The 72,089-nt window shown below is 37.1% G+C and overlaps 6 protein-coding genes and 3 long non-coding RNA genes across 9 annotated transcripts; 5 read left to right on the forward strand and 4 right to left on the reverse strand.

Annotated features, from left to right (window-relative positions):
- The first annotated feature begins 53 nt into the window (after positions 1-53).
- LOC110924926 lies at positions 54-548 on the forward strand. Its single transcript, XR_004886677.1, has 3 exons — positions 54-135; positions 222-294; positions 387-548. It is a non-coding gene; the product is annotated as an uncharacterized LOC110924926 (long non-coding RNA).
- Positions 549-2,269: 1,721 nt separating this feature from the next.
- On the forward strand, positions 2,270-2,678 carry LOC118489194. The gene is made up of 3 exons (XR_004886678.1): positions 2,270-2,345; positions 2,422-2,479; positions 2,573-2,678. It is a non-coding gene; the product is annotated as an uncharacterized LOC118489194 (long non-coding RNA).
- A 7,990-nt stretch (positions 2,679-10,668) lies between these two features.
- Positions 10,669-12,624, forward strand: LOC110923252 (branchpoint-bridging protein-like). The gene is made up of 2 exons (XM_035986873.1): positions 10,669-11,367; positions 12,380-12,624. The coding sequence occupies exon 1, from the start codon at positions 10,930-10,932 to the stop codon at positions 11,359-11,361; it is 432 nt and encodes a 143-aa protein (XP_035842766.1). The 5' UTR covers positions 10,669-10,929; the 3' UTR covers positions 11,362-11,367; positions 12,380-12,624.
- A 1,586-nt stretch (positions 12,625-14,210) lies between these two features.
- On the reverse strand, positions 14,211-14,648 carry LOC110925113. Its single transcript, XM_022169079.1, has one exon. The coding sequence runs from the start codon at positions 14,646-14,648 to the stop codon at positions 14,211-14,213; it is 438 nt and encodes a 145-aa protein (XP_022024771.1).
- A 3,216-nt stretch (positions 14,649-17,864) lies between these two features.
- On the reverse strand, positions 17,865-26,617 carry LOC110925112 (PTI1-like tyrosine-protein kinase 2). Its single transcript, XM_022169078.1, has 4 exons — positions 26,345-26,617; positions 20,738-21,643; positions 19,008-19,030; positions 17,865-18,270 (listed from the first exon to the last, which is right to left on the reverse strand). Exons 1-4 carry the CDS (start codon positions 26,615-26,617, stop codon positions 17,865-17,867), a joined length of 1,608 nt encoding a protein of 535 aa, XP_022024770.1.
- Positions 26,618-27,460: 843 nt separating this feature from the next.
- Positions 27,461-28,444, forward strand: LOC110925110. Its single transcript, XM_022169077.1, has one exon. The coding sequence runs from the start codon at positions 27,461-27,463 to the stop codon at positions 28,442-28,444; it is 984 nt and encodes a 327-aa protein (XP_022024769.1).
- Positions 28,445-30,010: 1,566 nt separating this feature from the next.
- On the forward strand, positions 30,011-33,691 carry LOC110925506. The gene is made up of 5 exons (XR_002584514.2): positions 30,011-30,194; positions 30,290-30,421; positions 30,508-30,611; positions 30,691-30,861; positions 32,458-33,691. It is a non-coding gene; the product is annotated as an uncharacterized LOC110925506 (long non-coding RNA).
- Positions 33,692-34,322: 631 nt separating this feature from the next.
- On the reverse strand, positions 34,323-51,651 carry LOC110925109 (L-type lectin-domain containing receptor kinase IV.1). Its single transcript, XM_022169076.2, has 4 exons — positions 51,507-51,651; positions 50,251-51,350; positions 35,260-35,310; positions 34,323-34,844 (listed from the first exon to the last, which is right to left on the reverse strand). The coding sequence occupies exons 2-4, from the start codon at positions 50,446-50,448 to the stop codon at positions 34,323-34,325; spliced, it is 771 nt and encodes a 256-aa protein (XP_022024768.1). The 5' UTR covers positions 50,449-51,350; positions 51,507-51,651.
- LOC110925108 (G-type lectin S-receptor-like serine/threonine-protein kinase SRK) lies at positions 50,449-51,165 on the reverse strand. Its single transcript, XM_022169075.1, has one exon. The coding sequence runs from the start codon at positions 51,163-51,165 to the stop codon at positions 50,449-50,451; it is 717 nt and encodes a 238-aa protein (XP_022024767.1).
- Positions 51,652-72,089: the final 20,438 nt, after the last annotated feature.

Genomic DNA, 72,089 nt, shown 5'->3' on the forward strand with positions numbered 1-72,089 from the left:
ACCCAAGAAACGTTATACTTTCTGTATTCCTCTTCTCTTCTCACGTACGCTTCTTTAACTCCATTTGTTCATCCTTCTTCTCCTTCAAGCTCTGTAATCCATCAACCTCTGCAATCGAATCGATTCAACCATCAGGTACAACTTTATTATTGCTCATTTTTCACGATTTATAACCATACTCTTTCAAACCCTAATCTTCTATCGACGCCATTCTCTTCAAGGTGCGTTTTGGTTCCGATAATCGACACCGCCACATTAGATATTCTGCTTTTGTGCTCTACGACTATCTTCAAGGTATGTTTCTGGCTCCGTTAATCAGATTTCAACTAACGATTTAATTAAGGTATTCTTTGCTTTTGATTGTAAATCTGTTTGTATGCATATAGTTATCGAATTTGATGTTGTCTTGGGGCTGTTTTGTGTTGATTTGGTGCTTTTTGGGGCTGCAGTTGCACTTTAAATTGATAGGGTTCTGGTACTCGGAGGAACCAATTAATGGCAGCTCAATCCTCATTCAGCATTCAAAGGCTCATTTTATGGACCTATGGTATTTATTCTAACCCTAAATATGTTATTCTTTATTTACAGTCTATGTGCATGTTTCACTTTTTGATACGAAATAATAAGGGTGGTTATGATGGAATTGTGATTGGTTTTGGGATTTTTTGGTTCTATAAGAAAGATGATTATACTTTTAATGTTTGTTCATCAATGATGTTTAACTTTACAACAAGTATTAAACTAAAGAAGTTTTTGATGCTAAAAGATATAACAAAATCACTTTAAAGTTTAATCCTTTGGTGTAAACTAACCACAAGACATTTGAACTATAATAATAATTTTTTTTAATGATTTTAGATAGCTTATAGTTCAATAGAACAATGGAACTTTTCTTGTGGCTTTGTGCATTACATATAATAGGAACGCTAATTTAGGTATCACAGGCTCATAATTTTGACTTTTTGTGTTCAAGTCACTTATTTTTTTATCAAATATTTGTTTAGCTGATGTGTTTTTTTTTTGTGCAGCAATTTGGGCTGAACTTGGAGTCTGCATTGACTGAAAGCAGACTGAAGGTAAAAGTATTGTGTAAGTCTCTTGAATAACCTATGTTTTCTGGAATTTGCATGAGGATGTTAGAAACCAGGTTTATTATTTTTTTTAGTTTAATTTTCTGATTTTTAAGAATCTTAGAACATGAAGACTAATTGATAGATATGTTAGATGTTTGTTTGCATTATTTGATAGGATTGGTAAGTTTCTCGATGAGGTTATGAAGGATTTAGGTTTTATTGTAAAACCTAAATCAGATTAGAATCTTCAGTAATCTATATTATAGGAAATCACACAGTTACATCGTTTAGAAATTCTTTGTAGCTGCTGGTTTTTGTTTTCAGTTAAACGAGGTTGATTAGTACAGACAGTTTGAGAAGATACTATCTTGAGATGGATCTGGAAGGTTGCGGGATCAAGTGAAGGAAAACCTAAAGGGGTTTATTAGGGACTACACAGATGATACTCTTGTGGTATGTAAATACATTCATGAAGAAGATGTATGGTATTCATGTCATATTAAATTCGTCATAAATTTTTAAGTAGTCTCAATTTTTGTAAGTAGTTGAAAGCATATGTACAATAGCAGCTGAGAATGGGATTTTGTTGCTAAATAATTACAAGTGTTACTGGACAGTACGTTCTCTCACTGAAAAACGTCGATATGATTTGATTCTTGTAGTCGTAGGTTTATAATGTGAGGTTATCTCATCATGTTGAATTCTCATCTCAGGAGGAAGCCACACACATTTTGAAACAAAGCTTAGTTTTAGAGGTGCTAAGCTGGAATTTAAAAACCCAAGTAAGCAATTTTTTAGCAATTTTGAATTTAATTACACGATTGGGAACTTGGAATTTATTGGCAACATCGGCATGTTTTGATGGCCAGGTGGTATGCGAAAAAAGGTGGGATGTGGCGGTTGCAACGTAGCCTATTTAAATGCAGCATGGTATGGTATGCAAAAAACTTTCAAAAGTTTCAGACACTTAAATGCGTCAAGACACGGTTATTAAAACGGAGCAAATCATGTTTGTAGAAGCCAATTCTGAAGCACAAGTATGTATTTAACCCTATATATATATATATATCAATAATTATTAATTTGTCACAGTTATATCAACAACTATTAATTTGTTATCTTTAAATTAATTACTATGCTAATGAGGATGTTTAGTTTTCATTTTATGTTACCTTCTAATCTTCTAAAGGTGATTGATGTTGTTGGGCTCTGGGGATGGACCGCTGTTTCGCTTTCAGCTTCCTCACTATTGATGTTTATCCGCTGTAGCAGGTATGCTTTATTTCGACACAATGAGAAAAAGTCTATATTGGTTAATTATTTCGTCTGATGATTTATTTGGTTGCAGTAAAGAGCCCGGTTATGTGAAAGCATCTGAAGGGATTCGAAATAATGCTGATGCTGAGGTACATACATCTCCTTAATTAATTGATAAACAAGTCTTGCTCACAACAAAAATGCGTTCACGACGTGTGACCATACAAATAAATTCTATGCAGGGTCCTTTGGTGAAAATTGATCTGATCAACTCAGCTAATTGGACTGGAAATTGGTCTCAGCTCTGTCCTACTTGTAAGGTTCTTTTAAAGTCATTTTTATACTTCATTTTAGATGAGTAGATTCACTAAACATTATATTAGGTGACGAATAGAAAGATGTTGGTGGTCGATTGATAACGGGTATCGTTAAGGTTGTTGATGTCTTATAAAATGACCCGTGGAATCTTTGATATGAGCTAATGAGTGTTCAATGCGTAATACTGGAATTCATATCTAATACCTACTTTCATGGATGCTGTAAAATTATGTTTGATCAGATTGGAGGATGCAGGCTATGCCATTGGAGTACAAGTTTTGGAACTGTTGTGCCACAGGGAAAAGGTAGTGTTTTGCAGTTGGTGTATAGTTGAATTTTGACATGACCTAATAGTCGAATGCTTGCTTTGTCGTTAAATAGCTGAAATAAATCAGACCTGATATTTCTATATGCATATTCATGCTTGCTGTCAGGTTTTGTTAAGAAATGAATGTTTTTGTTTTGCATTTCTTGTGCCTTAATATGAACAAAAGGAGGTTATATTAGTTAAGAATCATCTAGATATTGAAGTAGAAAAAAAGTTGCTATTTCAAAAAACAATGTGTTTTAGTTGTTATTAGTTAGTCATGGTACTAAAAAGTTCAATTTTTCTGCTATATTTTTTTCTGTTGTATCCTTTTTTTCTATGGGTTCACAATATAAAATGAACCGTACTGCTTTGTTTTCCTGTATTAATGACCCTGGATGTTAACAATTACTGAACCAAGTAAATATTGTCTTAAATTGATTGTTTCCTGCTATAATTTACTGCATGTATGGTTAGTGATCCAAACATTTATATGTATATTCATGCTGTATTATGCATATATAATTCTATAGAGGTGGAAACAGACTTGTTGGTTTGTGTAATGGGTCAAAATGGGTATTATGGATTGAAACTATTCATGATGGGTTGGCCCGAAACACTTTTGTCCAACACAAATTATATATATATTTTTATGGAAAGTTAAATATGTCAAATTAGGTTATAAAGTTAGATTAATTGTAATACTAATCTGTTTTTTATTTTTATTTTCTTTTTGTAGAAAATGATGTAGGAGGTTTAATGCATTAAAAGAGTAAAATAACATTTCCGTCCCTAAGGTTTGGCACTTTTGCGACTTTTTCTTCAAAGGTTTGTTTTTTGCATCTAGGTCCTCGTGGTTTGAAAATCTTGCCATTTTCGTTCCTGAGGCTTGGCAATTTATTGCGATATTCATCCCTCGATGTTTGGCCCTCAGGGATGAAAATGACAAGATTTTGAAACCACGAGGACTCAGATACGGAAAAACAAACCTGTGAATGAAAGTCGCAAAAATAGCCAAACCGCTGGGATGAAAATGACAATTTACTCGCATTAAAATTACACTAGCCTGGACGACTTTCAACCTGTTTTCATCTAAGCTAACTTTTTAGACGTTACATGTTACCCTGTTAGAGATAAAACTTAACCAAACTGACCCATTTACAAGTTAATGGGTCGACATAGCCACCTCTACAATTCTCCATGATCAGTCATCAAACTACACTCAAGTGTTGTTTGTTTTTTTATTGTTACATGATACCAATATTTTTTTGTTAATTTGTTATGCTAGGGTAACAGAAGGGAGACACGTTTGTTGGGCATTTTGTCCTTCGTACATAGTACCGTATGGAAGGTGCTTTTTGGAAAGGTTTGTTACTATAGTAATCCTGAAGTTGGTATTTTAAATAGTTATAGACTTTGACTTTTATTTCTCTCCTTAAGTGATATAAAGATATTAGTGACATTTGACTTTCATTGGATTTGCTTTTCAAGTTTGACCATCTTACTACAATTTTCGAGATTCATCTTCATATGGTTATCAAAATTTATGATTTCAACAAACCCAACTCATCTTGAAACAAAAAACATCCTTGATTAGAATGAGGTGCTTGAAAATAAAGAATGCTTAATCTTATTAAGTAATAAGAATTTGAAATTATATGCTTTTTTAGTTTGGATTTGTTTTTTTTATTGGTTGAGGAAGCCAAAAAGGTTTCAGTGGCTTTTGTGGATTCAAACCGGTTATATAATTCAAGAATCACAATCACAAAAAAAGACAGTTACAATTAGAGATATACACATATTCAAACACCCCTTTTGTGTTAAGTGGCTATTTGAATGACACAACAACCTACAAAATCTATGAAGGGGATTTGTGAAATATACCATATGATAATTAATAACAATTATTTTAATTTTTAGAGGTTGCATGTGATGTTAAATATGATTTTCACTCAAATTTTGAACGTTGTTGGTTATCAGGTGTATCAAAATTTGATACATTCACATAAGGGATGAGCTTGGTACCAACCGTTACGGACCGGTATTTGAAGGTAAAAACCGGTACCGAAAACGTAAAATGTTGGTACCGAATCGGTACCAAAAATCGAGTCGGTTCGGAAATTCGATATCAGTTTCGAACCGGTACCCGATACCACTTTCTTATCCCTAATTCACAGTGAAAAGGCGTCTTCAGTTACTAGAGCTATAAGTTGAATGACATTATCTTTAAGTTATATATTCATGTATTTAGATTAAGTTATTGATATACTGACCTATTTTGATCTATTATACCTTATACCTGATGCTAATGTATGGTAGTATTTTATCATTCCATCTGGTGTTCCAGGAATGTCCAACTTGCTTCACACTTGCATGTGAAGCCTGCTTTGCATGCCAAGCCTGCTTACAATCCTTACACTGAACCAAGCATCCACATTTTTGGGTAGGTTTTTATTTTTGTGAGTTTTTAATTGTTTTGATCATGTGAGTTTAAGAAATGGCTTATTTGATGTGGCAGGCAGGTATCATCAAGGCCTTAAGAAATGGGTTTAAGTAGGAAATTTTGCAGTTGTTGAGAAGTGCTACAATCATGAAGCCAAAATTGATTGTTATTGGCACAATTGCTTATGCTTGATTATATGTCTATGCTCGAATTTTTCAACCATCTCTACAAACTTTTGCATACGGAAATGTAATGCTTGTAGCTGCTTGTGATCATGAGAAGGTATCTTTCAGTCCTGATCTTATTTGGTTAGGCTATGTAATGATTTTGTGATTTTGGTCTTAACTTTAAAATTAACTATAGTATCTAATAGAGATTTTGTAGCTTCCGCTGTGAAGAGAATATCTCCTCGTGGTAGCTTTATGGTTGTTTTCAAAATGAGTATAAATTCCAGCTTTTGGCTTATGAATTGTATGGTGCTTATATTGAGAATCAATTAAACATTTGATTTGGTCATTTGGTGTGTGCTGGTGAGTTGGGGTAAATTTGGGAGGAAGCAGGCTTATAGATTAATGTCATTTAGTACAATACCCAAATTTATAGATTAATGTCATTTAGTACAATACCCAAAACCCTTATGAAAAGTCAATGGTTGAAATAGATCCATGTTAATTATAACTATTTGAATCAGTCTATGTAAATTTATGTTTAGATCACTCGTAAGTTGGTACTAATGTTGATGTAGCAGGCGTATTTTATTTTCATAGAACTATTTAATGTAACAGATTAATTTTTTTTATGTTAATTCAATGCTCTAGCCCGTACACACATGTGGTACCTACATCTTTTGTCGTTAAACATTAAGCATCATGGAACTATTATTCCATCTACTCATATAGTTCTTTATTTATCGGATGGTTATAAATAGATGGTGAATAATAACCAGTCAATAGTTTACAAGTCTACCTGCAATTTGACAACCCGTGATTAAGTTTATGAAAAATTTATAACTCTTTCATAGTCAAGACATTTAATACGTAATACTTTTTGTATGATATTAATTATGTGTTAACCAAAAATAGTTTTTAATTAACGTAACTTTCTCGAGCCCTTATTTCGTTTAGATTTGTTCATGGTACATGTACTACAATTTCTCAAATATGTAAAAAGAGTATCTGTACTATTTTTATTTATATATTTGTTATTAAAATTATGACCCATGTTCTACGGTTAAAAATACTAGTTAATGTATAAATTTGCAGTCAGGTTACTTCTATTTTATATATGGCCGGTTTATTCTCATAGATGCTAGCTAAATAACAACCCTGGTCGACCATTGATAATTGTTGACCCAATACAAATCAAAATTGTGGGTACTAGGTTCAATGTGAGTCGAATTATGTTGCCATGCTTCATGATTGTTTAATTGGCCATGATGTAGGCTCCAGCTCCATGTGGTTATCTTCCAACCTTTTACGTCACAAACAAATATTTAATGTCGGTTATTAATGTGCATGACGTGTGGAGTTTGATCCTATATGTTGGCTTTTCCGCGTGTCATAATGTTTAAGGTATAGTACGTGTTAAGAGTGATAAGTCATTTTGACACCACACTTGTCAGGAGTTAGAGGCAATCTCATTCTGAATTTAAGGTGGGAGTTAAATTCATGAATCTCGATCATATGCGGGGCGATAGTTTGATTGTTGTAAAGACAAGTACGTCACACAACGCTACGAGTCTATTGAATTTAAATATTGTTTTAAGAAACGAGTAGGTCTGTCTAGCCCATTCCATGTAATGATATTTTATATCCTTCATATAGACCAAATCTAAGTTGTCATCGGGAAGAAATGAATCGGACTAGCCCATTCCATTTAATGAATTTTTATATGGAAAAATCTCCATTTTAGTCATTGATCAGTTAAAATATTCAAAGTAGTCGATTGTAGTGGCTCAACGAGCTTTTTCAATCCCGTGTAACGGCTTAAAAAATCATTTCAAGTCAACTAACCCATGATTGCCACGTATCCGACAGCCATCATTCGGTTGAAAGTTCTTAGCCGGTTGAAGGTTCTTAGCCGAGTACTTTCAACACGGCTCAAGCCTTTTCAGATTAGTTATTCTTTGATTTGGCTTAAGATCTTTTAGTGTAGCGGCTTAGCTTGGCTTGGCTTGGCTTGACATCTTTCCTAGGTTAAGTAGAATAATAATAATTTTCTTATAAATAGAAGGTACAATAACATTATTTATGTATAATATTAATATTTTATTTATGTTATAATAAGTATAATAATAATAATTCACTTATATTTTTCACCATTCTGAAAAAGGATTAACATTGTTGTTATATAAATTACTATGTTAGAACCTCATGTATTACACGAGTTAAATAAATGTAATTTTTATACTAAATAATACAAAATATAATTTTAAAAACCTCGTTTATTACACGAGTTGGATAAATGAAATTTTATATATTAAGTAATAAAAAGGTTATATATTTAAGAATTCCGTGTATTGTACAAGTTGAATAAATATAATTGTATATACCAAATAGTTAAAAAAGTTATATCTTTAAAAACTCTGTGTATTACACGGATTAAATAAATGTAATTTTTTATACTAAATAATAAAAAAGTAATATTTTTAAAAAACTCGTGTATTGTACGGGTTGAATAAATCTAATTTTATATACCAAATAATAAAAATAAATATATATCTTTAATAACCCAGTCTATTATACCGGTTGAATAAATATAATTTTGTATCGTAATAATAAAAAAAGTTATATCTTTAAAAACAATGTGTATTAAACGAGTTGAATAAATCTAATTTTATATATCAAATTATAAAAAAAGTTATATCTTAAATCTAAGATCCTTAAGCCAAGCCAAGAAAAGATCTTAAGCCAAGCCGCTACACTGAAAGATCTTAAGCCATAGAAAGTTCTCAAGCCAAGCCAAAGAAAGACTAATCTGAAAAGGCTTGAGCCGTGTTGAAAGTACTCGGCTAAGAACTTTCAACTGAATGACGGCTGTCGGACACGTGGCAATCATGGGTTGGTTGACTTGAAAGGATTTTTTTAAGCTGTTACGCGAAATTGAAAAGGCTCGTTGAGCCGCTACAATTGGCTATTTTGGATATTTTGACCGGTCAATGACTAAAATGGAGATTTTCCCTTTTTATATCCTTCCCATAGACCGAATTTAAGTTATCGTCGAAATATGCGACTCAGAGCTGTCTCTAAAAATGTTCGAAAATCTTTAGGCCTTGTGCGAACAGAAAATACGGGCCCAGTTAAATATAAATTTAAAAAAAAAACATATATATAAAAAATTTAAATATATGAAAATGAATTAATGTCATTTGAATCAACACCAATCATTTAATGCAACTTGACAAAATTAAGCAATTAATGTTATTTGCATTTAATAAATAGATAATAAACAAATAGAAAAACAAAACTGAAGACACCGAGATTAGAACATGTGTCTTCTTATTATTAAAGTGACTTTTAAATCACCAAACTAAATGCTTTAAGATGGTATTTTTCCGATTCCTTATGTATATATTCTAACTTTTCTATATAAAACTAATACAAAAACAAAAAAAAAATGAGCCACTGATGGGTTTGGGCCCTGAGTCATCGCCCATAATATCCTAACCCTATAAAGTAGATTATATTAGTGTGTAATTTCTTTTCCTAAAAAACTACAATACAACTTTTTTTTTAAATGATGAAATTCTATGATTGATAGAAAAGGGTCAACAATGACTATAAAACCCGACATAGTCATCATCATCATACTCAGTAAAGATCACAAATAACAAAGCTAAGATGGGGGCTGAGTAGGGTAAGATGTAGAAAGACTTACCTCTACTACGTAGGAATAAAGAGACTATGTAGGAATAAAGAGACTACTTCCAGTAAGACCCCGACTCGATAGTAGTTTTGCATCAAGCCTTGTACACAAGGCACATAACACTCAGTAATTCGACAAAAGCCGATTAATGCATGTACCCCTTGTCTTTCGTCTATCAATGCCATCACATGATACATTTGGGACAAAACCCGACAAAGTACAATACATAAAACAAAAGAAAGAGAACAAAACAAAACAAGTAATCAAGAAACTAGAGCTCTAATATTAAAACTCATGATCTCTCTCCTCTCTCTGTCGATGTTATGGAACTTAGATCTCGCTTTTATGCGTATGTACGTATTTGCTTTTATGTCTTCCACCATTCTTTCAATCGGAATGAAGTTGTCATTGAACTCCTTTTCGTTCCTCATGTTCCAAATTTGTTAGGGGGTAGGGGCGCTCCACTAGTGATGGAATTACATCACTCACAACATTCAATCAAGTTCCGCCACGTCATCGAGCTTTATTCCATCACTAGTAATGGATTTCACTAGGGGTGGCCATCACTAGTGATGGTTTTTTTAATTTTTAATTTTTAAAATATAAATTAACAATAAGATTATAAATTATAAATTTCATTTAAATAAAAAAAATATTTCTAGACATATTTTATCTTACAACTTAAAAATAAACATATAAACATTTAAATAAACATATTTTAGGTTCTTGAAACCATTCTTCACTTGCTTCGATGTATTTAACAATTTTTAAAAATAAATCTTTTGGTAAACAAAACTGATCTCTAAACGTTTCGACATTGTAGACCGGATTCTCCACAAAATAAACCTTCATTAACACTTCATTGGCATGTATACGATCACGATCCACCATTTTCTTCTTTGGGCGGCTCGAACCTTCAAGTTCGTTATACATCTTCTCGAAAAATTCAAGCGTGTCATTGTCGGAAGACGTATCGCTATCGGTATCTATTGGAAACGAATCCATTAAAAATTTTAAATTCCATTTTTAAAACTATGAATGTTGCTTCATCACGTAGTGTCACGGCGTAATTATCATTGCGTGTTAGTTCATATGGAAGGCTAGGAACGAAGCTGGTTTCAGAAATATAATATTTCGAATTGAGAAGGTGTTAAGCGAGGTGAAGTCTTACGAGTTTTTGTGGGCTAGGAATAGAACTAAGTTTAAAGATCTGTCGTGGGAAAAAAATGGTGTAAATTTGTAATTATGTAAGTTTCTGTTGTGGTGCCTTCCGGTTTTCGAGTTGATCGTTTTCTAATGAAGTTCACATTAAAAAAAAAAAAAAAAAAAAAAAAAAAAAAAAAAAAAACCGTAGTGTCCCGGGTGCTCTTACATTTTTGATAGACGTACCACATTACTAATTGACAATACAAGTCTCATGTTTCTGAAAAAGTCGATGTAACTGGAGTCGTATTATCATTGGTTCAAACCCAAGTCGTGTCGGCTAGACTCAACTTACCCTATGAACAACACAACCACATTCACCTCTTTCAATTTGGACTCAAGTACACTCTGCCAGTGCCACTGCACCACCACCACTTTACAAACACTGACCACCACCACCCCTCGATCTGCACAGAAAACCAACAAACAACACGACGAAATCCACCACTTCTTTCTGACACACAATGTGTTATGTAGGAAAAGCTACAAAGATCTTCATCTTTCTCATCACCGTTCTCCTTATTACTGGCCTCCTGTTAGGCTTCGGCGTCCTCCGCCATAAAATTCATCTTAATTCACATAACTGCTCCGGCAACTCATGCTCTCAATCGGATCTCTATCCTCCGCCGGTGGACTTTCCGATCACCTCCACTCCTGATTCAGGTGCATCCAATCCTTCCGATCTCTATCCTCCTCCGCCGCTGCCATCGTCTGGTTCAAGTTCGAATCTAGCTCCACCGCCTCCGGTTCCGTCACTAGCACCACCGCCGTCGGAATTGAGTAGTGGTAATCAACCTCCGCCTCCGCCGTCGCCGGTGTCTGTAGCTCCTCCGCCTCCGCCGGTGGTTGCTGTAGCTCCGCCTCCGGGATTTAATCCGGCGATCCGGTTCCGGTAACTTCAGGTACTTTAAAAATAATTTAACAATTGTTGTAAAGTAGTACGATTATATAATTGTTTTGTAAAGTAGTACGATTATATAATAGTTTTCAGGTTGATTTGGAGGTTTAATTTAGTGATTTTTTCTTTTAATTTAGTGATTAGTAACTTTATTTGGAGGTTTGATTATCAGTTAACTTTTTTTAATAAAATAATGTTTTCGTGATTCTGATAGTGGAATACTTTGTATTATTTAATGGATGAATTTGATCCTGAATTTCTGGTCAATGGAAAGCAATTTGGAGGATCTGATTGGTCAAAATCTTCATGAAGTTAGTAATATCCATTGATTACTTGTGATTAGATTTTTTTTAACTGCATGAAGTTAGTAATATCCATTGATTACTTGTGATTAGATTTTTTTTAACTGCAAAATTGGATCGCTAAAGCATTATCGTGTCACTAACGGAACCATCCGATCATAATTCATATCTATCTCCAATTAACGGAACAATCCGATCATAATTCATATCTATCTCCAATCGGCATAACGCATATACACATACACCAATTTAGGAGGAAACCTAATAAATATGGGAAAAACCCCCCTGTGGGAATCGAACTCAAGACCTATTGGTCCCAAAGCCTTATCCCACCTCCAAAATGCCACTAGACTATAAAGCAATATGAAGGATCTGATTGGTCAAAGTTATCAAAACAGAGTTTCACTATTGTTTCAACCTTCTTTCTTAACTAACTTTGTTAATTCTTTTTATCTATTTAGAGCTTTTAATATGAAATTACATTGAAATAGAAGGTAAATGGGCAACAAGCTGAAATCGGATCTCAAACGGATCTCAGATGACTATTTTTTATCAAGCAGATTCAATTTTGACATTTTAAAAATATTCATCAAACTAAATTCGATATACAAACTCAAATTGAGAGTGATACATGCGATTTTCATGATTTTGTGTTGGTTTATGATTCGTTTAACAATTGGTTATTAAATGGATTTTGATTGTTTGCGATCGCAGGTACATTTTGAGTGACACTTTTGGGGAGATGAATCACTCATCAAAACCTCCGACTCCATTTGTTTGGAAAGATTAATCATCCAATATACAAGAATGTTGCTAGATTTGCAGGAGTCTTTGATGAAAGTGGCGATACCGTTATAGTAATACGAAGGTGAAAATGGTGATTGGGTGTAAATGTAATATTTGAGTGACCGATTCATTCATATTATTTATGGACAACTTTATTTAATTTTTGTTTGAAATTAGTTTCAAAATTCGACCCATTAAGTTACATAAACAAGTCAATGGATTACGTTATGTAAACGAGTAAGTCAGTTTCTGATCTCTAAGTCCTCGCTTGTTGCTGACCAGCGCGTCTTTCCACGGACGAGATGGCTTCCTCTTATGGTTAACATCTTTGGGTGGAGGGCGTTGCAGAATCGGTTACCCACGAAGGAGGCTCTTTGTCATCGGAATATCAGGCCGGATCTCTTTTTTGTCGCCTTTGCGATGAAGATCTGGAAATGGAGGATCACATATTCACTGCTTGCAGTTTTACCTTAGAAGTTTGCGTGGCGATTGCATCATGGTGTAACCTATCTCCCATATTTGCCTTTTCTTTCCGGGATATCCTCGACTTGCATAGTTAACTATGTCAAGTCGCTTGGGTCTCTTTGGATCAAGTATCGTGCTAATTTGGTGGGGCTGGACGGGATTGGATGGGGTAGCCTAGGCAGTTAGTAATTAGTTTGTTGTATGTTGTTTTTTCAGTTTTGCCTTACTTTGCTATTCTTCTAAGGCTGAAGGGTATGGACCGCATGTTTGGGTCATGGATTATCACATATGAACATTAATTAATTGCTATACCACTCTCTCATTTTATCCATCATGGTTCGCATGGATTAAAGCACACTAACCATGGACCTCAATTTCCTTTTTCCAATATTTCCTTTAGACAAAAATAAATAAGTGGATAGTGGTTGGGTCTTAACCATACGCTTAGGGTAGTGGTTTTGTATGGTGGATTAGAGGTGGGTGAAATGACGTTGAGGTGGAGGGTCATGGTGGTAATGAGGGTCATGACCACACCATATAGCCTAAGCCACCTGCTAGTTGGTTCATTTTAGTGAAATGACACCTTTCAAAAAAAGTCAATGAATTATGTGATGGATCTACTTTTTAGCAAATGTAAGCTTTATATTAACAAACAAGAAGATAAATGTTCTCAGGTACACCAATTTGCAAACTTTGTAACAAACAAGAAGAAGATGCTGATCACCTTTTTACAAGGTGTTATATGGCTTCAGTAATGTGGCAAAAGATCAGTCTATGGTGTAGAATACATCAGATTCATGTGTTAAACACACGAAGGACCTGCTGAATTTCCATAAAATTGAGATGACCGATAAGCCGAAAAAAAGTTTATACAAACCGTTTTTTTGGCAACTTGTTGGGAGATATGGAAAGCACGAAATGAATGCATTTTCAGTAGGAAACGAGTGAACATAGACACAATCTTTGGGGACGTGCAAGCAGTCTCTTTCATGTGGATAAAGTATAGGGCGAAACGGACAAAGATGGATTGGAGAAAATGGGCGAGGTTCGAAATTGCAAGATAACCAACCATTGTATTGTTCGAAAGTGCACTCTCTTTCCTTTGTTGTAATCTTAGTTTTTTCTAGGCGATGATGGTTGGCTTAATAGCAACTAACCATTGTATTGTTAGAAAATTTGGTGATAAATAAAGTTTGTTGTTACCGTTAAAAAAAGCAAATATAAGCTTTTTTTTTTCAAGGTAAACTTCATTAAAAACACAAGCTACCTCAAACCGAGGCAACCGAAAGCAACATTACAAATTCACAAATTTACACCAATCTACCCAAGACGTAGAGACTCCTTTATTTCTAGTAGAATACCACAAAAAACCAATCTTCCTAACTTCACCAAAGATATAATTCAAGTTTACCTCTGAGTTTTTGAATCTTGACTCGTTTCTAGCTCTCCAAATCACCCAGCATCCAATTCTAATAATACCTTTAAGCGCTTCTTTCTTCTTCCCATCCAAACCGGTATGGTTATGGATCTCAATCAGGTCCCTAAAGGAGAAAATCACCATATTATGACACTTACACCAATTAATGATATACGTCCATAGCATAGACGCGACAGAACAGGACGTGAAAAGATGATCAACACTTTCCTCTCCATCTCCGCATAACCCACACAATGAGCTGCCAACATCAATGTTACGTCTACTAAGCGCATCGACCGTTGCAATCCTATCCATCTCCGCCCTCCAAATGAATATGTTACACTTCTTTGGAATCCATTTGCATCGCTACGGGACATACGTATCACCGCGAATTCTGCCGCTATCTAGAAGATTCCTAACCGAACTCATATTGAAATCCATTTCTTTCTCATGGACAGACCCGATCCACGTCCACTCATCTTTGTTAAGGTTTAAATTAAACTGATTCAGCAACGTACATAAGCCCACCATCTCGTTCACTTCCACGTCCGATGTAACAGGTCTCTTCCATCTCCAAGAGAAACGGGTTCCATTATTCATGTTTCCCACACAAGAACTCACTTTACAATCTTTAATTACCTCGATCTTAAAAAGATTCAGGAATGTCTCTTTGAGAGGTCTAGCTCCGATCCAGTGATCCAGCCAGAATTTTGTGTTGTCACCATTGCCGATCGCCACTTTGAAATAATTTTTTAGTTGGATACCATTGATAACCGTATTATTAAGAACCTTCGCAATACTAGACCACACCCCGCCGAAAGAATTCCTGACCCGAATGAAATCTCCACAGTTCCTGTTATTATGTATGGCCTCAATAACTCTACTCCACAGTTTCTTATTATTAGTCAAAAACCTCCGGCCCCATTTGGATAAAAGAGAAGTATTAACATTTTTCAAGTTACTCAGTCCAAGACCACCATTCTTCACAGGAAGTGTGACCCAATCCCAAGCAACCCAGTGAAGTTTCTTCAGCGAACCGTCTCCTCCCCAAAGAAAATTCCTCATCTTTGCTTCTAGATCTTTAATTACTTTAACCGGGGCTTTATAAAGGGAGAAATAGTAGTTAGGGAGGCTTTCCAACACAGCTTTAATAAGAGTAATTCTTCCAGCTATCGAGAGAAGATCCGCTTTCCATTTAGCTAGTCGCACATCGAACGTATCATACACCGGTTTCCAATTGATAATTCGGTTCATGTTGGCCCCCACCATAAGACTAAGATATTTGAAGGGAAAGGTCCCAGCTTGGCATCCCATAACCTCCGCCATAACAGATAATGTTGTCGGTTGGACTCCAATGGCATAAATATTAGATTTCTTAATATATTTATCTTAAGACCAGAACAAATATGGAAAACCCGAAGAATACGAACCACATTTTTAATATTCGCTATCGACCATTCCCCAAGAATTATAGCGTCATCCGCATAAAATAGATGAGGTACACAAGGACCAAAAGGGATTTGAAATCCACTAAAAAAATTTGAACTTTTGGCTTTCTCAATCATGCATGATAACATCCCCATAACCATAAGAAAAAGAAAGGGAGAAATAGGATCCCTTTGCCCCAAACCTTTTTGACATTGGAATTAAAATGTTGGGGATCCATTCACCAAAACCGATGATCTAGCTGACTCCAAAATACCTTTAATCCAAGAGCACTACCTGCTAGGGAATCCCATCTGACCCATAGTAGAAATAAGAACATCCCAATTGACATTATCATAGGCTTTCTCAAAATCAATTTTCAAAAAGAAAGCTTTCTTTTTATTCTTCTTTCCCCAATTTTTGATCTCGTTGATTAACAGAGGCCGTCAAGAATATAGTTACATTTTATGAATGCCGACTGTGATTCGGAGATGACAGATCCAATAACCGCTTTAAGCCTACTAGCTAGGACCTTAGAAACAACCTTGCTTATGATGCCGATAAGGTTGATTGGACGGTAAGAATTCAGCTCATAAGGATCCTTAATTTTTGGAATAAGAGTTATAAACGAGCTACCACATCCGATATTAATCTTCCCACAATCAAAAAATTCGTCCAAAATCTCTTTGAAATCCTTTTCGAATAAAACCCTGAAAAACTTAATGAACTTCATGTTAAGACCATCGGGATCGGGAGCTCTATCGTCTCCACAATTCCTTCTTAATATTATCACAATTCAATTCCGGTCTAAAACGGTATCCTTCTTTGAAACGCTCTCTAAAAAACCCATAACTTCACTTTTGATCTTCCTCGGGTTTGTGACCCAACTACCATTGATATTAAGACCCGGGATCTGGTTTGATGCCCGTCTAAAAATCGTATTACACGTATATCTATAACCTATGTTAATTATGAATTTAATTAGTTGTGATAACCATGACACACATTTCGATTTCTTTTTCATTTAAGAACTATTTTTTTGAAGAAGAATTAACCATATGTCGAGAACATGGGTAGCATGGTGTACAATATAATATTTTATAATTGATTATATGTATAAAAATTGATAAAAGTGTTTGATTTTTTAAATTACACATGGAAAAAATGCGGAATAATGTGTTTTAGAATTGTAATTTTCATCTATTTTTATAAAGGGTGTTGTTAAATGTACTCTCATTTTTCTTTAATTTTACTGGTTGCACTCCCCTCTAAAGTTGGTAAATAAATACAATCAACCCTTGTATTTTCTTTTTTTTTTTAGTTTGTATTAGGACCGACCAAGTTGAACGTTCTTGACACGCATTAAAATTATACCAATGTCATTGAATAAAGTATTTGTTACAAAAAGAAATTGAACGGTCACGGTGGTATAAAACGTAATGATTTAAGTTATGAAAATAATTTCAAAAGCATGTTCTAATAGGAAGCTAGAAAATATCAAAGCAAACAAAAGTATAGATTGTTCTCGCCAAACAAAATAACGCCAGCTATTCGAAAAACAAAAACCTATTTATTATTATTATTATTATTATTATTATTATTAAATAATTAAATGTCAAAACTAATTTATACATGTGCATTATGCATATTCCAAATCCAACAAACTCGGTCAAACTCAACGTCCATTTGCCCTTTCATAGGGAACTAACATGGATAACCCACTTTCTGCTATCCAAACCATGACTCTGTTGACTCGTACTCGTTACCCGTTAACCCGCATGAAACTTCATTCATACTTCTTGTCAATAGATTACAACTGTCCTGTTTATCATCAATGATTCAATCATACTTCTTGTCAAAGCACCTATTTTATCATTAACCTTGAACCAGCAATTTTTTACCCAAAAAATTTACTAAACCAACATTCAGGGTGTCTGGAGCCTGGACAATCCTTCAGCCATACCATTGTTGACGGGTCGTTTGCTCACGCTCACACTCGCACTGCCACATCAGCACCAAGCATATGATTATGTTCTTTAGACGGATCTGCCAACCGAGCTACTTCTGGCTTAGACTAAGATATGGCTGAAATTCTCAGGTACGAACTTAGATTGGACGAAACTTGATGCTACGTGCAATAAGGCCCGACATAGTCCGTTCATAAGTTATGAGTTTCAAATTAACAAAAAGATAATCATTTTTAAGCTCATAATTTGAGTTGAATTTCCACACAATAACCTCCATCCATCCATCTTTCCTTTGCCTTGGAACCCAGTCAGTATCGCGCATATTCCAGGGGTTTGGATATCTAAAATAAAGAATTCCCGTCTCTTTGTTTTTCCAATTGAATAAATCCCGTGCAATCACCGGACCATGCAACCCACAACACATCTCTGAAAGCTTGAACACAAGGTTGCACGCATATTGGGTGTTTGCTGACAACATTTGACTTGTAATCTTGCACTTGATGTGCAATATTTGTTGTCGTGAACACTCAACTGCGTCAGTAAATCTGCATGTATGACATATCGTATAATTATATACTATTTGAACATGCACTCAAACGTATAAAACTTTTCTAGTCCACCTACTAACTGACATGAACTTACAGCACAAGGAGGAGTGTTACATGGCCTCGTAGATTTGGTGGGTGTCATTGGCCAATTGGACATTTCATTGGACTATATATCTAATAGTGGGCCCAATCACAACTCACCGTGTGTGTGATGCTCATACATACCATTCCAAGAAGCTAGTGTTTGTGACCACCAATTGGTCAGATATTTGTCTCTATTCCTGAATCAAGGTACGTTCTTTTTGTGTTAGGGGTTGTTTGTTTAGCTCTTAATGAGACTCTTAATGGTTCAGACTTCTTACCGGTTCAGCACTTAATGGTTTATGCTGTTTGTTTTGAGAGCATATGTCTTAATGATTCAGACATTTGCCTCTAAATGGTTAAACATTATACAAGGCCATGTAAAAAAATTTACGAGGCCATGGTTTGGAACTTGCCTCTAAATGCTCTCGAATATGTCTTAATGATTCAGACATTTGCCTCTAAATGGTTTGACATAACGAGAACCAAATCGTGTGATCTTTCTTTTCCTTCATCGGATTTGGCAAGTTCCACAACTGTTTGATCAAAGATTAAGACTTTATAAAAGATAAATAAAAAAACACGAATAATGTTATTATCACACATTATCCGTCTTTGATTTTGATTTCAAGACTTGATAGACTTCCCTTAACCTTTCAATTTCTTTGTTTTTTACCTGCAAAAAAAATTTAAGACCATTTTGAAAACTTCGGATTGGGACATATGGAATGGGAGCCATTTTAAACTTCTAATTTCTTTGTGATTTTCGATTGCTTCGTGTCTCGCCTGCATAAAATTTTAAGGCCATTTTATAAACTTCAAAATAAATAGAACAATATAGAATGGGAGGCAAAGAGTATTTTCAAACTTGCATTGTTAATTGCTTGAAATTGAATGCCTTCAATGTAGATGGAATCACTTCCACAATAGCATCGTGAAAAGCTTTCTAGTAGAACCTCAAAATCAGTATCTTTCTTGTGATTCAAGAATTGAAATAATTCAATCATCATCCACCCATCTTCTCTCCATGTTATGTTACGAAATATGCATTCAAGCTTTGGTTCCCCATTTTTTACTTTAGGTTCACATACATCTGTTTAGTTTGAATTTTTCTTGGATCACGAAATCTAAAGATGAGATGAACTTTGTAATTCACACACGGAGATAAAAACCGAGTTCATATCTTGATTTGTATATTCAAATTCGAAATATTTAACATCTCGGCTACTTTGGGAAACCTGCTTCAAGCATTAAATGGATTAGGTGTATTAATCACATCTCTTAAATAAAAGAGTGGTTTCAACATTCTAGTCATTTATAAAATTAAAAAACAGGTTATCATACATATTTAGGGGCTGTTTGGCAACATCTGAATGGTTAAGTGCTGAACAAGTAAGAGGTCTGAACTATTAAGTGTTGAAATAGTAAGAGATCTGAACCATTAAGAGCCTGTATAATGTTTAACCGTTCAGAGGCAAATGTCTGACCAACTCAGATTAGAGGTCTTAACCATTCAGACTCTGTATAAATCTTAACCATTCAGAGGCAAATGTCTGAACCATTCAGACATCTGCTCGTGAAACAAACAGTCTGAACCATTAAGTACTGAACCAGTAAGAGGTCTGAACCATTAAGAGTCTTATTAAGAGGTAAACAAACAACCCCTAACACAAAAAGAACGTACCTTGATTCAGGAATAGATCGCCATTTACGTAACAAATGGTCTTTATATGAAAACCTTTTTGTTGCTATCATTTCATTTCTTTCTCCATTACTTCCAAGTGAAACCACTGATAGAAATAAAAACCAATTTCAGGTGTCCTTAAATTCTGGAGTTGATTGTTCATCAAAGAATTATTCACACAAATAATTTAAGTAAAATGGAAAAAAAAAAGTTACCACTTTGCCATCTTGAAGGAGGATTTCTTTGGTGAACATATCGTAGAGACCCTTTTTCGTTATTTACTTGTAGATTTGTGGATTTTTTGATACCTGGATTATTTCTTTGTAGTCTATAGGCAGTTTGGGCTCCCATATTTCATAATCCTCGTATACGTTAATTAACAATTAAAGAAAAATTATTTAGTATGTTATTGATTTTCATTTAGATACATTACACTTTTTTTACTTTGAAAAGAAAAATAAAATACACAACAAAAATCGATTTCAGGGACAAAATAGCACGTCACAACTAGAAATATAATTTCACAGCCATTACTTATATTAATATTTTTCCTAAGGTTCAACAATTAATATTTTTCGTTGTTTTTATTTCTTGATATATTTATACATTTCTTGAAAATATAATTTCGCAGCCGTTACTTGTATTAATATTTACTTGTTGAAGCAAGAATCCAACTCAAATAGATGTATGAAAACTTACTTGGAATTCCAATGCCTTTTTAAGCTGTATTATTAACTGGTCTATAGCTGGCCGCTCATCCTGGTCAATCTCTAAGCATTGAATGGCAACCGTTTGAAATATAGTCAATGATTGTGGTGTAATTTGTTCCTTTATACCCTCAAATATCATCTTGTCAAGGTTTCCTTCTTCATTGTAGTATCTTACAGCCATAGGTCCTAACGAATGAGAGTGATTCTCACATCCCTCTGCCCATGCCAATCTCCCGCACAACATCTCAAATAAAATCACACCAAACGAGTATATATCTGAGCGTTGCGTTAAGAAACCCTCAAATTCGTACTTTAGGTCCATGTATCCCAACGAGGTGCAAGCAATATCATCCACATGTTCAGCTCTGTCAACAACCAATACTTTGTTGGAGAACTCCAAATTAGAAATTTTAGCATTCCAATTACCATCAACTAGAATGCTACCACTTCTAATATCCCTATGCATTATCGAACCCTCTTGCTTTGCACCATCTTTATGAAGAATTTGCAATCCAGTTGCAACATCAATGCATATCTTGAGGCGTTTCATCCACGTAAGACTAGGATTATCCAAATGTTTATCGAGACTTCCATTACAGGCATGCTCGTAAACGATGATTTTTTCATTCATTTCATTACAGTAGCCTACAAGACCAATGATGTTCTCATGTTTATATTTGAGAAGAGTTTCAAACTCCATCAAAAACTGAATATGTCCTTGATGATACTTTTCATCCCAACGCTTTACTATAACACGGGTACATACGTAAGCATGCGCAACTTCTCCTTCATAAAGCTTCCAAAATCTTCCTTCTCCAATGCAATTGCCGCCACTGAAGTTTTGTGTGCCCAATTTTATTGCTTTAAGTAATATATGTAGGTTATCCTTGTTTTTCTGTGAATCATGGCATTTAAATAATCAACTTTGTAATTAAAAAAAATTATGTACAATTGCAATAGGCAACAACTGTATTTAAAAAATTACTTGTTGGTAATTAAAGCACTGATACTAAACTAAAAGAATTAAAAAAAAATATATGTACGTGTGTAAGGATATTGGATTTCAAATATAGTATGCAATTGCAATATGCAACAAGTGTATTCTATTCTAATATTTACATTGATCATCATATTTAATGCAAAAAGAACTGGTTGTTAATTAAATTATATACAAGTTTCAATTTTTGTCTTATGGACGTAAATAAAAATACATGTCACATAAAGTTTACAAGATTTGTATTATTTAATTAGAAGTCTGATTCACAATAATTAATAATTCAAAACTATTAATATTAATATTTATATATTCATAGAGAAGTTGTATTCTATGTTTAGAAAGGTTAAAAAAAATAATTGATGTTACATTTTTAACCTAAAACTACTTTAGTTTTTTACTTTTAACCCAAAAGGTTTTCATATTTGCCAATTTAACATCATAACATTTTTATTTTCAACTTTCCCACCAGATACTTTTCATATTTTACAAAATTTTCGTTTTACGTTTTGTTTTAAATTTTGCGAGTTAACACGGCGCAACGTTCGTGTGTGGTTCAACGATTTTACGTTTTGTTTTACGCTTCGTTCTTAATTTTACGAGTTAAAATGACGCAACGTGTGTGTGTGATTAAACATTTTTATGTCGTCATTTTTTCCCGTTTGATAGGTTCGTCGCCACGCGCGGGTTCTAAATTTACTTAGTTATTATTTTCTATGTTTTATATTCCGGTCTAATTTCTTTGCATTAACACGTCGCAACTTCAGTGTTGGTGGTCGTTGGCAGTGTTGTCGCATTTAATGCTATTTGTCATGATTTTACGCCCCCATTGCAATGCGCGCACGGGGGGAGGGGGGTAATACTAGTTATCTTGAACTTGCATTAACTTTCCAACAAAGTCTTACTACAGAGAGGTTATTATGAGAGAGTGTACTTCAAAACTATTAATATTTATATATTTTATTTATACTCAAACTGTACAAATATTGCTTTAACCTAGTGGGCCAAATTGTCATTCAAGTTGCCATGGCTCAAACTATCCACAAACCCTATCTGTCTATTTGCACATCTTCTACCTCGTATATGCCTCGTATAAGGCCTATATGGGGCGTATAGAGTTACATCAAACTCAGTGTCTGAATCATGTCAGTTTTGGTTTGGCTGCTTCTATACGCCGCGTACAGCCCTATACGTGGCGTATAGAACCCCTCGTATAGGTCTCGTATATGACTCATGCCCCATACATGCCACGTATAGGCCAATATGGGGCGTATATAAGGGTTTTTTTTTACAAATATTTTATACAATATTAATTGTTTTAGCAAACTTTTATAAAAAAATAAGTTTTCCATTTTAAATAAATAAAAAAAACAAGTATAGGATATGATACAACACTTGTATAGGCCTATACAAGACTTATATTATACACTATACGATACGATACAATACGATACTATAGGATAGAATACACACCCATATACACCTATATGTGTAGTATAGGTCTCGTATAGGACTATAGGTGTTATTTATGTCCCGTATACGCCGATAGGCCTATACAAGACCTATACGAGACTTATACTACAATATACAATATGACACAATACGATACGATACAACACCCATATAGGTCGGTGGGTGTAGTATAGGTCTCGAATAGGCCTATAGGCATATACAAGACCTATAGGGGACCTATACGAGACTTATACTATACATTATACGATAAGATACTATAAGATACGGTACAACACCCGTATAGCTCTATAGGTGTAGTTTAGGTCACGTATATGCCTATACTCCTATACAAGACCTATAGGGGACCTGCACGAGACCTATACTACATTATATGATACGATACTACATCCATAGGCCCATACAATGCTTATACGAAACCTACACGAGACTTATACTACACTATACTATACGATACGATACAATACAATACGATACGAGACTATATGATAAGATACAACACTCGTATAGGCCTGTAGGTGTAGTATAGGTCCCGTATAGGACAATAGATACGGTTTAAGTCCTGTATAGGCCTATAGGCAAATACAAGACCTATAAGGGACCTATACGAGACTTATACTATTGTATAGTATAAGTCTCCTATAGGTAATATAAGTCTCGTATAGGTCCCCTCTAGGTCTTGTATATGCCTATAGGCCTATACATGAACTAAACCACACCTATAGTCCTATATGAGACCTATACTACACCTACAGGCATATACGAGTGTTGTATCTTATCCTATAGTCTCGTATCGTACTGTATCGTATCATATCGTATAATGTAGTATAAGTCTCGTCTGGGCCAATGGATGTAGTATCATATCATATAGTGTAGTATAGGTCTCATATAGGTCCCCTATAGGTCTTGTATAGGCTTATATGCGTATACAGGTGTTGTCTCATATCATATAGTATTGTATCGTATTGTATGGTATGGTATTGTATAGTATTGTATCGTATCCTATCGTATACTGTATAATATAATTCTCGTATAGGTCCCCTATAGGTCTTCTATATGCCTATAGGCCTATACGAGACTTTAAACCACACATATAGTCCTATACGAGACCTATACTACACCTACAGGCCTAGACGAGGGTTGTATCTTATCATATAGTCTCGTATCGTATAGTGTAGTATAAGTCTCGTATAGGCATCGTATAATTAATATTAGTGTTATTGATATTAAAAAGAAAAAAAAACAAAAAAAAAATAAAAAATATACGCTGCAAACAGGGTTAGACTGAGTGTCTAGTGCGGTCCAAAAGACCATTATAGCCTTGTTTTGCCCCCAGTCTAGCCCTAACTCAGGGGTACAATAGTCTTTTAAACAACCCTAGACGCTCAGTCTAGCCCAGTATGCGGCATATATTTTTATATTTTTTTGTTTTCTCTTTTTTATATTAGTGTTATTGATATTAAAAAGGGAACAAATATATATATATATATGTGTGTGTGTGTGTGTGTGTGCCGCATAAAAGTTAGAATGGATGTCTAGTGTGGCCCAAAAGACAATTATAGCCCTGTTTTGCCCCTAGTCTAGCCCTAGCTCAGGGGTATAATAGTCTTTTAAACAACCCTAGACGCCCAGTCTAGCCCTGTATGCGGCGTATATTTTTATTTTTTTTGTTTTCTTTTTTTAATATTAGTGTTATTGATACTAAAAAGAGAAAAAAATATATGTCGCATACAGGGCTAGACTGGCGTCTAGTGTGATCCAAAAGACCATTATAGCCCTGTTTTCCCCCTAATTTAGCCCTAAGTCAGGGGTATAATAGTTTTTTAAACAACCCTAGATGCCCAATCTAGCCCTGTACGCGGCGTATAGTTTTATTTTGCAACCCCCCTTGAAGTTTAAAAGTTTTAAAAAATAAAATGGCAAATTACCATTTTAGCCCTGATACACCCCCAACCTAGGCCTGACTCAGGGCTAAAATGGTAATTTCCATTTATAAAAGTGTTTTTTTAAATCATTTATATACATACGCTTCATACAGGCCTATACTAGGCATATAAGAGAGGCAAAAAAGACCAATTTACCCATGCGTAAAGCCCCAACTCAGGGGTAAAATGGTCTTTTTCGTCTATATGTCCCGTATAGGCCTATACAAGGCATATACGGGGCATATAAGACAAAATATGACATAATCAGAGATTCTCTTGAAAATTGAAAAATGTTATACGCGATGTATAGACCTATACGAGGCGTATATGAGGGTGTGTGAATAGGCACTTGGGTGCGTGAATATGTAGACCCTTTTAGATGGGCCGTTACGCCATATGAAATAGAGAGACCTCAATTTTGGATATCATGGATTCATCTATAACGAACATATCCTCTTGTCGTTCAAGCATATTTTCTGATGTATTCTGAAACAAAACACGTGTTTTTGCGTTGTATACCATATTTGTTTTCCCCACATACTATGTTTACATGCCAATGTTAAGTTCTTGATAACAATATACCAATTGAAAATATACTTGGTGATTCAAGTAATAATTAATTTGTTTGAAACAGTAGTAAATAGATTCATAAGCTGAAGATGAGATTAACACTAAAATTTAACTCTTAAAATCATAATAGAAAATAGACCTTAAATAGATCCATAAAGTAAGGGCTTGAGAAATATGACAAAACCTATCTAACGTGGTAGGTTTTAGAAAAGCCTTTATCACACATCTTACTCCCCTTTCTCCCTCATTTTTATTATTTTTTTTAAGTTATATTAAATTCCTCATTTTCTCTTCCTTCCTTATAATATTTATTCCATAATCTTTTAAGACTTTGAAAGCATGAAATAAAAATATTTGCTAAGATTTCAAACCATTTTCGGTATATGTATTCTTTTATGTATTTAGATTGAACTCATGTCATCAAGTATCTAGTTTTATGTTTAAAGTTCAGCAAATACACTAACTCACAACAAAATTAAGGTATGAGTTAAGAAATAACGGTGTATTATATTTTATATAACGTTTGTATCATAAAGTTTTTCGGTTTGAGCTTGAGCCTTAAAAACTAATGTGAACATAGATCACACTGTAACTAATTTACAAATAAGGAAGTTACATTTTGAAACAGGTTACTTACTTGAAAATTCAATGCTTCTTCAAGTTCTTTGATAATGACTTCCATAGTTGGACGCCCGGTTTGAGTTTCTGCCAAACATTGATATGCAATTTTTAAGAACGTTTCTAGAGAATCCTGATTGACACCCCCTTTTAGCATAGAAATGATTTCATCGGCTTCCATTAATTTTGGATCTACCATTCCCTTTAGTGTTCCTTCATTGTAGCGTTGTCGAGCTACTGATGGAAGCCCTTTCTCACCATAGATTTTATCATATGCCAACCTCCCACACATTAATTCAAACAGAACTACTCCAAAAGAGTAAATATCTAGCTTCCCAGTGTTTGAAAGTTATAATCTCTACACATCCTTGAAGTACAAGGGTTTATTAGTAATTAGTGTAAAGTATGGCGGTTACAAAGTTCGGGGGGCAGTTATGACAAACCAGAAATTAATAACCACCACCCCAAGGGTTGCGAAACCCCTTGGGAGGCACCCTTTTGATCTCGGCCACAAGGAGAAGAAGGAAGGGACGCAACCATTCGATTTAGAGACGCACCAGTTCAAGTTTGTGGCTACAAATCAACGCACCCCTTCACGATCAATCTCATCCACATATTCAAGGGACACTTCTATTCATGAAGGGACACGTCTATTAGTCGCACCCGTTGGAAAACTATAAATAGGGATAATTTGATTTCATTTGAAATACACACTCTCATTCGAAATCAGTTGTACATATACACACATTCAGATTGTATTTTGATTATTATTCAAGTTATACAAGTTTGTTATCACGTTCTAGAGATCAAGATCCATATTGGGGCCAACAATTGGTATCAGAGCATCAGGCTCTAGGCGTGGAAATCGCAAGGCATCGCAGGGAATTCGCGATCAGGTTTCAATTTCGCTTTTCAATTCGCAAGTTCAATTCAGAATTTTGATTTCGGTTCTAGGGTAATCGGTTGAACCGAAGGGTTGGTTAGGAATCTAGGGTTTGTTTGATTCCGGGGTTTAGTGCGAATTAGATTGTTGATTGTTTGATTGCTACACGATTCGGGTAATCGTGGGTTTGAGATTTATTGAAACCAAGAAATTAAAAGTTTAGTAAAGGTGAAGATTGTTTGGCAAGAAGTCATGTCAGGAACATCCGGACAAAATCCGATAATAATACAGAAGGAAGGAAGTTCTCTTTCCCAGTTTCAGTGTCCGATTTTGAAACCAACAAACTATACGGTTTGGGCTATTCGTATCAAGACGATTCTTGAAGCAAATGGTTTATGGGAAACGATTGAACCAGCAGAAAATGCAACGGTAGACACTAAGAAGGATAAATCTGCAATTGCATACTTGTTTCAAGCAATACCAGAAGATGTTGTATTGCAAGTTGCAAGTTGTAAGACTGCAAAGGAAATTTGGGATAATCTAAAGGTAAGACACGTTGGTGTTGATCGGGTACAAAAGGCGCGTATACACACGCTATTATCAGAATTTGAATTGTTGCAAATGAAGGATGACGACACTATTGATTCATTTACCGCAAAGATTAATAGTATCGTTACCCGGGCAACTGAAGTAGGAACGACGTTGAGTCAACCGACTCTAGTACGCAAACTCCTAAATGGTGTACCGGATAAGTTTACTCAAATCGTTGCCTCCATGGAACAATACTCCGATCTAGAAACAATGACGCTAGATGAGGCTATTGGTAGATTAAAAGCGTATGAAGAAAGGTTAAAGTTGAAGAAAAAGGAAAGCCCCGTGAACAATCTAGAAGAACTCTTGTATGCGGGTCATGGACAACATGTTGGAAATCATGGACGAGGGAGATTCCGTCCCTCACGAGGCCGAGGGAGAGGAAATTATCAACATAGGGGTGAAGGGCACACCTCTTACGAGTCGGAAGGAACCGACAAACCACAAAGTGATGATAGCAAGCAAGAGACACCGATTATGAGAGGTAAGTCGAAAATCACTTGCTATAGATGTGAGAAACTTGGGCACTATGCCTATGAATGCCCAACCAAGAAAACCAAAGAAAGTGAGACACTATTGGTCGAAATAGAAGAAGATGATAATGAACCGACACTTCTGATGTGCCTAGACGCTGAAGAGAAATAGAAACGTGAAACTTGGTCGTGTGATACGATCAAGGGGAAGAACCGTGTGATGCGGAAATAACCTGTGAAAGGTATGATAAACAGTCCAGTGAATGGACCGGATCAAAGCGAAGAATCCGTGAGGGAAGCAATCAATAATGAAGAACTCGTTGTGAGAGACAACCGTGAAGAGGATAGTTAATCTGTGATAGATCAAGAAGAAGACACGTGGGTGAACGAAACAAGTAATCCTGTGACTGGGTCAGAAGAAGGAACTGTTGTGTGATATAACCGCAAAAGAAATCTAAGTGAATTAGATTATCCAAAATCTATGCGAGATGGATGCAAGTCATGTGATATGATAGTGGGCAAGTCAATCAAGACCGGGTGAAGTTCGTGTTGAGACAACTACACAAGAAAAGATTCGTGTGATACAAATCAAGTACGGTTAAGACAAGTGTGAAGCAAAATATTCGTGTGAAGCGAGTTCAAGTGAAACAAGGTTCGTGAGGAGCAACTTTGGTGAATAAGAAGATACATGTGAAGTGTTAGATACCGAGGAGACTCGAGATGATAAAGCTACTTGGAGTTCAAGATCTACAACTCAAGGATGTCCAAGATTAGGGGGGTGAATGAAAGTTATAATCTCTACACATCCTTGAAGTACAAGGGTTTATTAGTAATTAGTGTAAAGTATGGCGGTTACAAAGTTCGGGGGGCAGTTATGACAAACCAGAAATTAATAACCACCACCACAAGGGTTGTGAAACCCCTTGGGAGGCACCTTTTTGATCTCGGCCACAAGGAGAAGAAGGAAGGGACGCAACCATTCGATTTAGAGACGCACCGGTTCAAGTTTGTGGCTACAAATCAACGCACCCCTTCACGATCAATCTCATCCACATATTCAAGGGACACGTCTATTCATGAAGGGACACGTCTATTAGTCGCACCCGTTGGAAAACTATAAATAGGGATCATTTGATTTCATTTGAAATACACACTCTCATTCGAAATCAGTTGTACATATACACACATTCAGATTGTATTTCGATTATTATTCAAGTTATACAAGTTTGTTATCACGTTCTAGAGATCAAGATCCATATTGGGGCCAACAGTGTTCTCATATTCTGGATCTAAATACACTTTTGTACCGGCAACATTGTTGGTAATAAGGGTGGTACCTTGTTGATTTGTACACTGTAACTTCGAAAGACCAAAGTCGGCTATCTTTGCCACCCAAGTATTATCCAATAAGATGTTTGCACTTTTTATATCTCGATGTACTATCATTGCACTACTAGAAAATTGGGCAATTGTCACTAAAATTTGCTACCGAAAAAAAAATGGTAGCAAATTTAGCAACCCGCTTCCCCAAAATTGAAATTAAGCGTATTCTTTATGATATGGTGGCTAAATGGTTGGAAATTTTACCACCGTTTAATTTTGGTGATAAATCCGTAAGAAAAATACTACACAAAATTAAAAACATCGAAAATACATTAGAAATAAAAGTGCCCTTTTTAATTGCCACCGTGTTAGTGGTGGCAAGATGAAAAGTTAGATTAAGCGGGTTAATTTTTAGAGGCCCGCTCTTAATTTCACATCCCTCCAATTTATCCCTATCTTCATTTTCTATTTCCCCTATTATCATCCATTCATTCATTCATTGAAACACAAACCCTAATTTCTTTTTTCACCATACGCATCGTCGATCCAGCAGCAGTTCATACAACAATGCTTCACAAACGATTCAAGTCCACCAAATGGTATAAGTTCTGTATTTGAAAGATTTTGTTTTTTTAATTTTGACTATACACATCGTATTTATGCGATTGGTTTGTTGTTTGATTGATTGATTCAGTAAACGGCGTAGAAGTTAGCTACATCTCGGATTAAATTGATGAAAAATAAGAAAGGAGTACAGATTAATCAGATGAAGAGGGAGCTGGCTCAGTTGCTTGAGACTGGCCAGGAACGTACCGATCGAATTCGAGTATGTTGTTTGATTTTCTGAATATGATTATTGAGAATTACTGTATTTATAAATTGAATTTATCATCATGTTGATTATTTTATTAGGTTGAACATGTAATTAGGGAAGAGAAGATGGTGGCTACATATGATTTGATTGAGATATACTGTGAATTTATTGTAGGTAGATTGCCAATTATCGAATCCCAAAAGTAAGTTAATTAATTTGCTTAGAATAATATATACTGATTACTACTGAATGATATATGGTTGTAAATTGTAATATTGTAGAACTTGTCCCGTTGATCTGAAGGAGGCCGTCACAAGTGTGATATGTGCAGCTCCTAGATGTTCTGATATATCTGAATTTTATGATGTTCGAAAACAGTTTACTGCAAATATGGAAAAGATTTTGTTTCTGCAGCGATTGAGCTGCATCCTGATTGCGGTGTGAGTCGCATGGTAAGCTTTCTATGTTTCAGAAATATTGTTTTTACCGTGTTGCGTTATCATGTTTACAGTTGGTTTTATTTGTGGGTGGCTCTCATGAGGGCTTGGGTTGACGGGTTGGTATCACCTAGCCTAAACACTACTTGTTTAGTTCGTCGTGTAGAAATACCCAACTTTAATCCGGAAATACATAGACTATGGGGTATGGGGCGGGGGTTGGGGCGGGGGTTGGGTACAAACGTCCAAGTCACCACCCCGGGTGGGCTTGGGTTTCGGCGTGGCCCCTTGGGCGGGGGTTTCAGCCGGGGCGTTGGGCATGCCTAGCGGTCTTCCGTGGCAGGCTCTCATTGGCTGGGTTGGCTAGGATTTAAATTTAAATAATAACCGTTTGGCCAAGCCAAATCCATACCCCATCTACCTAACGCTTAATTAGGGGGTTTTTTATAGGTCTAATTATGTTTATTTTTTAGATTTTTAATCCTTTTTTTTGTAGGATTTTGTAATTTTTAGGAAATTTTAATAATAATTTTAGGTTTTTTTTAATTTTGTGTGTATTTTTATAATAATTGAAAACAAAATTATACACGTGGCCAACCCACGCGGGCTAGCCACGCCCCGCCATACCGACCCAACATGCAACTGACCAGCGGTGCCCCTTGAAGTCCACATGTCAACCCATGCCCCAAACCCCTGCCCCACCATACCCCACGGTCTTAGCTCATGTAACCTGGACACGACTTGTGTAACCCAATCATCTAGACAGATCAAACGGATTGGTCTGGTATACTGGCTGTAAATAGGTTGTAGATTGGTAAGAGTTTGTAATTTGCAATTTATAAATTTTTTATTCTAGTGTTGGACTGGCTAGTGGGTTGACCAGTTTATCAACAACCAAAGCCAAACATTAGCAAAGCATAATCTGATATTGGCTTTGTAGACAAGTCAAAGGGTGCAAATGTAAGATACATTGTAGGGTTGGTAGTTTCGATATGTTTACTTATGAATGGATCAATTCAGGTTATTTTTATCTCTAACGGGTAAAAGAAAGTCCAATAGAAAAAAAGGCAAGTGGGTGGAGCTGGTCAAACGGGTGGAAAGTCTCTAGAGCGTGTTTTTATCATTTAATATTTCCTAAATCAATTTTATTAAGAGAAAGATACACCTAAATGAAGGGTATAATTGGTCCCCATTTAAATTTTTATATTTGTACTACTATAATTTTATAAAATCAGGCATTTTTTGTCATTTCACAATTCATCGCATACACTTGTCGAAATAATGAAAGTATGAAACCAGATACGTACTTGGTGGTGTAAGTTAGTTTTAATATACGGGTGGACTTGATGAAAGAAGTTATATAGATGGGTGACCTCCAAACACATGATCTCATCATTTTAGTAAAATATATAGAATATTGTATAAAATAATTTGATTTTTGTAATCTTATTTCACAGCAGTAGTTGTTTTTTAATATTCTATTACAAGGGTGTTACCGGTCAGCCCAATCTGTACACTTATTTATCCTTTTGGTCTCTTATATTACCACTCCAACCTACCCATTTGGCCTGTACAAAATTTTTGTAACCCTCTTCCTTATTTGGTTTATAGTGAAAAGGTGAAAACCAGCAGCGTATACATTCGGGACTCCACAAATATATCGGATTACGCTTTGCTAATGTTTGGTGGTAATCTAATTCCAAGAAAGAATGGATATGGCATTAAGATGCTCGATGAGTATCTTCAGTTTTCTGCGTCCAAGAGTGTGTTGGGATTGATAAAGGTACGTTTTTGCCTTAGATGTAGCTATATGGGTGGGATGAGTAACGGGTAATAATTGTTTGGTTCAAAAATCAAAATGGGTGATTTTCCGTACGGGTATGGCTCGAGTGGGATTGGGTCAACCCACAAAACTTCGGGTTGTGTTCGGGTTCATATGTATGATATGATTTTCGGGTTCGGGTCGGGTTCGTGTTCGTGTAAAATATCGAGAACTTTTAATGGTGTGAGGTGGCAGTTTTGACCCGTTTCAATACAAAGGGGCCGGCTCAGAGTCGAGATCACTTTTTATTACTAATGGGTCTAACATATAAGAGTGGAGGCAGTTTCTATCATGAATATTCTTCTTTTGAGAACTGATGCTTATACGGAAAGGGAGAAGTAAGTGTTTTATTGTCTATTGCTGTTTGCCAACATCTGACATGTTATAACCTTTTTGAAGTTTGTTATGTGAATGTAGGTATGGAGAGGTGTCGGTCTTTGAAAGTATCCCTCAGCTATTAAGAAAAGAAGCTGGGCTTGGTGTGCAAAAGCAACTCGTGCATCTTCTCTACCTTCTCTTAAATTGTAACCTAATCTTTTCCCTCGTTGGGTGGTTGTGACTGACAATTGTTACTTGTGCAGATTAGTTATGATACAGGAAAATTGGGCGATTTGTTAGAAGCATTGGTTGATCTCTGTTGTCTTCAAAATGTGAGTTTGTAATTTTTTATGCACCCGGTGAAACAATTTTGGGCTTTATGTTTTGTAGATTGAAAAGTTGAATTTAGTTATCAAGTAGCTCGTTAAGGAAAAAGATGAAGAAAAAGAAAGGTTCAATGGAATTACTGCGGGATTGTTGGCTGAAAAAGAAAAAGATAAGGTGGATAAAGATGCTATGCTTGATAGGATGTCACAAATTGAAGCTATGTTAACACCTACAGTTCGAAGATAGGCCATAAACACTTGGTTTTGAATGTTTAGATGTTTATCTTATTAGGATAATTTTAGTTATTTTATGTTTTAGTTGGTATTTTTTATATACTTTTGAAAACGAGATGTTTTATGTAATTTTGGGATTTTATTAGCCTTTTTTTATATTATTTGTAGTTTTATTGATATGTAATTTTAATGAAAATAGCAGCAAGAAAAAAATCTGAATTAAAAACCAATATTCCAAACCAAACAAATATTCCAGTAATCAGTGTGTAAAAAATGGTGGCTAAATGGTGGCACAACTCAGTCGCAGATTGTGTAAAAATGGTGGCTATTGTGTAAAAAATGGTGGCAATTGTGTAAAAATGGTGGCTATTGTGTAAAAAATGGTGGCAATATCGGTGGCTAAATGGTATCAAAACTTGCAAATTGTGTAAAAAATGGTGGCTAAACGGTGGCAATATAGGGTATCAAAACTCGCAAATTATGTAAAAAATGGTGGCTAAATGGTGGCAATATAGGTGGCTAAATGGTGGCAATATCAGTGGCTAAATGGTATGAAACGCGTCACAACTCGGTAGCAAACAAGGTGGAGCGTAGCAAACATGAAGCGGTGACAAATAATTTTGACCAATTTTGTGGTGGTAAAAATATGGTAGCAAAATATAAAAATGGTGGCTATTTGGTGGCATTAGGGCAATTGACACGGGTGTTTTTGTCACCGTATTTTCGGTGGCAAACTGGTGACAAAAAGTAAATTGCTACCATTTTATAACCAAAAATTACATGACAAAAACCATGTTTTCTAGTAGTGTTGGTTTGCCATTTATATGGGTGTGAAGATAATTTAATCCATGCGCTATATCAAGGCATATTTGTAAACGTTGAGCCCAAACAAGATTAGTCACATTATCCATGTTACCCAAATAATTATCAAGACTTCCATTAGCAACATACTCGTAAACAAGAATCAACTCACGTCCTTCGTCACAAAATCCTAAAAGTGGGGCAATGTTCGGATGCTTACAATTACTAAGTGTTCCAATTTCTGCAACAAACCCTTGTTCTCCTTGTCTATCTAGTCTCCTATAGAGGCGCTTAATAGCCACCGAACTATATTTCTTACGCAATTCACCTTTACTCTTTCCTTCAATTTCCGAAACATTTATACCATCAAAATGGTCAAGTTCTACTTTGTACACCATACCATATCCACCTGACCCAATGCAGTAGGTTTCAGAAAAATTTCCAGTGGCAAATTCTATGTCATTCAATCGTAGTCTCAGGTGATCCAAGCTTTTCCCCTACAATATCATGTGTTAGAAAAAAGCAGGCAGATGCACTTCAATACTCATAAAAAGGGATGCCCAGAATTTAACATTACGGATTAGAAGACAAGTAGAGAAATGCATGATATATTTGCTAGTAAGGTGAGAATCCAACATTACCATGTTTTGTCACTTCGTTGATATGTTCCTTTCTAGAATCAGAAGTTTTTGAAGAATGCCCAAAATAACTTCTAAACTTTTTCAAGTTTTTTTTAGGTTTATGAAGTATATATGATGTTTATATTTGGAAATACAGATAAGATTTAAAAAATAATATTGTATACATAAAAGTAACTTCTATTAAATATTTTGTTTGTACTTTGTAGCAATGGTCTAAGGTAACTATTATTTTCTGCAATCACTTGAATCAAACTGAAAAAAGTTATCTTACCTTCAAATGGTTGGATGCTGTACCTTCAACGGCCACAAGTGTTGTTTGTTCCTTCATTTTGAATAATCATGATGTGTGTAAAATGCAACATATAAATCACATCAATTAAGGCATAAAATAACCCTTTTTAAGTACTAATGTTGTGTGTTTTTGTCTTCCTTTTGTATTTTCAGGATGAAATGAGCTCAAAATCACAAAAGAAGCAAAAAGACAACTAATTCTAGCATAAATACAAGAAAAGGAACAAAAGTAGACTGCCCGGACCCTCAACGGCACCTCCCAAGGCAAAGAAGAGAAAACAGAGACTGAACACGCCCCGTGTCCAGCGAACACGGGGGTGTGCCCAGGAAGCAGCAGAAAAGACAAACCAGTAGAAGCTTCCATTGCCCACCACGGGGCCGTGTCCAGCGGGCACGGGGGCGTGGTGAAAGTACAGCAGGCGCATTAATTGTAATTGCGAATTACAATTAATGAAGAGAGAGAATGTCAGACGAGCACGGGGGCGTGTCCAGCGGACACGGGGTCGTGCCCAGCCTTCTGTTCAGCCTATAAATAGGGGTGCTTGGCTTCATTCCATTTCATCCCTTGGGACACCACCTCTCTCACACTTCATCCACCACCCACCACCACCATAACACCATCATCCACCACCATCATCCATTGTCCATCATAGAGTGTGTGAGTCGTCTCGGGATCCAAGATTGATCGTAAGAGTTCTTGACAATCAAGGCCATGTTTGCCTAAGTCTCTTACATCACTTGGTGAAGACAAGTGTTTAGTATAATACTTTTTATTTTTAATCTTTTGCACTTTTTATTTGGTTTTGTATTAATGACTTTAATAACTAGTTACTTATGTTGAAGGTGATCTTTCCTTGTTTGTCCGTGGTGTCTTGGCGTTATTTTACTGTCTATATAAAATAAAAGATTTTCACCATTCATATCTCCACGGTCTATATGGAGGTATGTTGGCTACCTGGTCGGGGGTTAAGGGAACGGTTTGGTAAGGGTCTTGCCCTTGTTCAGCGTTTAGAGGTCCTGCTTGGGACCTGGGTCAAATTTAGTAGGATCTCCTTCAATACCCATAGGTATTGGATGGCGGGGATCCAAACTCTTTGACCCCCTCATAAGTTAACTACTATTAATACTATAACCCGGCTATTTAGGACTGTATCCCTGCTGACTCAGACTACTTAGCCGAGGGTAACGTCACCGCCGAAAGCGGGGCCTACCACAATTTGCATTAATAACTTAATTCATTATCTTCCAATAATCCGACCCTTTAGGATTGTATCCTTGCTGACTCAAACTACTGGGTTGAGGGTAACGTCGCCTTCAAAAGAGGGGCCTACTACAATAACTAAGATAATCTCTTAAACAAGTGCAAAAGTGCGAAAATAATCAAAGGTTATACTAATACACGTGTCGGATCCAAGTGATTCATCTTGTCTATCTGTTTTTATTTTATTTTATTTTTCAGCATTTAGTTAGTTTTTATTTTTCTTAGTTTAAAACATTTTTCTCACTTTTTGATTTGGTTAGACGTTGAGGATAAACCGGTATTAAAAGCTCTTGTGTCCTTGGACGACCTCGGTATCTTACCAACACTATACTACGTCCACGATGGGTGCACTTGCCCATATGTGTGTTTAGTGTTAGTAAATATCGTGTTTTATAAATTTAAAACTTGGTTAAAAGTGTAAAATGGGGCTTAAATATATATCTAAATTATATACACACCGACACACATCAAGTTTTTTTGGCGCCGTTGCCGGGGACACAAGGATTTTAAGAAAGTTAGGAATCAACGGCCTAATCATATTTTTATTTTTCTTTAATTTTTTAGGATTTTTTCTTAGATTTTCAGCTTCTGCAGAGCTCAACACGAGGCCGTGCCTGCTGAACACGCCCCGTGCTCAATCATTGGAACTGGCAATCCTGTTTTAAGTCAGACAGTAAGCTGAACACAGGGCCGTGTCCACTCAACACGCCCCCGTGCCCAAGATTCAGTTACTGAAAATAGAACCGTTAGATCCTGGCGGTTGGTAATTTCTGACACAAACATGAGTGATAGTAATTCTTTTTACTTTCGGCACTCTTATGGTTTGTGGTGTCGATTATGTGGAGGCGAACATGAGGAATTAAAATGTTATTTTCTCAATTATAGGCCCCACTATATAGACCCACCGATTCCTTGTAACCTTAAGAGGGGCGAAAGTAAAAATAAGCACTATCTCTCCCTTGAATGCGCCCAGCCAGATATTCTAGGAGAAATGCTCCTTGACGAGTTATTTCAACTAGAAGAACTAATTCTCAATTGGTCAAAAGAACTTAGGAAGGATTTTATAGATCCATCCCAAGATGATGACCATGAGGAAATGTTGGAACCGCATTCCGACAACCTCGTTGCTCCCGAAAATACCTTCATACCTAGAAAAGACGTGGACGATAGTCGTCCCTGTGTCGATTGTGCCGTGAAGGACTCCCCATCGACTTCGTTCGGTGCATACATAGACCTGAGCGATTCGGCATACACCTTCTTTAACGAGAGCCCGGAAAAGGGTTGGACTTGTCCACCTAGAATGAAAATAGGAATTACCCTCACCGATAACCTCTTGCGTTCTCACCTTAGTATAGGACAATTAAGGTATCTTAGGCACTTTGGGGTTGTTTCAACAAATCAAGAGCCACCCGATATAACTCCTTAGTAAGAGACAAAACTTCATAAAACAGCTTTCCGACACGGGGCCGTGCCCGGCCAACACGCCCCCGTGTCCACCAAAAGATTCCCTTCTGATCAGAACGTCAGAATACGGACAACTGTGTCAGAATTTCATCTGCACACGGGGCCGTGTCCAGCGGACACGGGGCCGTGTCCAGAAGGCTGTCGTTTTCTATAAATGCAGCCAAAAATCCTGCACATTTGGACCAACTTGGGACAGAGATTTGAAGGAATCTTCTCTCAAACAATCCTAGGTAAGTCTAAAAGAAGTTTCCAACAACCCATCTTGTCCTTTCCTCTTCTAGACATTTCCTTCTTTTTCATCTTTCTTCAAGAACTACCATGAAAAGTTTGAATTCTTCAGCCTTTGTGGTAGGAAACAATGAGTTTTGATCATGGAATCTTGGTAAAAACATGTTGTGTAACATTGTTTAAAGTTATTTATTGCCGAAAAGTCTACATAAATTCAGGAAATAACTTAAAAACCCAAGATTCCTTGCTCCAAAATTCTGCAGAAAGATGAACACGGGGCCGTGTCCAGAAACTGTTTCGTCATATAAACTGCTTTTGGTTTATTTTTCGTAGAATGGCGAGTGAGAACAGTGAAACATCATCCGTTCATTCCTCAAACAGCCGAAGGGGAAGAAGGCCCTCCGTTGAAGCTACACTTGTGCACTATGTGATAGCACTGAGGGAAGCTCTCGACGAAATGACGTCAGTAGAGGAGGTCCTCATTGACCGTATTAACGATCTTACGATGGGACTTGAAAGCAGCTTCCAAGAGATTAACCTTTTGCACCAAAGGTTAAACATTCTGGTAGCACCTCCTATGGAACCAGTCCTTCCACAACAAGACTGGAACTTGGCACTCGGGGTTAACAACCCTACCGGGTGGGAAGACTTTCCCGCAGAACCTCCCATGGAAAACCCACAAGAAATTCCAGCGGAAGTTGCAACTCCTCAAACCAATGCAAATGAGCCCTCTTTTCTCCTTCCAAGGGAGATAGAGGAGTGGCTCGCCGACATATGAGGAGAACCACACCCGGAAGAAGGAGTTCTAAAAAGCCTTATCTAACCAAGATTAGTAGTTTCTTGGAAATTTTGCTAAATTAAAATAAAACATAGGGCTAGAACTCCATAGTTTAATATTTATGTACTTTCATCTTTAACTTTATGTAATGTCTCTCTATGTTCGCAATGTTATGATGGTTTTTAAGATTGATGGTTGTTTTGCGAATAAAATACACTCATGGTGGTAATGGATGAAAAAGGGAACGAGAAAAATGGAACCATGCACAAAGAACAGAGCAACCCGACACAAATCTCCATCACAGAAGGCTCAACACGGGCCGTGCCCAACCAACACGCCCCCGTGCTGAGCCCCCTGCAGGAAAACACCCAGTTCAGGTAACTGGACACGGGTCGTGTTCAGCGGACACGCCCCCGTGTCCAGGCTTCTGTTTCAATTCTCTAATTTTTGTTACTGGCACTTGACCACGGGGCCGTGCCCGGTCACCACGAGGCCGTGTCCAGGATGCCAGTAACAAAAATCTTTGCTTTTTAAACCACTTTTACACATTCTAATCAACCAAAAACCTTATTTTTGGACACATTGAGGACAATGTGTAATTTAAGTGTGGGGGGTATGCTAAAACCTTGAATTTTGCAAATCCTAAACACAAGCCTTACACAAAACTCTATTGGAACCGCTAAACACCCCAAATTTTTTCAAAAACTTTTTCATTTTTTTATTTTTATTTACTTGTCTTAGTTTCAGTTGGGAATAACAAGTTCTAAAAAGGTTATATTTTTACAAGTTTACAACCGATAGCGTCCTGATAACAAAGAACCAACATAAGAAAATTATGAAACGGCATAACAAGTCTAGTTAAAAATTCGATTATATATATGTCACACCCCAACCGATGGCGGAAACATCGGGATGAGACGAACAAATTGCTCAAAACAACATAACACTAATTGTGACAATATAATTTAAATTCAATTTCATAAATTCTAAAATGTCATACATTGTTCAAATAAACAAACAGGATTCCAACATAGTTATTTCTAGGTGTGTTTCTAATCCAACCTAACTTGATTCTTGAATTTTCATCTATCAACCTGCAACATGTATTAAAGTAACATCAACAAAAGTTGGCGAGTATACAGGTTTGATACATAGCATAAAGTAGAGTAAAAAGTTTAAATACTCATATCCAACATGAACAACATAATACAAGTTACTAATATGCTGAAACAGTGTCACTATATGTCAAACCCAAGTTTCCAACGCACACGCCCCAAGACTCACTCAAGGGCGGCGCATACTCCTACATAATAGGAGATTTAATAAGTCTCTGAAGTTTAATAAGTCTCAGTAGTTTCAGAAGTTTCAACACACACGCCCCAAGACTCACTCAAGGGCGATGCGTACTCCTATAGAATAGGAGATTTAATAAGTCTCAGAAGTTTAATAAGTCTCAGTAGTCTTAGTAGTCTCAGAAGTTTCAACGCACACGCCCCAAGACTCACTCAAGGGCGGTGCGTACTCCTATAGAATAGGAGATTTAATAAGTCTCAGAAGTTTAATAAGTCTCAGAAGTTTAATAAGTCTCACAAGGTTAATGAGCATATAAACACGAAAAGTTTACATGGCATACGAGATTAACAAGCATCAAAATTGTTTCATGTTTAAAAACGGATAGAGTGTGCATATAACAAGTTTCAAGTGTTGCGTGTTTTGTATAGAATACATGTTGCACCCAAAAGTGATAAAATCAAAATGGGATCAAGTATACTCACCTTAGGTTGCGTTGCGTATTTCTTGGAATAAAATTAAGAATCAGGAATTTCCCAAGAAGATCGTGCACAAGAGAATTACCCTATTAAGTTTGAGGATTTGTCAATTATAGGGAATTTAGTGATTATTTAAATAATAAGGCAAAAATAATATTAAGATTTCTAAAATAATAATCTCATGCCCCATATTGTTATATTTAAAGAAATATATGACAAATAAATGAGTAAAATAAATATTGATTTTATATAGTATTAAAATAATATTACTAATTTTACCAAATTGTTATAAATATTTTTACTAAAATGGATTATATATAAATAATGATTTCTAACACATATATATAAATATTACAGATTAACAATCTAAATAATAATAAATCTGATAATATTTATAATCTAAATAAAATATATTAGTTACATAAAATTCTGAAAATATATAAAACAAAAATTCTGATTTTATATATATATATATATATATATATATATATATATATATATATATATATATATATATATTTAAAATGATAATTCTGAATATAAAATAATAATTCTGATTTTCGAAAATGAAAGAATAATTCTGAATAATTAAAGAATTATAATTCAGATTTAAATAATAAAAATAAAAATTCTGCTAATTAATAATTCTGATTTTTAATAATATTTCAGATTTAAAATATAGATAAATCTGTTTAATAAATCTGTTTTAATATTAATAATAATATTAGTAAATCTGATTTAATAAAGAATAATTCAGATTTTAAATAGTAATTTAAATAGAAATTCTGAAAATAAAAATCTGATTTAAAAATTCTGATTATATAAAAACAGAAATGATAATTCTATTTAATAATAGTAATAATTAATAAATCTGATTTAATAATAATAATAATAATATTAATAAATCAGTTAGAAATAATAATAATAACTATATAAATAATCTGTTTTAATAATAATAAATAACAAATATAATAAATAAATCTGTTTTATAATAAAATGATAATATTAATAAATATGTTTTAAATCTGATAATATTAATAATATCATTAATAATAATAATATTAATAATAATGATACTATTAAATGATAATAATAATAATAATAATAATAATAATAATAATAATAATATAACAAAACATGAACCGTTAGTTCAAACTGTATAAAAAAGAAAAAAACGAATTGCATATATGTATGTATAAGAAAGAAACGGGAAACGGAGAAACGGTTACCGGCACGGCGGTCACCGGCGAAGATGGAGGTGTGGTGGTTCGCGGCGGCAATGCAAGCTCTCCGGCGAAACGAAGATGGTTTCCGGCGGTTGAAGTGGGGATTGAATGGTGACTGTGAGAGTGGAGGTGTTTCGGTGGTGTGCGAGTTCGGAATGAGGGGTGGAGTCGGGTATATATAATCGAGCTTGGGGTCGGTAAATAAGGAAAGGAAGGGTGATGGCAATCAATCTTTGATTGATTGCCGGAATCTTGGTCGGAAAAAGAAGGAAAGGAGCTGATATGGTAAGTTGACCGAGGATGTTGCTGTCATGTTTGGCGGTATAAGTTTAAATCCGGTTCACACGAGTTAGCGTATAACATAAATTAAGAACCAAGTTTATCAGCTCCGGAAAGCAGGATAAACTGGTTAAGTTGTTGCTTGTGAAGGTTGAGGTCTCCGGTTCGATCCCTGGCACGCGCATAAAAACCCATTTTTTTTTAATAACAGTTTAGACTAACTGGGTTAGTCACTAACTGAGTTTTCTAACTCAGTTAGTGCTGCCCTTTGATAATATTAACCCAGTTAGCTGAAATAACTGGGTTTTCACTAACGGGGTTAGTTTAATTAACCAAAAATACTTAAAAATCCAAAAAATTCAGTTTTTAATATTTATTTATTTATTTAATTAATTTTAATTATTAAATTATTTATTTAAAATACTAATAAAATAGTATAAAAATCATTTTAACCCAAATTTTGATATTTTTACCGAATTAACGTACGACTTCCCAATTTTCGTACGGTTTAGGGTAATCTCTTGGCAACGATTAATTCAAGGGCTGAGATTTAGATGGGATTTCACTGTTTTTACGTGCTTAACATAGTTTCAACGTGTTTCAACGTGTAATAACATATAACATAGTATTTAAACAAGTATACGATCAAAATAATGCACTTTTTCATTACGATTCAAGTCTCGAAGTGAAATTGGGAATAAGCGAGAGTGCAATTGACTAAATTGGAAAGTACAAGTCATTAAGCTATAAATAGAAAGTTCCAAAAACGCGAGGCGTTACAGTCTCCCCTACTTTAGGAGATTTCGTCCACGAAATCAAGATGAAACTTTTGAAAAGATTATATCTAAAGGGTTCTAAAATGAGACTTTGATCATAAGGTTTTTTTTTTTTTTTATTTAGGAAAATTGGTTTCATGAATGCATCACATAGCACATTGTCTTTCACATTGTTGTTCACATAGAATAAAATGAATGAAATGTCATAGATTTTCACATAGTGCAATATGTATAATGAAAGCATAATAAATTTAATTTGTTCACGAGAGGGTATCATTATTTATTTTAGATCGCGACAATAGTGTAAATTGTGACTTCCTAGATAGAAATGAATGAAACGCTCAAACGTAGAACACATAATAATTGAGATAACATAAAAGAGATTTAACGTAAAATATGGATTGTCACGGAACGTAACGTATGACACTTCCAAAGTGAATCGAAGGCCTTCTCGAATTAAGGAAACGTGCTTTGGCCTAATAGGTATTAGTACTCTCATCGATGGTCCCCAGGTAGGCAACGGGTCCTTAATGGATTTATACGAATGCCAAACCTAGACAGGACGTCCTGACTACCGGTACCTAACCCTTCCAGTTACTACACGTTCTTAATCGATTGGGAAATCGAGACTTTGGCGAGAGTGAAAATCGAGGAGTGGGACTAGTTAACAAGATGCGAGTATCACCTCTAACTTGATAACATCGTACCCTAACGTGGTTGGTACTCATCATAAGATAAGGGTCCACTAGAATATGAAATGGAAAAAACTCCCATCAAGGTTTTGATATCACTCCTAACTTGAGGGTAGATTTCGTGCAAAATCAAAGTATAGCTGAGTGAAAATCTTCACCAAGTGTGGGAATCACCCCTATCTTGATGAACCATTTCGATTGTGTTGTAAGAGTGTCTTCAAAGCTTCCAAGTGTGTATTGTGTTAGCCTTAGGAAAGGCATGTATATTAAGAGTCCAAAAGAAAGTAGAGGGAAGCAAAGAAGATAGAAGGGAAGTTGTTTTAAGCAACACATAGTGAAAAAAAAAAAAAACTCCTAAACTATAGACTAGGCAAGGCATTCCTAATTCCCTATAGTTATGGCTCTGATACCAATCTGGTATCAGAGTACTCCTACTATAGACTAGGGACAAGTAAGGCAATCCTACCTAATTCCCTATAGCTATGGCTCTGATACCAATCTGTCACACCCCAACCGATGGCGGAAACATCGGGATGAGACGAACAAATTGCTCAAAACAACATAACACTAATTGTGACAATATAATTTAAATTCAATTTCATAAATTCTAAAATGTCATACATTGTTCAAATAAACAAACAGGATTCCAACATAGTTATTTCTAGGTGTGTTTCTAATCCAACCTAACTTGATTCTTGAATCTTCATCTATCAACCTGCAACATGTATTAAAGTAACATCAACAAAAGTTGGCGAGTATACAGGTTTGATACATAGCATAAAGTAGAGTAAAAAGTTTAAATACTCATATCCAACATGAACAACATAATACAAGTTACTAATATGCTGAAACAGTGTCACTATATGTCAAACCCAAGTTTCCAACGCACACGCCCCAAGACTCACTCAAGGGCGGTGCGTACTCCTACAAAATAGGAGATTTAATAAGTCTCTGAAGTTTAATAAGTCTCAGTAGTTTCAGAAGTTTCAACACACACGCCCCAAGACTCACTCAAGGGCGATGCGTACTCCTATAGAATAGGAGATTTAATAAGTCTCAGAAGTTTAATAAGTCTCAGTAGTCTCAGTAGTCTCAGAAGTTTCAACGCACACGCCCCAAGACTCACTCAAGGGTGGTGCGTACTCCTATAGAATAGGAGATTTAATAAGTCTCAGAAGTTTAATAAGTCTCAGAAGTTTAATAAGTCTCACAAGGTTAATGAGCATATAAACACGAAAAGTTTACATGGCATACGAGATTAACAAGCATCAAAATTGTTTCATGTTTAAAAACGGATAGAGTGTGCATATAACAAGTTTCAAGTGTTGCGTGTTTTGTATAGAATACATGTTGCACCCAAAAGTGATAAAATCAAAATGGGATCAAGTATACTCACCTTAGGTTGCGTTGCGTATTTCTTGGAATAAAATTAAGAATCAGGAATTTCCCAAGAAGATCGTGCACAAGAGAATTACCCTATTAAGTTTGAGGATTTGTCAATTATAGGGAATTTAGTGATTATTTAAATAATAAGGCAAAAATAATATTAAGATTTCTAAAATAATAATCTCATGCCCCATATTGTTATATTTAAAGAAATATATGACAAATAAATGAGTAAAATAAATATTGATTTTATATAGTATTAAAATAATATTACTAATTTTACCAAATTGTTATAAATATTTTTACTAAAATGGATTATATATAAATAATGATTTCTAACACATATATATAAATATTACAGATTAACAATCTAAATAATAATAAATCTGATAATATTTATAATCTAAATAAAATATATTAGTTACATAAAATTCTGAAAATATATAAAACAAAAATTCTGATTTTATATATATATATATATATATATATATATATATATATATATATATATATATATATATATATATATTTAAAATGATAATTCTGAATATAAAATAATAATTCTGATTTTCGAAAATGAAAGAATAATTCTGAATAATTAAAGAATTATAATTCAGATTTAAATAATAAAAATAAAAATTCTGCTAATTAATAATTCTGATTTTTAATAATATTTCAGATTTAAAATATAGATAAATCTGTTTAATAAATCTGTTTTAATATTAATAATAATATTAGTAAATCTGATTTAATAAAGAATAATTCAGATTTTAAATAGTAATTTAAATAGAAATTCTGAAAATAAAAATCTGATTTAAAAATTCTGATTATATAAAAACAGAAATGATAATTCTATTTAATAATAGTAATAATTAATAAATCTGATTTAATAATAATAATAATAATATTAATAAATCAGTTAGAAATAATAATAATAACTATATAAATAATCTGTTTTAATAATAATAAATAACAAATATAATAAATAAATCTGTTTTATAATAAAATGATAATATTAATAAATATGTTTTAAATCTGATAATATTAATAATATCATTAATAATAATAATATTAATAATAATGATACTATTAAATGATAATAATAATAATAATAATAATAATAATAATAATAATAATAATATAACAAAACATGAACCGTTAGTTCAAACTGTATAAAAAAGAAAAAAACGAATTGCATATATGTATGTATAAGAAAGAAACGGGAAACGGAGAAACGGTTACCGGCACGGCGGTCACCGGCGAAGATGGAGGTGTGGTGGTTCGCGGCGGCAATGCAAGCTCTCCGGCGAAACGAAGATGGTTTCCGGCGGTTGAAGTGGGGATTGAATGGTGACTGTGAGAGTGGAGGTGTTTCGGTGGTGTGCGAGTTCGGAATGAGGGGTGGAGTCGGGTATATATAATCGAGCTTGGGGTCGGTAAATAAGGAAAGGAAGGGTGATGGCAATCAATCTTTGATTGATTGCCGGAATCTTGGTCGGAAAAAGAAGGAAAGGAGCTGATATGGTAAGTTGACCGAGGATGTTGCTGTCATGTTTGGCGGTATAAGTTTAAATCCGGTTCACACGAGTTAGCGTATAACATAAATTAAGAACCAAGTTTATCAGCTCCGGAAAGGAGGATAAACTGGTTAAGTTGTTGCTTGTGAAGGTTGAGGTCTCCGGTTCGATCCCTGGCACGCGCATAAAAACCCATTTTTTTTTAATAACAGTTTAGACTAACTGGGTTAGTCACTAACTGAGTTTTCTAACTCAGTTAGTGCTGCCCTTTGATAATATTAACCCAGTTAGCTGAAATAACTGGGTTTTCACTAACGGGGTTAGTTTAATTAACCAAAAATACTTAAAAATCCAAAAAATTCAGTTTTTAATATTTATTTATTTATTTAATTAATTTTAATTATTAAATTATTTATTTAAAATACTAATAAAATAGTATAAAAATCATTTTAACCCAAATTTTGATATTTTTACCGAATTAACGTACGACTTCCCAATTTTCGTACGGTTTAGGGTAATCTCTTGGCAACGATTAATTCAAGGGCTGAGATTTAGATGGGATTTCACTGTTTTTACGTGCTTAACATAGTTTCAACGTGTTTCAACGTGTAATAACATATAACATAGTATTTAAACAAGTATACGATCAAAATAATGCACTTTTTCATTACGATTCAAGTCTCGAAGTGAAATTGGGAATAAGCGAGAGTGCAATTGACTAAATTGGAAAGTACAAGTCATTAAGCTATAAATAGAAAGTTCCAAAAACGCGAGGCGTTACAATATACTTGATCACATTAAAAACCCATTCCCACAAAAGTGAGTTTTGAGCCTTTGTTGAGTACAAAAATATACATATTTAGACTAAATGCTCATTTTTCGTTTCTTGTGTGAATAGCCGCTTGGTTCTTACAAATCTAGAACTTGCCACAACAATACATTCCCGGTCCTTACCAACTTAAACCCAAGTAAGTAAATGATGGAGGCATTAGGACTAACCATTTTTCTTTCTAAACCATTATTTTTCATTTTTTTTTACCACCTACCCAAAATCCCCCTAGATAGCCCCTTTGAGCCTAAACCTTTCATTTCATTACCCCAAAACCCTTTTTACCCACCAAAAACCCTTTTTATTTTTCACCCTTTATTTTAGTAACAAGCTCGGTTCTTCGTAAACTCGCCTTTTTATGTGAAAAAAAAAAACAACAATGATGAAGTCAAAAACAAACAAAAGCTATATAAAAGCTTGTTTGGAGAAATACTTCAAAATAAAAAGTCGCTAAAGACAACGTATTTTACGAAAACCGACGCTTTTTACGATTTTTCGCCCTTTTTACTAACCACTAACCCAACCACCCACCTTTAACGCAAGCCTAACCCTTCACCCAAAAGTCCTCTTGATATTTACAAAGGTAAAAAGTTAAAAAGGAGGAGGATTGATTGCTTGGCAAGCCTATGGAAGGCGTAAGTTCCATGCCGCTCTCGAGAGATTCACTAAAAATCTACACCTTCGGCCGAGTGTTGAGTGATCCCCCGTGAGGTATGTGAACTTGTATATAAATGGAATTTTAATAAGGCATGCTATGCCCAAATAAGTAATTTATCTTATGAAACGTTCAAAATAAATCATAACGAATAGGATTGTAAATAAATAAAAATAAAACTTACTAAGACCTTGGATTCCCGACACTCTAGGACAAGCTAAAAACTTTCTCTTCTACCTATTCCATTTGGGAGTGTAAGCCACATTTAAAGAGTTTTGCTTGAGGACAAGCAAAAGTTCAAGTGTGGGGGTATTTGATGTGTGTAAAATGCAACATATAAATCACATCAATTAAGGCATAAAACTAACCCTTTTTAGGTACTAATATTGGAAAAAGAGTGTTTTTGTCTTCCTTTTGTATTTTCAGGATGAAATGAGCTCAAAATCACAAAAGAAGCAAAAAGACAACTAATTCTAGCATAAATACAAGAAAAGGAACAAAAGTAGACTGCCCGGACCCTCAACGGCACCTCCCAAGGCAAAGAAGAGAAAACAGAGACTGAACACGCCCCGTGTCCAGCGAACACGGGGGCGTGCCCAGGAAGCAGCAGAAAAGACAAACCAGTAGAAGATTCCATTGCCCACCACGGGGCCGTGTCCAGCGGGCACGGGGGCGTGGTGAAAGTACAGCAGGCGCATTAATTGTAATTGCGAATTACAATTAATGAAGAGGGAGAATGTCAGACGGGCACGGGGGCGTGTCCAGCGGACACGGGGCCGTGCCCAGCCTTCTGTTCAGCCTATAAATAGGGGTGCTTGGCTTCATTCCATTTCATCCCTTGGCACACCACCTCTCTCACACTTCATCCACCACCCACCACCACTATAACACCATCATCCACCACCATCATCCATCATAAAGTGTGTGAGTCGTCTCGGGATCCAAGATTGATCGTAAGAGTTCTTGACAATCAAGGCCATGTTTGCCTAAGTCTCTTACATCACTTGGTGAAGACAAGTGTTTAGTATAATACTTTTTATTTTTAATCTTTTGCACTTTTTATTTGGTTTTGTATTAATGACTTTAATAACTAGTTACTTATGTTGAAGGTGATCTTTCCTTGTCGTTTGTCCGTGGTGTCTTGGCGTTATTTTACTGTCTATATAAAATAAAAGATTTTCACCATTCATATCTCCACGGTCTATATGGAGGTATGTTGGCTACCTGGTCGGGGGTTAAGGGAACAGTTTGGTAAGGGTCTTGCCCTTGTTCAGCGTTTAGAGGTCCTGCTTGGGACCTGGGTCAAATTTAGTAGGATCTCCTTCAATACCCATAGGTATTGGATGGCGGGGATCCAAACTCTTTGACCCCCTCATAAGTTAACTACTATTAATACTATAACCCGGCTATTTAGGACTGTATCCCTGCTGACTCAGACTACTTAGCCGAGGGTAACGTCACCGCCGAAAGCGGGGCCTACCACAATTTGCATTAATAACTTAATTCATTATCTTCCAATAATCCGACCCTTTAGGATTGTATCCTTGCTGACTCAAACTACTGGGTTGAGGGTAACGTCGCCTTCAAAAGAGGGGCCTACTACAATAACTAAGATAATCTCTTAAACAAGTGCAAAAGTGCGAAAATAATCAAAGGTTATACTAATACACGTGTCGGATCCAAGTGATTCATCTTGTCTATCTGTTTTTATTTTATTTTATTTTTCAGCATTTAGTTAGTTTTTATTTTTCTTAGTTTAAAACATTTTTCTCACTTTTTGATTTGGTTAGACGTTGAGGATAAACCGGTATTAAAAGCTCTTGTGTCATTGGACGACCTCGGTATCTTACCAACACTATACTACGTCCACGATGGGTGCACTTGCCCATATGTGTGTTTAGTGTTAGTAAATATCGTGTTTTATAAATTTAAAACTTTGTTAAAAGTGTAAAAAGGGGCTTAAATATATATCTAAATTATATACACACCGACACACATCAAATCACAACAATGAGAATTTAATTAAAAGAATTATACTGTTAGTTAATAGTTATTACAAAAAAAATGGTGAAAAGTTAAAAAAGAAGTCAAAATTAGATTGATGGTCTTACATGTTTGCGTTGAAGTTCCAATGCTCTCTCAAGTCCTGTGCGTATTGTATTCATGTCGGGACGCTGTGATTGCTTCTCCTTTATGCAACAATATGCTATTTCAGCGAAAAGGTCGAATGATTGCAGATTCATTTGTTTTTGAAGATCAGGATCTATCAAATTATCAAGTTTTCTCTCTTCATAATGTGCTCTAGCCATTCAAGCAAAATACCAATTATCATCGTTTGGAATAGATGCTTCTCTCCCAAACAAGACTTCAAACAACAAGACACCAAAGGAGAAAATGTCCGACTTATGATTAAAACCTCTTGCGTCTTCATATGCCGGGTCCATATAATGCAATGAGCCATTGTACTTATTGGTAAGGTGAAGATGATGCTTTATAGCTATAACAGCAAATTTGAAACCATGTAACTTGGGTTCCCAGTTGTGATCTAGTAATATTTTGGAGCTCCTGATGTTTCCATGTATGACATAATGATTTTCTTTAGCTTCATAATGAAGATAACTTAATGCATGCGCAACCCCAACACATATAAGCAATCTTCGCATCCAAGTGAGCGTTGGGCTACTAAGATGTTTGTCAAGACTTTCATTGGCCTCATACTTGTTTATGATGATTACCTCATCTTCCGTACCAGCCAACTTATATATAGAAACGATATTTTTGTGCTTAAGATCTTTAAGAAGTATTATCTCGTTGAGAATAATGCTGAATTCCCTACATTTCCGTGCAACAATCTTGATCAGGTCCTCAGATTGCAAGAGTTGTCCTTTGTAAACATCAAAAGATGTACCACGTGTGAGAAGATTTTCATCAGTGAGGTTGTTGGTGGCTAATTCTATCTCTTCTATTGGGATTAATAAGGAATCAATGTATTCATCAATGTCCATCTCATCGGTAGATGAAGACATGATGCTTGTGTTGACCAATGTAAACAAGCAGGTGAATTGAACTTAGAAGAGTAATGAAGAGGATTATGGCAGCTGGCGATTATCACAACCCGTCTTACTAGACATGGGTGTGTATGACAAATATTCGTTTGCTTTTTCGGATCATCTGGTTTGCCTCAATTACAAAGGGGTTGACATTAAATATTCTGCAAAGTGAAAACACATATGAATGCGTCAAAATAGGTGAAAGGGTCATAAAATATGCAATCAAGCACGTCGAATTAAAACCTGAACCCCCGATAATCTAAACAACAAAGATCGTGATTGCAAAACGGAAGAAACAGGAAATGAAAATGACGAACCTTCACTTTACAACTATAAAGATCGGATCATCTGTTTTGGTCATACTGTAACACTGTTTAATGTTTTTTCCAGTTTTCTTTGAGCTTCTTATCATAATGGTGTGGGTGGATAAGGTTGCTTCCATGCACCACCCCTCGTCTTATTGCTGTTCTAGTTTTCTTTCAGCTTCTTATCTTAATGGTGTGGGAGGTATTCACCAAAATTGTGTTGCTTCCATTCTTCCACCACTCCACGTCTTATTGATTAATTTCAATTCATTCATTCATTAATTATAGATTTAACTAAGTTATTCTTATGTACCTTATAACCAACTTACAATTTTATAAACATCTTATACTTTTGAAATCTCTCGTTCATTGTGTGATTTGTTTTTGAAATTTTTGATAACATGAGTTAATTTTTAGTTATTTTAGGATTAATCCTTACCATTAGGTCAAAGTTGGGATAATTAAAATCCAATTTTCTTTATATTTAGTTTTTTTTTTAAGTTTATTTTGTGGAGTGTGTTCATAAATTTACACTTTTAAATAAATACTTTTATGATTTATTTAACATGATCTAAACTTGGGGTTTGAACTTATGTGCGTATATGTTCGCCTAGTGTGGTCTTTGCACATGTTTGATATTTCTACATAATATTAGGGTCGGCTCAGGGGAAGTGAAATAAAGTAAGCGTATTGGGCCCTCCTTTCCTATGGCCTCAAAGTCTAAAAAAATAACATAACATATGTAGGTGATTTTGGCTTTAAGATTCTTGACATAGAAGTTTATGATATATAATTATGTATACTGAGAGATGTATATAAACCATATGATCTAAAGAATTTTTTATTTTTATTTTTTACAAGAATCGTCTCAATTTTTTTTATCTGCTATGTACCTACAATATTTTGAGCCAACTCTGCTTAATACAAATGCGGTTATTACACTAAAGATGGTGGGTAGAGTTCCATTTCTCGGATTTGTTATTTCAAAGCCACAAAAGCCATGAATATCATGGAATTAACTTTTATGTCTTTGGACAACTCTAAGTAGAATTGGGAACGTTACGAGCTGAGCCGAGCTAGACTCGCTTTCTAACCGAACTGAGTTGGCTCGACTCAGTTTTAAACTGAGCCATATCAAACGAGTTTTTTCTGAGCTAAATTCGAGAAGCTCCAAGCCACGAGCTTTTTGGACAACTTTTAAGTAGAATTGGAAACTTAATTATCTATATACTACACGTTTTGTCCTTTATCTATATACAATTTTTCAAGCGGTGTCATTTTCAACGAATTTTGACCTGTTTTGCCATTTATACAGAATTTTGTTACATGTTTTGTCCTTTAACCCTAACCCAATTAGATTTTTTTGTTAAATCTGGTTACCCAAGTGTATTTTAGTCTTTTTACCCCTTTATTTAATATTATTTAAAAAACAAAACAAAACAAAACAAAACATTTTTAAAATTATTATTACATATATATATATATATATAGGGCTTGGTTATATAAGAAACCCTATCTTTTTAAGAAAATTATGGAAACCCATTCTGAACCATTGATTAGATCACATCAAACTTGATCAAAGGCCATTATTATTTTGGTATGAATAAAAATAAAAAGAAATAAAAAGGACTGCAACTTTGTACCGTTCAAGGGCATTTTCGGAATTGAACAGACAAATTGGGAAGACAGAAACTACTGCCATGCAGTAGCCGTCTAATCAAAGAAAAGTAAACAAAATTCAAAAATTTATCTTCTTTCCCATTATACTCATTTTCTCCCCTCCTGTTCATGTTTCTCTCTCGTCCCAAACCCTAACACAATTCAAAAGTTTTCCTTCTTAACGATTCAAAAGAAACATTGAAAAGCTACTCCACAAACCCTAACACAGAAGCCGATAGTGTCGAGTTTGGAGAATGAGGAAGTCGTTCATAATCTTGTCGTCGTGGTTGAAGCTGAAACGATTAAGGAAGATTCAGACTTCAAGTAAAAGGTTAGTTTGTTGTTATCCGTCATGTAAAAGTTGGTTTTCTTCAACGGATTATTGGAAAATGGCACCTGAGTTAGTTTTCTTATATATATGTAGGACTTCGAAACACAAGTTAGGGCAAAAATGGTCTGATAGCCCTAGCGTTGTGATTTTATCCGGCGAACCTAAGCCCGGACCTTCCAAAGAACAATCTCACTTTGGTCCGACCCAACGGGAGTTAGGTTAGAATTTTTATGTTTCTGAACACTTAACATAGTTATAGGTGATCTGTATATTGATAGTGTGTTGGATAAGAAATTGGGCATAAGTGAATTTTGTTGGATGCCTTGCAGTTTATGATGATACCGATAGTGTGTCAGCAAGCCATGGGAAAAGACGGAAAAAAGGTAACGGTTAAGCAGTAATATTGTTTATAATTTGTATAAAGTATTGTTGGGCTAAACGTTTTCCTTACGAATGTATCGGTGCTAAATGAAGGTTGTGTGGAAAGCAAACGGGGACATAGCAAAAAGCACAGTGGTAAGTTCCTTTTCTTGCAATAGAGGCTAATTGCGTATCCAGATAAATCTGATTAACATGTTTGAAACTGTAGGGAAGAAAAGCATTGTCGGGGATATTTCCGGTTTTGGAAATAAAAGAAAACGCGGTTAGTTAAATACTGTTGGGTTTGTTTAACATGTGTTAATTGGGCATGATCTTGAAAATGCACTAACATGTGATAATTAGCAGGTGAAAGAAACATCGCCGATGCAAATTATGGCAATGTAATGCGGAAAAACCGTGGTTAGTTATTTTTTAAGCCCTTCAAAAAATTTGGATGTTACGAATGAAAATTTCTTACATGTTGTCACCGGTAGTTGTAAAGTAGACTAATTGTTTGGGATGTTGTTGTTTCGTATAAAATGTTATTTCAGTAAGTAGGGCAGAGGTGATGGCTACATCGAAGGGCGGGGCGTTAAGGACCGAAAAGACGAAGGGTTCGGATGACAATGGGAAAGGTAAAGCAGGGAAACCAAAGGTAGTTGGTAACAAACCGGAGAAGTCTCAGAAAGCCCGTAAGCGAGCAAAAAAGGATGAATTTCCCGGCATAAGGACAAGATCTGCACCGTTGCAGTTTTATAAGTGTGTACGGGCGTTGACAGAACAACAACGTGACGCAGTCAGGGAAATGGGCTTTGGACGTTTGCTAACTTTCAGCGTTGATGGTTTGCCGGCTAAGTTAGGTTATTTTGTTGTGGACAATTTTAATCCAGATAAGATGGTGATATGTACGCCTGCCGGTGATATCAAGGTGAACAGGAAAGTGATACATAAGTTATTAGGGATTCCGACTGGTGGACAAAAGTTTAGTTCGATTGGTAAGCTGCCGATGCTAACTGAAGCGATTGCCGATTCGAGGGCGAGATACCCGGGGGCAATGGTGCCTCCAACAAAGATGGTGAAAATGATTGATGAGTCCGATGGCGAAGACAGTTTTGATTTCAGGATGGATTTTGTAATGTGTTTTGTGGCAGTGCTGGTTGATTGTCATAAACAAAGTTGTTTACGGGAAGAAATCTTGGAGTATCTCGATGAAGAAATGGACTTTGCAACAATAGACTGGTGTGACCTTGTTGTAGAAAAGCTGAGAACTTGCAAGGATACATGGAATCGGCTTGACCCACAAAGTTTCTTCGTCGGTCCTCTAGCGATTCTAATGGTAAACAACTTTAATTATTTTAGATAATTAACATGTGTTAGAATAGTTGATTATTGCCGGCTGAACGGATTGTTGTTTTCTTGTAGTTGTTGTACGTTGATAGCATTGAGTGCACGGGGATGGAGGTAGACAGTGCGGTGTGTCCTTTAGCTTTTTGGAACTTGAAAAGATTGAGAGAGAGAGAAAGGCTTGAAATCCTTGCTGGTGGGTTTGGAACAGGACGGTTTAAAGGATTAACACGTCCCAGAAACTATAACGTGGAACAGTGGGCAACTAAAGAGGTAAAGTTAGATGCTCTAACATGTGTTTTTTGCAATTAGTATATGTTCATAGTATGAAAAATGTTGAAAAACTATTCTCAACAGGAGAGGTTGACGATAGTACGACAGTTAATAAACGTGACCAAGAAGAACAAAGTCAAAATTGAGGGTATGTTAGAATCGCTATTGGTGGAGAGCAATGAAGACGAAGAAGTACAAGAGTTGAAGGCAACGTTTGAAAGTATGTTTGAGAAGAAAGTTAGTGAAAGGGAGGATCACGATGACGCGGTAGATTTAGCGTCACACAAGATCAATTTGGTCTTGGGAGATTTGAGAAATGATGAAAGGTTGCACAGCAACGAAGGAGAGAACGCTGGTTAGCAACTGTTATTGTTTGTGCTATTTAGTTAAATTTTTTGTAATCCATTGATCGTTGTGCAAACGATTTCGTAGGGGATGGCATGGACGATGATTTTTCGGATGGGTCACCAATAGCGAGCTTGTACAGGAAGTCGCTTATCCGGCAAAACAAAAAAATCAGTAAAAGTAGGTTGAAAGCAGTAGGATCTTCAGCAATAGACTTTGATGTCCAAGAAGGTGCGCTGACGATGTTTCTGAAATGAACACGTGTTAAATGTTATACCTGTTGTGTTGGTTATCATTCTTAATTTGGTCACTGTAACACATTTTGACGGTGTGGCAACATGATTTGATTGACATTTTTTTTGGGTTTGCAGCTGATGTTGCGGGCCAATCATTCGTAGATGATGGTGGAGAAGACTACGCTGAAAAAGATGGAAGATGGTGGAAAGTCGGGTGAGGTGCGGAGATCTGCAAGACTTGAGAAGTTAAAGCATGGTAGTGAGACAGAAGAAGGGTTTGTGACCCCAAAAAGGAGAAAGACAACTATGAAGTTTGGTGGACAAGACACGGATGGTGGCAAAGGAAAAGGTAAATTGTTACATGTATTACCCATTTTAAGAGTACGTTTATAGCGCAAAAAGAGTTTACGTACCTTTACTATATGTTATGGAATGAAATGTTTATGTTAACACACGTTAAGGTGATAATTATCGTATAGTATAACCTTCCTTTGTTGTTGCAGCAGATGGTGCGGGGGAATCATGCGTATTTGCTGATGGAACTGAGTGTACCGGAGCGCTGGAAGAAGGGGGTATGTCGTCGCGGGTAAGGAGATCTCCCCGTCTGAATACGTTAAAGGATGCTCCCGAAACAAAAGCAAGCTTTGTGGCCCCGAATTGCCCGAAGACGAAAATAAAGATTAATCGGGGAAAAACGGATGATGGCAACGAATCAGGTAAACTGTAACATGTGTTACCAGTTTCAGCATACATTTAGATTTTGAATTTAACGCATAGTTTGTTGCTCGTTAAAATTAAGTACCCTCTAATATGCGTACGTGCCTGAAACCCATATAATATTCATATGATGTTATAGGGTTGAACAAGACTAAGAAGCAACTGGAAGAGAGAGAACTGGGGTTTAGTGAACTTGGGCAAAAAACAATTGAAGTCGTCGAAGGTGATAAGAGTGTTCATGATTCTGGTAATTCAAGTGGAGGCAGATGTAGTGTTGGTGGGGCCGAAGAAAATAAAGGAGCAGGAGGCGTGGATAAAAGTGATGCTGAAGAAGTGCATAAGCCGCTGGGTTTAATGCGTGCAATAATGCGTATTAAAGCAGCAGAAGTGCATGGTGCGCGTGGTAGTTCCCGTACCCCTTTAATAATGCCTAACTTTAAAAGTGTGCTTTGTTACTTTATTTGATTTAACATAGGGCATCTTGTTTGGACAGATTACCGTGGTTCGGACATGCAGTTTGTTAGTAAAGATGAACATAGAGTGGATACAGACAATAAAGTGGCTGCGAATGACAATGATGAACAGAACACCGATCTTGAAGCGAAGGACGCCAAAAAGGATGAGATTTACGAAGCAAGGTTTGTTTGTGATCAAGAGGTGGCCAAAATGGTCGAGATGGAGGTCAAGGATAGTAAACAGGATGAATGGAATGAGAAGGAAGGTAATCTTCGGAAACCGTTTTATTTGTTTAGCATTGCTTAGCCATGCCTTATTTATTCGAAAAATGTTTATGCAAGTACAGATCGTAAGATTGAGAATGAAGTTAGGGCTGCATCTGATGGAAGAAAAGAAGAGAGTGGTGGCGTCGTGTTTTCATCTGTGGAAGGTTCTGTTAATGATAAGGACGAACATGGGGTTCTGGATGGCGAAGGCAAGGGGGCTGTTGATGAATGTGACCGTGTTTTTAACGGTAATTATTTATGCAGCTTCTGGTGCTAAGTTGTGCATGAGATGTAACAGCATTGTTTTATGCAGCTGCAGAAGGTAAGATTGAACATGATGGGATGCATGCTAGTATTGTAAATATGCAAGGGTGCAGTAGCGCGGGGGTAGACTTAGTTTCGGGCGATGGTTTTGAGAAGGCCCAGGTTGTCGATGTCAAAGGGAAAGCGCCTGAAGAGGTCCCTCCTGCGGAGAAGAACGGTAAGGACTTTCATGCTCTAACATGTGTTAACTGTTTTCCTACATGTATCATTTAGTGAGTTAACACGTGTTAATCATACACACAGTGTGCCTTGGCGATACCGTTTTTGATGAACGGAATTTAGATGGCCCGAATTGGAGTCTTGGGATGACACAAATTGGGGCTCAGTTCGACGTGTCACAGGAAATTGGTACGATATAGCATTAAACACACTTACTATTGATGGGGTAGTTCGAGTCACATATAATATACTTATTTGCATTAAACGTGCAGGTTGCACAAGTGGGAAGATGGATGACATTCCTCGGACAGAAACCGAGCGTTCCGGTGAGCTGAGACACATTGATTTACCGCATCAAGTGTGTTGTAATTTGTAATGCTTTACGTGAGCTATTTATTTTATATGTGTTAGGCGATATGGAGGCTACCACAGACTTGAGTATGGTTCTAATGGTAGAGCCAGTTAGCTCCTATGACCCGGCCATTGCAATCCACAAAGGTCAAACTTGTCTGGAATCATGTGGGGGTGATATGTATGAGGTGGAGGACAATATTCCGCTTGCAAACCGTGTGCGTATGTTGGCTGAGTTGGGGGCACAAAAAAGGAAACTCCCTATCAGAGAGAAGGTGGCAGCGGAACCAAACAGATCACCTTACTATATAAGGACTGTTGACATGGGCCAGCCAATAACTAAGAAGGAGACAAATCTGTGGGGGTACATATTCGCTGATGAAAGCCCATTGCACCTTTTAAGTGGGTATTCTCGTAGGAAGCGGGCAATGGAGGCAAACGTGTAAGTAGAACTGCAACGTGGTTTATTGTTTTATAGTAATAGGGCAAACCATCAACCAAGTTCCACACTAGATAATTGGTTATTTTTTGTTTTTTCCGCAGGAGGGAACAGGGTTCGTCGTCGGTGGTTGATGTAGATAGTCCGATACACATGGCTGTGTAAGTAGGGGGGTCACCGTACAAAATTTTAGTAAAACAAAAAAATTACATATGTTAACGTATGGAATTTAATTTATAATTTGTACATCTGACACCAGGGAGTTGCTGTTTAGAAGCCCTAACCATGTACAACCGTCTCGGTCTATGTTCAAGAGTTTAAACGTTGGCAATGAGGTCTCAGATGGTATTATTGACTGTTGGGCGGAGGTGCTAAACTTCCAAGAGAAAAGAAAATCACGGGAGGCTTACAGTAGGCAATTCTTCGGTACTAAAGTTGTGGTGAGTGTAATGTATATATAGATTACAGTGTGGCGACTTTTTGACGTTATTAATTTCTCTGTTGTGCTTATAGTTTCCATGGATGCTCACATCTGAGGAAGGCGGGGTAGAGGCGCGGATGCACAAGTTTCGGCTTGGGGTAAAAGGTGCGGTTAACAACGGTGATTACGTTCCTGATTTTCGAAATCAAGACATTGTTTTCTTCCCTATATTGGAGCACAAACACTTTTACTTGCTAGTGTTTGAGTTACGCGACCCCGGGATTTATGTCGTTGATAATGACAAAGCCCGACAAGGTCAGTTGATAGAAGATAGTGTCTACTACCTACACAAGGACACAACGTATAAGATCGTAAGTTACTAAACTGACAATTGTTGAACAAATAAGTGTGATAATATTGAGGATCTGCCTGTTTTTTTTTTGACCATTGCTTGTGTATGCGTATGCAGAAAGATATGTTTGTGCAATATCTGCGGGAGGTTGGGAATCCACGAGCCGATGACATAGAGTACTGCAACATCCAGCGTATGCCGGTTCCTTGGGCGACCACCGCAAACACAACTGATTGTGGGGTCTTCTTGATGCGGCACATGGAGTGCTATATGGGGAAAAACAAAAGTTTTAACTGTGGGTTCAGCACGAGTGGGGCGAGGAAGATGGCGGAGGTGAGAAAGTTGAGAAAGAGGTATGCGGCGCACATATTAGGTTCGGAGGTGAATGTGCTGTTGCCCAAAATCAAGGAGGATTGCCGAATAGAGTAACACGTGTTAGGGTGGTTGACACATGTTACTGTAGACCCAGTGTGCATTAATTGCGCCAGCTATGTGTTTGGAAACATGTAATGTACTTTGATGGATTTGGGGATGTTGCTTTAAACTTATTGCGGGGTAGGTGTTTTGTTGGGTATGGCATCGTCACGATGTCTTTTTGGGGGATAGACTATCTATATTCAATCTGATGTTTAGTAACTTGGTAATTCTAAACTCTAAAGAATGTTGATGTGTTGTTAAATGTCGTAGAATATTATTAATCTAGTTTATTGACGTAGTTTATAATATTTTATTAGATATTGTTTTGTAACATTATAGAAAAAGAGAAAATGCTTCTTCCAAGGGGAACAGTCTTTCTAAAAAGGTAGTACGAATATTGGAAATTGGGGAAAGTTGTTGGCAGAATACTACAAGCATAGGGGTTGGTGTCTATAAAACAACTTTATTGGGAAAAGGAACAATTGCTTTTTATCACCTTTTGGTCACATCAAAGTCAAGTCACAAAGACCTATATTAAATATAGCCAGGGAACACCTCTATAAGTATTGTAGTGATGAACCAAATTCATATTCTGTAATACTTCACCACTTCAGTTAACCATAAACACCCTTGTCCCAAAGTCTTTTAATGTGATGGACCCGTGTGAAGGTAAGGTTACGGCTAGCCAACCAGGCATGGAGAACCGGCAGCACAAGGGAAAGGAAGCATGTGAGGGCCAGTACGGGGAGGTTAACGAAAAAAAAGGGTCTCACCAGAATGGAGAAGACGGGAAAACTGGAGTAGCTTCTGGTGAAGATGCTTCAGAAAGCGGAACAAAAATGTAACTGATGTAGCTGTTGTGTCGCAAGAACCGTCAGGCCGAAGGGAGCACGTTGTTCCAGAAGATGAAAAGTTGAAGGGGCTACCAGATGAGTTGGTTAGGTTGCTGACGGACCCAGACCATGAAATGTGTGGTTGCCCGTTGTGTCCATACTCACCCGAAACAATCCAGTCCTGGTGTTACCATGACCCATGGGAGAGTGAGCGCAGCCCCTCTCCTCTGTACTTTCATGATGAGGAATTTCCCACACCATGATGAAAAGCTTTCATGATGAGGATCACAATGGGTAGTTAGTATGTTGAAAATGGTTGAATATGTGTTAACCTGATGACCCTATGTTGTAACAAAACGACATACGAATGTCGTCTTGTTGGTATTTTATTATGTTTTTTTTTTCTTTATTTGTAACCTACTAGTAGAATGTTTGTTTAAGTTGCTTAAAGTCTACTTCTATAACCTGACGTGGTTTAATATATATGCTGTTTTTATGTGGTTAACACATATTGTTTTGAAACTTTCAAGTTTACTGAGCCAAGCATTATGGGGACTAACACGTGTTAACCAGCTATTTGTATGGCATTGTAAAGTTGTCTAGAGGTGAAGTCTACTTATATAACCTGACTTGGTTTAATATAGATGCTGTTTTGTGTGGTTAACACAGCTTGTTTTGATACTTTGCAAGTTAAAATGCCTAGCGTTATGGGGAGTAACACGTGTTAAGCAGCTGTTTTTATGCCAGTTTGTGTGGTTAACAAAGATTGTTTTGAACCTTTCAAGTTAAAAAGACCAAAGCATTATGGGGATTAACATGTGTTAAGCAGCTGTTTTTATGCCATCGTAAAAAAATAAAACAGAGAAAAGGAGATATCAAAATGCAGATAATATTAAGATAAACCCGTTAAGCAACCACAGCGGTCCCCGAAGATCTTCGGTCCTACAAACACAAAAGTGGCCAAGGCCATAGAGTTTCTTACAATCCTACTTATGGTTATTGGGATGAAAATAGTTCCACCTTCTTACACACGTAACAGAGAAGAGCAGGATGATGTCAAAAGACTGTTACATGTGTGTAAGAAGGCCAAAATGAAGAGAGTCTCCCATTACATAGTACTACATAAAGATGTTAATCAGAGGATCAGTCGCCAGTGGCGGTCTGCCTTTGTTGTTCAGCAGCTGCCTTTGCTGCTTTCATTGCAGCCACCTTAAGGCAGTTGCATGAGTCGTGGTCGTCGACATACAGACCACAACGCTTGCATAAACGAAGCTGCTTTGGACGTTTTGGTGGTTTTGCTTTGGCCTTCTCACCGGGCCAGAAATGCGAGTATGAGTACCACATCCTTTATTGCGTGCAACTTCTGGATTAGCAACTTCGACTGGAATGTTGATTGGCTGTCCAACTATTTCTTCCATTTGACACTCATTTGATTCATTTTCAGTTGTTGACAAAGGTTGCTTGGAAAGAACATTGATCTTGAAATCCCTGAGTTGGTCAACCAGTTTTGCCAACGCATCCTCATCGGTTCTAGCAACATCAACGCATTCAGTAACGAGGTCGAGGATTTCATTCCGCATAACGGACGGTGCATGTGGGTTGACTCCGTATCGACTGGAAATTGAAAAAAACATGTTTGGGGAGGGCATCTCGACGCCACCTATCGTTTATGTATTGTGGTGGAATCCTTTCAACATTTTTTAAGCGATAGACGCAAAAGACATGGCGACACAGATATCCGATACGTGTGAAATTCCTGCATGAGCAACTGGCCGATTGATCCACAGTCTTATACGTAACCTGTTTTGAACATAGACAACAAAAAAGAAAAGCCCTTTAGATGTAACATACGATAGAGGATGGGTAATAATGAAATTGCCTAACATGTGTTACCTGATAGACGTTTGTGATGTTGTTGCTTTTATCCAAATGAGTGACGTCTATCAGGAGACTGGAATCGCTGGTCTCGGTTTGGTTTGGTTTGTGATGTAGCATAAAAACTTCCCTTTAATTATCTCTTTTTGAACTTGCGCGAAAACAGCGTTTGTGTAAATGGCGAACGCGTGCTGTTCTATCGCTAAATCAGTATTGCCAGTGAACATTGTGGATGAGGTTTTGTACTCCGAAACACGTTGTCGATATCGTTGGCTGTCTACCCTATTTTCAAAGCACATCATAAATTGAACAAGGGTGTTTGCGCTTGTTGAGTTAACCTTGAAGGCAGCGTTAGAGCTTTCGCAGCGGGAGGTGGTCTTCATCAAGCAACACATGGGCAGTTCCCTGAAGTAGGCTGGTACCCAGAGATGTTTGATGTTGTACATGTCGTTCAACCAGCTGTGGTCTTGAAGCCCAAATGTTTGTAGGAGGTCATTCCAGCGGGACTCAAACGTTTCAGGTTTGATATAAACATTCCAAACCAACCGGTGAATGCAGGACCGAATGTGACAACTCGAAATTTAGAACCTTCCTTGTGCCTCGATGTAACATACTTGTACGTTATGGGATTAGTTAACTGATTAAACTTAATGATAAACGTGAACCTTTTATGTGATATGTGTCTTGTTTGTGTGCATATATATTTATACGTGTTATAAGTGAACCGAGAACCCAACCCGAGAACAAAGGACCCGACTCGAGACCATGAGGTCTCGAGTGTATAGTAACCGAATGGGCCTTGGGCCGAGAACCTAGTGACCGGTTTGGGCCTTTGGCCGGTTGGGCCATTTGGGCCGTAAACCCTCAACCGAAACCCACTAAGGGTGCACCACTTGGACTAGCACATATATATATATCACACCCTAGTTAACCTTGTCATTTTTGAACATCACACACACACTCTCCTACTTTCCCTTACAAACACACTCCTCATTCTCGGAATTGGACCTTGGATCGGCTCACACACACACACGGTTGGAAGCTTCACACACACCCTCGAAACCCATCAACCGGTTAGTGTTTCTTGATGTTTATTGTTGAATGCTTAGTGTTAATATGTTCATGTTATGTTTGTGCTTAAATTGATGTATGATGAGATTATGTGACAATATGTTGTTTGTGAGTTATGCATGATGAATTTAATGTTCAAGAAATCGGTTCATAAGTATCTCTCGTATGTGCTATAATCGGTTGATGATGATAATATGATAATGTACTCAAGATTTGTTATGAGAGTGTGCACATGCTTTAGAACCAATGAATGCATTCTAGTTGCTAGAAGATAATAAGGATTTTGATAAAACCGGTTTACATATGTGAGGATTGAAACCATTATATGAGTGTGTTTAAGTGTGTTGTATTGTTGTTCATAATTTGTTTGAAAAGGGTTATTTTTGTTATGAATGATTGAAGAACTTGATGAATATGAATATGTTTGAATGTTTGAAGAACATGAAGAACTACTTGAATATACTTTGAATGTGTTGAATATTTCAAATCTGCATTTGTTTGATCCATTTTGAGTAAATTTTAGACAATAAAACATGTTTAGTGGCTGGTACATATTTCTGCATGAATTCTATTGGATAGTACGATCTGCACAGAATCAGCAACTGTTGGGGAGTCGGAACCCCTGGTTGCGACTCGAAACCTCCACGATTGCGACACCGGTTGCGAGTCGAGAACACCTGGTTACGACTCGCAACCACAGCATGATGAACCGAGACCACAGGTTGCGACACAGGTTACGAGTCCTGTTGCGACTCGAGACCAAAACATGACAAGCCGAGACCACGGTTGCGACATAGGTTGCGACTCCCCACCACCCATGACCTACATAACAGCACAACTCGAAACCACGTTTGCGAGTCCGGTTGCGACTCGAGACCACACTTAGTGGGCTTGCTTAGTTACGGGCCTTAGTTAATGGGCCGGCTTTATGGACTTCTGTGCTACTGTTGATGTGCTGTTTGGGCCGGTTACTACGAGCCCAACTGTTCGGGCTTTATACTTAGACTTTGGGTTGTGTTTGAATGATAACTCTGAACTGTTACTGTTAAACGTGTTGCCATGACTATTACCGGTGAACAATACGTGTTGAACATTCGTGCACTGCTTGGCTTGAATCTGATACGAATAATATCTGTGATAGGACCTAATTGATTACCTGCAATTTGGTTAACTTTTCTGTGTTACTACCGAGCAAACCAAGGTGAGTTCACACCCTCCACAAAGCATGGGATTCCCTGGGTTGGGAACGGGGTTAAGGAACGTGGATTCCTCGTCCTCCTTGGGTAGGACGTCAGTGGTTCAGGAATGTGATTCCTCGTCCGGATGGACGGATAACTCGTACTAGACTAAAACTCTATCACGAAGTCCCTCCTTTATGTATCGACTAATCGCCGGGCCAATGGCGAGCGGGTCATTAGTTAGATAGCGCTATTTAGGTCTGACAAACCTCACACCGTGCCGCAGAGGACGGGCGTGAACTAATGGATCTGGGGCACGTCAATGATGATAGACATTGATGTATTCAGGGCACATAAACATGACTACAGTCAGCAGTCGATATGGTAACGAGTCTAGTGTACGCATGGGGTAGCCCCCACGGCCGAAATGCCTGATAACTATCATGGGGTAGCCCCCACGGCTGGAATGCCGGAGTAACTGGAAATGAACAAGTCACGTTTTTTTTAACTATGGGGTAACCCCCACGGCAGGATGCCAGTTAAAGGAAACTGTTTTTGAAACAACTAAAACGAACGCCCAACTGTGAACTCACTCAACTAGTTGTTGACTCGTTACTACATGCTTTGCAGGACCATAGGTACTCAGCTGGAGCTTGCATGGAGGAGAGTCGTTGTGGGACACGGATTGCTGCGTGTCATGTTTTATTTGAAAACATTGAACTTATGTTATAACTTTAAACTTATGCTTCCGCTTATAACTTAAACTTGGTTCTGTTGGATCACCAATCGTATTGGTTAAACTTTTATGATTATTATATGCTTGTTCAGTATGATTGGTGGCTGGATCCTGGTCAGTCACGCCTCCAAGCGGTAGTACTCCGCAAGTGGGATTTTGGGGGTGTGACAGATTGGTATCAGAGCCATTGGTTATAGTGAACTAGGTTTTAATAAAGGGGAAACGTTTTTGTTAAAACCAAACTATAACCGGTACAGTGCTCAACGGTCCACAACGACACTTCACTCCACATGCAAGGCTCGGCATTCTAGGTAATATGATATGGGTATTGCCTACTTGTTAGATACATAGTACATTGCCCATGGTATGCTTGAAATGTATAACTACTGTTGCTTGAACACGTGCGTGCTTACTCTATCCTACTATCGTACTTTCGCGAACCTCTCTCACTCGTATTACTCTTATTATGAAGAATCATGTCTGGACGCGTTAACATGACACAAGCCCAGTTGACCGCACTGATCAACGAACGAGTTGCCGCAGCGCTTGCAGCTGCCAACGCAGGAGGTATATCCTGCAGTCCGAATTTGTTCTAGGATCATTTGGATCCTACTCTCGTGAACCAACCTTTGTGTTAAACTCTGTCTTTCTTTCACCTACCTTAGGTCAATATGCTCAGGCACCGGTGTGCACTTTTAAGACCTTTATGGACTGCCGACCCACTACTTTTAGCGGAACTGAAGGAGCAGTAGGTCTCCTACACTGGTTTGAGAAACTGGAATCCGTGTTCGAAATGTGTGAATGCCCTGAAGCGCGCAGGGTGAAGTATGCTGTCACACCCCCAAATTACCACCTAGGGTACGTCCCTATTGGAGGTGCAACGATCCAACAAAGAGCCACCAATCATATCAAACACAAGTTATAAAGTAATAAAATACCCAATTGAAAGAAATGTATCGTTTGAAAAGTTAAACCAAAACCAAAGTATTGAGCGGAAGCATAAATGTATAAGTGTGTAAATGTATCGAAACCAAATCAATGTAATTGTTTATCATGACCACAACCACTCCAGCAGCATCAGACAGCAAGCTCTCAAGTTCCTTCAATAATTACCTACAAGCATGTAAACAAGTGTGTCAGACTACGCTGGTGAGTTCAAGGTTTTGTTAACGGGTTGAGTTACCAGATGTATGTTAATGCGATTCAATGTTGCGTTACAATGTTGCTCATGTTAGATACCCTAGGGAGAGTGCCCATATGTATCCGAGGAGTGTGCCTCTAACAACCATAGCCCTATCCAGATAATTAGTTCACGCCCGTCCTTACGGCCCGGTGTGAGGTTTCCCACCTAATAGCGCTATCAACTAATCACCCCCATTGCCCTCCAGGCAATAACCAAAACCGATTAAGTTATTTACCCAACGTTTCCCTTCCAAATGTTTACCAGTTGTCCCAAACCACCGGGACGCATGCTTGAGAAAATGCAATGAACTCACCTTGGTTTGCTCGGTAAGACTAGTTACTTGTTTACGTTTACAATTGGTCCACCAAATCCTATCGTGTTTAATAGAGACAGTCAGTTACATATAGATCACTTATTTCACATACACGTCACATAAGTAGCATACAAGTAAAGCGCATATATACAAGTCGTAGCTGTTAATCACACAATACATTGATCCGTAACATTTATCGTAAAGTCGCACAGTAGGTGTATGAAGTTCATGTACAAGTAAATCAGATAACAGTATACGTATACTAGCATGTTGCTCACAAACATTTATCACAGTAGTCCATACGTTCATGCACACTTATAGTCTAACAATATACTCGCTCGAGAGTGCGGTCTAACTGTTTTGTACGGCTGCACAAAACGGTGCAACTGGGCTCCGGTGCGTGTGACCCAGCCATGTACGTTTGGCCCAGCTAGGCTCAAAGCCCAAATGCATAACAGTCCCTAACCGATGTGTGGTTCCATTATGAAGTGTATTTAATTCCATAATATAAAATCTAGTTTTTATGTTTCATGTAGTCAATAAAGTTCATCAAAAGTTCCTTTTTACATCAATCCCAGCCGCCCCCCATTGGACCTTTGTTCGGCCCATTACCTGCGTGACACCTCAGCCCCCATACTTGATTCATGAATTTTTCTATGCAATCCTTGGTGGCTGCATACGTAAGGCATGGGGGTTCTTGTAACATGTGCACCAACTTGCATTCAAGATACAATTAATAAAACAACAGTGGGCGGCAACTTAACAAAACATGAAATTCCTATTGGTTGAACAGAACGCACATTAATTCAATTCATATAAAATTCAAACACTTACAACCGGCACATAAATGGAGTCACATGGCTGTCGTTTTCCTTGATTGTCCCATCCACTGATATAGTGGGTTTGATTCTTTCAAGATTACCTCATATGATAATCATTATATTATTCATAATAACAACCATATTTAAATCAATCCTCTATCCATATACATCTTTTGGTCCAATGATCATTTAACACACATGTGGTTTGGTCCAATAATCACACAACAACATAATATTCTACTTTGATGTCATTTAACATGAAGCAAGAATGGAATAAACATATATTCATTATCATATAGACTCACACCATGAAACAAGAATGGAATAAGCATATTTGACTAACCAGAAACTCGAGCGCTAAAGGGTGATATCTCGAACAGGGGGGGGGGGTTTCTACTGACTTCGTGCGATCCGGTAAGCAATAGGGTTTGTTCGTTGGTTATACGTAAATCCCAATTATAAGGGAGTAAGTTACGTATCCTTGTTAGTCAAGGAAGTCTAATAGCCAAAGTTTTTGGGGCGGTTAGGTTGCTAGCTGAAGTGATGAGCAAGCAATGGGCTCAAGCCCAATCCATTCAATCCATCGAGGAATCAGAGAGGGAAGTTGTGTAATACTTGGGAATTATGAAGGATAAAATGTACATACTATCAAATTGCAATTCAAAGCACATGGTTGTTCGATTCTAAAATACAATCCGAAGCTCAGGTTATCTAGTGATCGACTACAGGTGCGGCCCTATATTAGTGGTCCAATACTAACAACGATATTATGTGTTACCTAGCCAAGTCATTCTATAATTAGCTTAACGAAGTTATTATAAATTAGAATATTAACGCGAAGAAAAGAGATAATAAGGAGTTAAGATCACAGTATTCAATGTTGCTAACCTCAAGGGTTCGAGTTGTCACATCATCCCCAATTTGAAAGAAATTTCGTCCCGAAATTGGCAAGCGTCAAGTGTGAGAGAAATGAAGTGCGAAATCAGGATTGTTGCGGGTTCTGCTCAGTTGCGACATATGCTACTGGTACTCTCGAGGGTTTGGCCCTCACGTGGTGGAATGCTCAAGTGCAAATGCTGGGGTTGGTTGCTGCCAACGCCACCCCATGGGAAAACTTCAAGGAAATGATCAGGGAGGAATACTGCAGTCGCGACGACATTCATAAGCTGGAAGATGAGTTCTACAACCTCAAGATGACGGGGTCAGAGATTGAGGCGTACACTAAGAGATCGCATGAACTTGCCTTGTTGTGTCCTACTATGGTGGACCCTCCGTATAAGCGAATTGAACTCTATCTCAAGGGCTTGGTGCCAGAGATCCAAAGTCATGTGACTTCAGCAAACTTGACTACTATCCAGCAGGTTGTTCAATTGGCTCACCGTCTTACTGACCAAGCGGTGGAGCAGAACAAGTTACCGAAGCGCTTAGGTGCTGCAACTACTTCTGGTACTTCTAGTGGGGACAAACGGAAACGGGATGGGACTTCAAGCAAGGGTTCAACTTCTGTACAATCTCAGTCTCAGCAGAGAAAGACTGACGACCACAAGAGCCCCAGCCAGCAGTCGTCTGGTGGTCAAAGTCATGGTGGGTACAAGGGGAGTCACCCCAAATGCAATCGTTGCAACCTACACCACAGTGGGCCATGCACCAGGGGCAACTGTCATCGGTGCAACAAGCCTGGTCACGTTGCAAAGGATTGCAGGAGCGCATACCCCGCCAATCAGAATCGTCAGCAACCTCAGCAGAACCAGCGACAGCAGCAGGGTAACAACAAAGGGTGCTTTCAGTGTGGAGCTGAGGGCCACTTCAAGAAGGATTGTCCCCAACTGAACCAGAACAACAACAACAATCAGGGGAATGGTAACAATGGGAACAACAACAACAACGGCGCAAGGGGGCGAGTGTTCGTGATTAGTCAAAGGTGAAGCAAGGAATGATCCGAACGTGGTGACGGGTAAGTTCCTTCTCGACGACTTTTATGTTACAGTCTTATTTGATTCGGGTGCCGATACTAGCTATGTGTCACTAGAAGTTAGTAAAATGCTTAAGCGTATTCCAACACCCCTGAACACCAAGCACACTGTAGAGCTAGCCAATGGTAAAAGTTTGGAGGCCTCACATGTAGTCAAAGGTTGCCAACTCATTCTCGCTAACCAGACCTTCTCTATTGATCTTATTCCTATTGTCTTGGGTAGTTTCGACGTTGTCATTGGGATGGATTGGCTATCCCAACACCGAGCAGAGATTCTTTGCAACGAGAAGATTGTTCGTATTCCTGGTTTAGGTAGTGAATCTCTCATGATTCGTGGCGACAAGAGAAGTGCTGTTGAGAACATCATCTCTCTTCTTAAGGCCCAGAAGTGCTTACGAAAGGGCCACACTGCGATTTTGGCTCTAGTTACTGATACCACAGAGAAAGAGAAGAAGCTAGAAGATTTTCCAGTTGTACGCGACTATCCTGAGGTATTCCCTGAGGAATTACCTGGTCTTCCGCCCCATCGCCAGGTCGAGTTTCAGATTGAACTAGCTCCCGGAGCTGCGCCTATAGCGCGTGCACCTTATCGTTTAGCTCCATCAGAGTTGGAAGAACTCTCCACGCAACTACAAGAACTCCTAGATAAAGGTTTTATTCGTCCTAGCTCATCGCCCTGGGGAGCTCCAGTACTATTTGTGAAGAAGAAGGACGGTACCTTCAGAATGTGTATCGACTATCGTGAACTCAACAAGGTGACTGTGAAGAACCGTTATCCCCTACCGCGCATTGACGACTTGTTCGACCAGTTGCAGGGGTCGAGCTACTATTCAAAGATCGATCTGAGATCGGGATATCACCAGCTGAGAGTTCGAGAAGAAGATGTCTCTAAGACAGCCTTTAGGACTCGATATGGGCACTATGAGTTTTTGGTCATGCCGTTTGGGCTGACGAACGCACCCGCAGTCTTTATGGATTTGATGAACCGAGTTTGCAAGCCGTACCTGGACAAGTTCGTTATAGTCTTCATCGATGACATCCTGATCTATTCTAAGAGTAAAGAGGAGCACGAACATCATCTGCGGCTTATTTTGGAACTTCTTCGAACAGAACAGCTTTATGCAAAGTTCTCGAAATGCGACTTCTGGCTTCGTGAAGTCCATTTCCTAGGGCATGTGGTGAACAAGGATGGGATTCACGTTGATCCATCCAAAGTGGACTCTATTAAGAACTGGCCTGCACCTCGTACACCAAAGGAAATTCGCCAATTCTTGGGATTGGCAGGTTACTACAGGAGATTCATTAAGGATTTTTCTAAGATCGCGCAACCTCTCACCTTACTAACGCAGAAAGGCGTCACTTATCATTGGGGGAAGGCACAAGAGTTAGCTTTTCAGCATCTAAAGGATAGACTCTGTAGCGCACCTATCCTTTCACTGCCAGAGGGCACAGAAGATTTGGTGGTTTACTGTGATGCATCAATTCAAGGTCTTGGTTGTATATTGATGCAGCGAGATAAGGTCATAGCTTACGCCTCACGACAACTCAAAGTTCACGAGAAGAACTACACTACGCATGATTTAGAGCTGGGAGCTGTTGTTTTCGCACTTAAGCTATGGCGACATTACCTATACGGAACTAAGTGCGCCATCTACACCGACCACAGGAGCCTAGAGCACATATTCCAGCAGAAGGAACTGAATATGCGGCAACGACGATGGGTCGAGCTGCTGAATGACTACGAGTGCTCCATCAGGTATCACCCGGGCAAGGCCAATGTTGTGGCCGACGCCCTGAGTCGAAAGGACACTGCGCCTAAACGCGTAAGAGCTTTACAACTCACGATCCATTCTAGTCTACCTTCGCAAATACGAGCTGCTCAGATAGAAGCACTGAAACCAGAAAACGTTAGAGCCGAAGCCCTACGCGGGTCAAGGCAACGCTTAGAACAGAAGGAAGACGGTGCTTATTATGTAACAGGACGCATTTGGGTCCCACTCTATGGCGACTTACGAGAACTTGTGATGGATGAAGCACACAAATCCCGCTACTCGGTACACCCTGGTTCGGACAAGATGTACCACGATATTAAGACTACGTATTGGTGGCCTAGCATGAAGGCCCACATAGCAACTTATGTCAGCAAGTGTTTGACTTGTGCGC

Source organism: Helianthus annuus, chromosome 17 (assembly GCF_002127325.2).
Source record: "Helianthus annuus cultivar XRQ/B chromosome 17, HanXRQr2.0-SUNRISE, whole genome shotgun sequence".
Lineage (NCBI taxonomy): Eukaryota > Viridiplantae > Streptophyta > Magnoliopsida > Asterales > Asteraceae > Helianthus > Helianthus annuus.

Coding starts and splice junctions, on each gene's coding strand:
- LOC110923252 (XM_035986873.1), top strand. CDS start 10,930: ATGTGTTATGTAGGAAAAGCTACAAAGATCTTCATCTTTCTCATCACC.
- LOC110925113 (XM_022169079.1), bottom strand. CDS start 14,648: ATGGATAGGATTGCAACGGTCGATGCGCTTAGTAGACGTAACATTGAT.
- LOC110925112 (XM_022169078.1), bottom strand. CDS start 26,617: ATGTGTGGGAGGTTGGCATATGATAAAATCTATGGTGAGAAAGGGCTT. Junction 19,031..20,737: donor AAAAGGCATTGGAATTCCAA/GTAAGTTTTCAT, acceptor TTTTTTTTGCAG/GTAAAAAACAAAGAAATTGA. Junction 18,271..19,007: donor AAAAACAAAGAAATTGAAAG/GTTAAGGGAAGT, acceptor TCATACATGCAG/ATTTACTGACGCAGTTGAGT.
- LOC110925110 (XM_022169077.1), top strand. CDS start 27,461: ATGTCAGGAACATCCGGACAAAATCCGATAATAATACAGAAGGAAGGA.
- LOC110925109 (XM_022169076.2), bottom strand. CDS start 50,448: ATGGCTAGAGCACATTATGAAGAGAGAAAACTTGATAATTTGATAGAT. Junction 35,311..50,250: donor TGGAACTTCAACGCAAACAT/GTAAGACCATCA, acceptor TTCAAAATGAAG/GAACAAACAACACTTGTGGC. Junction 34,845..35,259: donor CAGCATCCAACCATTTGAAG/GTAAGATAACTT, acceptor ATGATATTGTAG/GGGAAAAGCTTGGATCACCT.
- LOC110925108 (XM_022169075.1), bottom strand. CDS start 51,165: ATGTCTTCATCTACCGATGAGATGGACATTGATGAATACATTGATTCC.